This window comes from Pseudorasbora parva, chromosome 7, assembly GCF_024679245.1.
Source record: "Pseudorasbora parva isolate DD20220531a chromosome 7, ASM2467924v1, whole genome shotgun sequence".
Lineage (NCBI taxonomy): Eukaryota > Metazoa > Chordata > Actinopteri > Cypriniformes > Gobionidae > Pseudorasbora > Pseudorasbora parva.
Genome location: NC_090178.1, coordinates 45,459,253 through 45,531,341, shown reverse-complemented (window position 1 = coordinate 45,531,341; position 72,089 = coordinate 45,459,253). Strand labels below are relative to the sequence as shown.

At 38.3% G+C, this 72,089-nt stretch overlaps 1 protein-coding gene and 1 pseudogene across 2 annotated transcripts; one reads left to right on the top strand and one right to left on the bottom strand.

The window, feature by feature from the left end:
• Window positions 1–30,479: 30,479 nt before the first annotated feature.
• Window positions 30,480–45,076, bottom strand: lyplal1 (lysophospholipase like 1). 2 transcript variants are annotated; one of them, XM_067449339.1, is made up of 5 exons: window positions 44,972–45,076; window positions 43,039–43,148; window positions 38,940–39,109; window positions 33,101–33,216; window positions 30,480–33,015 (listed from the first exon to the last, which is right to left on the bottom strand). In XM_067449339.1, the coding sequence occupies exons 1-5, from the start codon at window positions 44,978–44,980 to the stop codon at window positions 32,785–32,787; spliced, it is 636 nt and encodes a 211-aa protein (XP_067305440.1). In that variant the 5' UTR covers window positions 44,981–45,076; the 3' UTR covers window positions 30,480–32,784. The 2 variants fall into 2 exon arrangements, with proteins under 2 accessions (XP_067305440.1, XP_067305439.1); XM_067449338.1 differs by having other exon boundaries at window positions 30,481–33,015; window positions 43,039–43,138.
• LOC137083410 (general transcription factor II-I repeat domain-containing protein 2-like) lies at window positions 40,011–42,960 on the top strand (annotated as a pseudogene).
• Window positions 45,077–72,089: the final 27,013 nt, after the last annotated feature.

Below are 72,089 nucleotides of genomic sequence, written 5' to 3'. Positions count from 1 at the left end.
GAAGCATTAAGAGTTCCTTTCACTGGAACTAAGGGGCAAAGCACAGCCCATGAAAAACAACCCCACACCATAATCCCCCCTCTACCAAACTTCACACTTGGCACAATGCAGTCAGTAAAGTACCGCCAAAGCTAGAATCGTCCATCAGATTGCCAGACAGAGAAGCATGATTGGTCACTCCAGAGAACATGTCTCCACTGCTCTAGAGTCCAGTGGCGGTGTGCTTTACACCACTGCATCTGACGTTTTGCATTGCACTTGTTGATGTGAGGCTTGGATGCAGCTTCCAAACATGGAAATCGAATTCATGATGCTCTCTACAAACTGTTCTTGAGCTAATCTGAAGGCCGCACAAAATTTGGAGGTCTCTAGCTATTGTCTCTGCAGAAAGTTGGAAATGGGAATGAGTTGCTGTTGTTCCGAAAACTGCTTTTGTTATAATACCACTAACAGTTGACCGTGGAATATTTAGTAGTGAGGACATTTTTCACAAATTGACTTATTACACAGCTGGTAACCTATCACGGTATCATGCTTGAATTCACTGAGCTCCTGAGAGCAACTCATTCTTTCACAAATGTTTGTAGAAGCGTCTACTTGATTTTATACACCTGTGGCAATGTAAGTGATTGAACACCTGAATTAATTTATTTTGGAGGGGTGTCACAATACTTTTGGCAATATATCTGAATCTCTTCCAATACAATTCTTTCCATAGAACAGATACACAACACCAGGTGTGCTTTCTCGCTCTCTCATCTCTCCTACAATGAGTGACACACACATTCTCCTCCCCTTCTTCACTCACTTGTTTAATTGTTTCGGATGAGTGTTGTTGCTGTAACAGAGCTTGAATTTCGAAGTGTGATTATACTCATTCATGCAGATGTTGTGCTCACACTCAAAGTGCATGCACATAAAGCTGCTTCTCAGCACTAAATTGAGTTCACGACGTATTGTGCTTAAACAGTCAAATACACTCAACATAGTCAAAATGCCTGTCTTGGTGAGAATTCACATGAACACAGTCAGATATGTTTTAAGTGAATGTAAACAGTTGAGAAAGAAAACACGTGTAAAGCATAATGGATACGACGCCAGGGGCCTATTGCACAAAACTAGGATAAGGGATTAAGCCGGATATCTTGGTGATCTTGTCATCTGGAAGCAAAATTTAGTACACCGCTGTCATGTAAACGTACACTGAAGGCACACTCACACCAAGAACGATAACGATAATGAAAAATAACTATATTAGTGGATATATTCAGCCAGGATCACCAAGATATCCCGGCTTAATCCCTTATCCTAGTTTTCTGCAATAGGCCCCAGGTGTTAAAATAACAGCAGTCTAATTCAGTAAGATTAAACTATGCCAGTTTTGGCAGTAAAAATGTGGCTAGTAATTTTTGAAAACCACTAGCCACAGGGCTTTATATAAGTGGTGGCTTCAAATATTGTACGTCCGATAATGTCAGTTAAATCAATAATATTACTGAATATTAATGGTCTTTTAAACCCCCACTGAGAAAGCCAATGGTGAGAGTGATAAGGAACCCAAACTCCATCAGGTGACAGTAATCAATGGAAATAGACATTGTGGGGAAAGTCAAGGTGGAATTACAGAGTGCACCGTTCCCATTGTGTAAATTCAAGGCTATAAAAATCCTCGCCACATGACTTCACCTTACATTGGCAGCGAGATCAAAAGAATGTTTGTGTCGAGGTGCGAGGGGTGTGATCCTAGTCAGCCATATGTTTAGGTTAGAAATGCATTTTGGAAAGGGAAAATAGTGCATGTGAACTACAGATAAACAAAACGGAGTGTTAAAAGAAAAAAACAAGGGGAGTTAAATGAATGGCTGTTTAGTTGAATGTGTCCACCACATCAAAGCTGGGCTGAATTTAGTTGTGCGGCATATGATCACGCTGGCTTTGTATTATACCACAGACCTTAAATGGAGAAGGCCATCTATAGCATCTCTGAACACAGTGCAGGCTCTGTCTTATGATAGCACAGACTGTAGCAAAATATGTGTTTTGGAGAAGTGCCCACCATTAAAGAACCTCCTTCAGACACTAATGGAAACGTTTGGGGACTTCTACCATCTCATTGTGTCTGAAGTAGACACGCAGAGGGATTGTCGTCCATGAATTTCATGATAACAGGTTGAGAAATAAAGGGGGCCATCCTGAGGCCAGTGGTGTAGGTTTCAGATTGGTCCAGCCAAGAGCAAAGCAAGTTTTACATTAAGGCAAGGCAATGACCAATTGGCTGTTGTATATGGAAGGCGGGGCTTACTTTACTAGAGCTGTCATATTAGGCATTCGAATTTCTGCCATTCATTGTAATACCATGGTCCGTTTGAGCAATAGGCCTATACAGTCTCTAGTTTCCCATTAAATTATGATGTATTCGTCCCAAAATTTGTGCTGATTGCAAAAAAACTCCATATGAAACTTTTCTCTTCACACTGTTTTACACTACCACCTAATGGGGGTAATTGACTTCATCTTTCATTATTGTACTTCAGTGTTATTGGAAAACTCATCAATGAATTAGGGGAACACAAATTATAAGTCACCAGCCATTGTTGTAGTCAAGACCAGCTCATTTGAGACCTGAACAGGCTGAGTTTAAGTCAAGACTGAGATCAGCCGAGGTTTCAGTCCGAGTCCAACTTTTGAGTGATTCAGACTGTGTATGCTTTCGGGGTGAATGAAGCTTGGTTTTGTGCAAATATCATGCAACCATCTGCAGAGTTGGAGTCCTGTCTTGAAAATCAAACCCTGTACATGACATGCAGGGGAAAAAAACAAAATACTGTGTCCACAATTTTAGGTTCAAGTTCTGTTCTCATCTGATTGTGTCAGTTCAGACAAATCAATAATATTATTGAATACTAATTGTCTTTTAAAGTGCACCATTATGGTTTTTCAAATATTCCCTTTCATATAGTATAATATAGCTGTCTGGGAATGTAAATGTTCTGTAAAGTTGTAAAGTCGAAAGTGCAAGATAATTAATGTTATTGTCTCACTAAAGAAAGAATCAACTCTGAACTGCCTTAACGAGTCATTTTGAATCCCATTGTTACTGTTCTACGCCACTAGAAAAGACATTTGCGTAATGCCCATCTACACTCACCTAAAGGATTATTAGGAACACCATACTAATACTGTGTTTGACCCACTTTCGCCTTCAGAACTGCCTTAATTCTACGTGGCATTGATTCAACAAGGTGCTGAAAGCATTCTTTAGATATGTTGGCCCAAATTGATAGGATAGCATCTTGCAGTTGATGGAGATTTGTGGGATGCACATCCAGGGCACGAAGCTCCCGCTCCACCACATCCCAAAGATGCTCTATTGGGTTGAGATCAGGTGACTGTGGGGACCATTTTAGCACAGTGAACTCATTGTCATGTTTAAGAAACCAATTTTAAATGATTCAAGCTTTGTGACATGGTGCATTATCCTGCTGGAAGTAGCCATCAGAGGATGGGTACATGGTGGTCATAAAGAGATGGACATGGTCAGAAACAATGCTCAGGTAGGCCGTGGCATTAAAACGATGCCCAATTGGCACTAAGGGGCCTAAAGTGTGCTAAGAAAACATCCCCCACACCATTACACCACCACCACCAGCCTGCACAGTGGTAACAAGGCATGATGGATCCATGTTCTCATTCGGTTTACGCCAAATTCTGACTCTACCATCTGAATATCTCAACAGAAATCGAGACTCATCAGACCAGGATATATTTCTTCAACTGTCCAATTTTGGTGAGCCTGTGAAAATTGTAGCCTCTTTTTCCTATTTGTAGTGGAGATGAGTGGGACCCGGTGGGGTCTTCTGCTGTTGTAGCCCATCCACCTCAATGTTGTGTGTGTAATGGCTTCACAAATGCTTTTCTACAACCGAGGTATGCAATGAGCTCTTCTATCAGCTTTAATCAGTCGCCCCATTCTCCTCTGACCTCTAGCATCAACAAGGCATTTTCGCCCACAGGACTGCTGCATACTTTGTAAACCCTAGAAATGGTTGTGCGTGAAAATCCCAGTAACTGAGCAGATTGTGAAATACTCAGACCGGCCCGTCTGGCACCAACAACCATGCCACGCTCAAAATTGCTTTAAATCACCTTTCTTTCCCATTCTGACATTCAGTTTGGAGTTCAGGAGATTGTCTTGACCAGCACCACACCCCTAAATACATTGAAGCAATGTGTTTGGTTGATTAGATAATTGCATTAATGAGAAATTGAACAGGTGTTCCTAATAATCTTTTAGGCGAGTGTATGTTGTATGTTGTCTACCTGCAAACAACTTGTCCTGCCTTCGAACACATAATTTTACTGATGACTGCTTCTCAAAAAGCTTGCTCTTGAAAGATGGGTCAGTACTTAGTTTATTTGGACCAGCTTGCACCTCTGAATTACAACCTGTAAGTATGAATAATTTTTGATATATATATTTTCTACCGAGCGATCAAAATACATAGTTTTGTGTTTTATATTGTGTAAGGTAATGGCCATTTAGCTCCTGAAGCAGTCGACCAATCACTACAGACTTGGCTATCTGGCCAATCAGAGCTGAGCAGACTTGCGGATTTAGAGAGACTGAATGAGTCATTTGAGAATCACTGAAAAATGTGGTGATGTTCATGTAGATTATGAGAAAATCAAAGTGTTTTTTGACCTTTGATGCATGTAAACCTTTCGATAGAGACCTTCAAAACAAAATTAGGAGCCTTTGAAATAATAAAATAGGGGCACTTTAAGCTCATGGACATGTATTATTTCATTTCCTCAGTTTAGTCAAATCAAAGCCACAAATTCAACTAAATTAAAAGGACAACAAATGAGTACAATATGGCCATAAATTAATAGGTTTTGGGAACAAATTCTTAATTTGTAATCCCAGTATCTTCAAATACTTCCAAATCCTCTTTAAACAGTGCAGACAGTGATATGTTTTATGAATGTCTAATTCAACATGTCTTATTATCTCTGTATAATGTTTTATTTAATTTAACTGAGCTGAAACCATAATTTCAAGAAATTTGAGGTTCATTTAGATTCAGAAATGACAGAAAGAGGTGATGCCCGACAGTCACTGGACCGTGTTACTTTAGAAAAGAGTAGTGTTTGACACACAATATAATCATTTTTTTGTCTTGTTATATTTTTGTAATGTTGATTATTACATCCAAATCTTAGTCAATGCCTGCCTCCCGCCTGAGGCCCGCCGTAGGGCACAACATTAAAACTAATGTGTTCAGCCATTTGATCATGCTTTGAAATGCTAATAGAGTGACATTTGAATGTGCTCCATCTTCAACATAAGCATAAGCGTCAGGCAGCATGTATTGTGATTGGAGAGAGGAGTGTTTACCCTTGTGCTATTCCACAGTCTCTGCAAGCAAGAGGTTTTCTCTGGCAGCGATGGCCCCACGCAGCCCAAATAAAGCGGTGGATGAATTAAAAAAAAAGTTGAGTAAGTTTCTGTCACCCTGAGTGCTCCAGCTGCCTGGCCCCCAAACACCGAATGAAAACATGAGCGCCCTCGCGGGGCTCTGAGTCAATATTGCCTCCTTCCGTTGGCGGACGCTTGCAGCTGCTTTTGTAATCACAGGAAAAACTATCAGTAGAGCTCTGGGTGAACCAACAGTCGCAATCACACACATAATCTTATGGCACTCCGAAATAAACCCAAAGTCATCGGTGTTGGAGAGTAACTAACTAAAGGTGGAGACACTATTAACTGAACCACATTATTCCGTGGTTTAACAGTTCACCACCATTAAGCTTTTCCAACAGTTAACTGTCTTTTCCAAGTTAGCGATTTGAGGCATAATCAAACATTGAGGCAATAATCAAACACACTTTCAGTCAATGTCTAGACCGTGTCTCTCTGTTTGGGAAGTCTGATTCATTTTTAGTGAGTTGATCTGTTTAGATGGTTTCTTTTAATGAACTGGTTAAAAAAACGATTAATTTGAATCATCACTCCAGTCATGTTTCTTGTGGTCAGTTAATGAATATATAAAGATGTAATGTAGGGGTGGTGAGCAGGGCACAAACTAACGTGGGGTTAGTTGTAAAGCCTTCCACACAAGCCAGCATGACAAAACTGTGTATTTACAAATTGTCATATTAACACAATATATATATATATATATATAGAAAAAAAATATCGAAGATATCAATGAACATTTATTTAACCATAGCAAAAGTACATTTCTAACTGAAGTAAATTTTTAATCCCATTTTTTTGTTTCTTTAAAACTAGACAAATGTGATATTATTTTTAATATGATATATCTTATTTAATAGCTGGGATAGTCCTTTAATGCTGATCTAACCTGCAGAACACATGAGCCACTGTTAAATCACAGTTGCGCAGGTGGGGTATGTTGTCACACTGCGTTACAATAAGCGCCTTTTAGAAATATGCTTCTAAACTATTCATATTTCTTAGAAGTTTAGAAATATGCTTCATTCATAGAAGTTTAGAAATATGCTTCATTCATAGAAGTTTAGAAATATGCTTCTAAACTTCTATACTATTATGAATCTTATTGAGAAACCATGACAAAAAGGAGATATTATATTATTTATAACAATAATTTACCCTTGAGGTCATGAATGCGCATGAACTAACTGTTGTTCAGCATTTTGCATTGAGAGCTTATGTCATAGTTTAGATATATATTTAAAATGCTTGAATGCAGTTTTACAGATGCTAGAAACGTAGCTTTCAAATGTAAGATTGGTGTCAAAGAGCACATCCAGGTTCCTCACTGACGACGAGGGCTTGACAGAGCAGTCATCAGGTGTTAGACAGTATTCTAGGCTGCTGTTTGTGGATGTTTTTGGTCCAGTAATTAAAGTTTTTTTAGTTTTGTTTCTGAAGTAGGAAATTACAAGTCATCCTTTTTAATATTAGCTATGCATTCCATTAATTTTGTGACTTGGTAAGTTTTGTCAGGGGGGATAGAATTATAGAGTTGAGTATCATCAGCAAAACAGTGAAAACGAACGCCATGCTTCCTAAAGATATCTCCCAGTGAAGAGCAGCAGTCCTAGCACTGAGCCTTGCAGTACTCCATACTGAACTTGAGATCGGTGTGACACAGAGGTAAGTAAATTTACTTGAGTACTGTTCTTTTTGAGTATCTGTACATTACTTGAGCATACTTTTTTTCTGGAGACATTACTTTAACTTCACTACATTTGAAAGACAAATATCATATTTTTTACTCCACTAAATTTCTATCAAGGTCCTTCAAATTGAGAGTCATTTATGTAGCAGCTTTTAAAGTCAGTGGATTATATTTTTCTTCTTTAAAAGGTGTTTAAAAAAAAAAAAAGGGTCATGTGAAGTTTTCCAACATATTTTGAACACTGATCAGTTTATAGAAAAATGGAAGAAGAAGGTTCCTCGGCGCAGTGTGTGCAGCCGCTTAGAAAGTATGTTTCAGTTTTCTGAAAAGATTAAAGATTAGATTAGTTGGCATACATTTGATGCACGTCTAATAAAATGTTGAAGAATAAAATGTTGTCTGGGAGAAAGAGAAGAGTAAATAGTTGGGAGAATATCGGATGTGTATCAGAGTATCGGGTCTGTGCATCCGGCCAGATAGAGCATCACTGACTGGCTTAAACCATCATGATGGCATAATGTGCATTTATACAGTGCAACACTAATAAAATAATGCATTGACATCAAAAAGGAAATTGACTTTTGGTACTTAAGTACTTTTAAAAACAAATACTTCTCTACTTTAGTAAAAATCTGCTTTTAGAACTTTGATTTGTAAAGGGGTAATATTTGACCAGTAGTACTTTTGATTTGACTCAAGTAATAGAGTTGTGTACTTTGTCCACCTCTGGTGTGACATCTCTTTATTTACTGCTATAGTCAGATAAGTATGATGTAAACCATGCCAATGCAATTCCACGAATGCCAACATAATTATTAAGTCTATCGTTGTGGTCGATAGTATCGAATGCAGCGCTAAGATCGAGTAACACTAATAGAGAGATACAACCACGATCGGATGATAAGAGTAAATCATTTGTAACTCTGATGAGAGCAGGCTCAGTACTATGATACGGTCTAAATCCTGACTGGAAAATAAATTCTCACAGATGCCATTTCTTTCTAAAAAGAAGCATAGTTGTGAGAACACTGCCTTTTCTAGTATTTTTGACAGAAAGGGTAGATTTAAGATCGGCCTGTTATTGACTAATTCTCTAGGATCAAGTTGTGTTTTTTTAATAAGTGGTTTAACAATAGTCAGCTTAAATGTTTTCGGTACATATCCTAATTAGAGTGCGGATCAGGCTGCATTTTTCTGTCCGAGCCCGGCCCGCGATCGACAGAGCAGTAACTAAACCCGACCCGAGCCCGACAAGCATTAAGATATTATATAAGATATTAAGATATTTATATCCGAGCCCGACAGTTAAAATCTATTTTTCCCCTCATATACTAATGACACATGTACGTTTGTTTGTGTGGAAAGCCCGCTTTTATTAATCAACTCTAGGAAGGCATTCTGAAACGTTTACAGACGAGCGCATCAGCACGCGCATGGGGCATCAAACGTTACACAGAGCCCAATCAAATAGCCAACTGAAATTAAATGAACAAAAGTCTACTAAAAATGGCCCAAGCTAACAGAACAAAACATTATAACATAACACAATTGAAATGCTTATTGAAATGAGAGTCACACTTACCATTTTTCTCAAACTGTATGGTTACTAAATTGCAACATGGGATCTATTTACACAATCTATCCATCAAAGTTTAGGCTAATTGAGGTTTTATGCAGAAAAAGGATCGCATCCTCCTCTGCTCGATGGTCCTGCCAGCAGCGCTGAAGTTGCGGCAAAAATTACTTTTTAAATTTACAATAAATGTACCTGAATTAAAGGGTTAGTTCACCCAAAAAGAAAAATTATGCCATTAATTCCTTACCCTAATATCGTTGGACACCCGTAATCCGTTCATCTTCAGACACAGATGAAGATATTAGTGTTGAAATCCGATGGCTCAGAAAGGCCTTCACTGACACCAATGTCATTTCCTCTCTCAAGACCCATAAAGGCACTAAAGACATCGTTACAAAGCCCATCTCACTACAGTGGCTCTACAATCATTTAATGAAGCGATGAGAATAGTTTTTGTGTTAAAAAAACTAAATAACGACTTATGGTGATGGACCAATTTCAATACTAAGTTTTGAACGGTTATGAATCAGTATATCGATTCATGATTCGGATCACCAATGTCACGTGATTTCAGCAGTTTGGCGGTTTGACACACGATCCGAATCATGAATCGATACGCTGATTCATAACCATTCGAAACTTAGTTTTGGAATCGGCCCATCACTATATAAGTTGTTGTTTTGTTATTATTATTTCATAGTTTTTTTTCATTGTTGTCACAGACACTGGTTATGCATTCTTCAATCACCATCATTATCAACTGTATATGTGTTCAGTTCTGCTTTCAGTTCGTTGTCCGGTGTTGTCTTGTAATGTGGCTGTGTTGTGTGTTGCTCTGTTCCTGTTTTTGTGAATCATAGGGTGGATTTATTAAATATTACAGTTATCTTCATCTTCAAGCACGCATGCACAAATAACAATTGTCACACATGAATTGGCTTTAAATTGCTGGAAATAAATGTTGTAAAGTTATTCACATCAAGAGGTTCAACAGTTTTTGGTCAAGATCTTGTATTGCCAATGCAAGAGTCTAGTACTCTGTAAAGTCTCCTCCAGCAAATCCTGGGACTTTCAATGAATTAAGGACTAGACTCAGAGGAGCCGATTCATGTGTGTAAATGATTCTTCATGCTCCCTCCCATCCATTCTTTCACAGTTTGAGCTGATGAATCTTGACATTGTCATCCGGGAATATGGCCATGATGTGTCTTCCTATATACGGTCATTTAAGAAATAAAAAGCAACACACTCAATCAACAGGGTTAGAAGAACTGTTGTCAAACACAAAACATGCTAGAAACATAATTATTTTTCAATTTAAATCCAAACAGCAATTATTTATTTATTTATTTTGGCCGGCAGGGCATTTAATCTGCTTTTTAAAAAGTATGTCTTAAAATGAAAACTAGTCTGTATTTTTGACAAGCAACCATTTCCCCGACACTAATGATTCTCCAGATGGGATCTTACCGGCGACATAGACAAATAATCAGATTGTTGGACGACTACGTCCACGTAGACTACCGTGAGTCATCTGGTTACGTGTGCTCACAAATTCCCCAAACTCTCACGATGACACGTGCATTTGTGTTTATACTTTCATTATTTAAAGCAGCATATTCCCCGTCTCCCAGTAAAATCCAGCAGCACTGACACAGTGAGTGATTCACAAAACTGTAATGATATCATTGAGTCTGAAAAAGGCAGCATGACTAATCCTCACAGACACCGGTGCCATAGTGTGTGACATCATGATCACTGTAAGAGCAGTCTGATCTGTTCAAGGTATTCACGTCTTAATTCCAAAATTTTATACCATGTGTTGGCCGTCTCAAAGAAGGATGAGTGTTCTCCTGGCAAGTGCGAATGTTTTCCAGATAAAAACTCGCATAAACACACACAAAAAGGAGTAAGGGAAGAAAAACAGACAGACAGACAGAACATGAGTCATTTAGTCGTGACATTACCACATATGAGATATATGTGCTATGACTAGTGAAATAGAACGGTCTCAAGGTAGATGCAAGTAAATTTGAGTGTGAAATCATCATGTAAAGAACGTCTGCTGCATGCTTTATCTCTCAAAGAGTTCCTGAGCTGTGCGCTCACACAGGATCTTCGGTCATAGCAGGAAATATGTTGCTAACACTAAACTGTCACAACTAACTGTTGGATTTAATCAGAACTCTTAAGTCTGATCTTCCTTTAGGCTCTGTAAAGGAATATTACAAGTTAAGCTCAATCAACAGGATTTGAAAAATAATAATAATAATTTAAAAAAAACTTAGTGAGGCATTTGCAATGGAAATGAGCTTACTAAACATTAAAATACTCACAGTTTCAATAGTATTTCAAAGAGACAAACAATATTTATACAATAAATGCTATAAAATTATACGCAATGTTATTTTACCATTATTTAGCATTAAGTATAATTAATTTTTTATAACTACCCCCTCCCCCCATATTTTTTATAAAGTGTTTTGTTTTTTTGTTTTATTAATTGTATTACTTCAGCTTAAACTTATTTCAGATAGTTGACAAGTAATTTCAAATTTAAGCAAACAAATTGTTTTAATAATGTGTTATTTATGTATTTATGTATTTTTTTATTATTTTTCAGGTTTATTTCAATTACAATTTTTAAAAAAATAATATAATAGTTATAAATAATAGTTTTAAATAAATTTAAAAACAAGAACAATTTTCCCCCCGAATAAAGACAAGTAAACACTCAGTAATGAAAAATAAACAAATAAACAAACTATAGCAATTGCACAAGTACAGTGCTGAAATAAAGACTGAAATAAACATTTTCAAGTATCCAGGTACAAAAACTGTAATCAAATGTAAAATAACACTAACTCTATTAAGAACATAGGTTGTACATTACTATAGCCTAGTATTAATTCATTGTATTATTATAGTATTAATATAGTAATATAGTTACAAAAGTTATTTGCGTCACCGGTTCTGGGAAATTTGGGACCGGTTCTAAAATGGAAGCAGTTCTTGATACCCATCCCTACTGATTATAAATTTAAAATGTATGATTGGAAATCCTTCAAAAATTGTCCCCTATTACTTCTATTGTAGTTGTATCCTCTTAGTTTACCTCAAAAAAGCTGAACACAAAATCTCCAGTTGACCAACAAAAATTCAGTCCTCATTTACACACAGCTATCATAAGATATCATTGTTGGGGAGTGAATCCACACAGAAATAATAAACAAATTACAAGCATAGATAATACAATAGAAGAAAGATAACATTGAAATAAACAGTGCTTTATGTTCGTATGTATAATACACCATAAACTGCGTATCATATGCACGCGAAAAACAGCGTGGCATAGACACGCCAAAATGAGTTTTGGCGTATATATTCCACGACATTGTCAATATGCTTGCATGGAGCCTATATGTGGCTTCTGCTTCCTTTCCGTGTGAAAATATCAAGTGCTTCCATTTCAGAGTCCCTGTTATCAGATCTGTTGAAGATGCTGTTCATGTTTTTTTTAGCCCAGGACATTTTACCACACAGTAGGCTACAGTTAGGGTGATATGACTTAACCCGTGATATAAGATGTTGGCCATATACCTATCCAAGTCCTCACTGTAAAAAATTATTTAGAAAAAAAGTTACCTGGTTGCCTTAAAATTTTGAGTTCATTGAAATTAAAATTTTGAGTTAATACAATGAATATTTTCTGAGATCCGACAACCTTCATTAAAATATTATTAAAAGATTTTGTAAGCATATTGGGGAATTGTGTGTGTTTTATTTCTGATGACGCAGTGAAACATGGCAAATAGTGCTGTTTTCATGATTTATCAAAAATTTTATGTGGTTCAGATACAAAAATATTTTGAGTTTCTATTTATTAAACAAATCTCCTTCATTGTATCAACTCAAATTTTTTATTTCAATAAACTCAAAATTTTAAGGCAACCAGGTTACTTACTTTTTTAAGTTAAACCAACAAAAAACAACAATAATTTTTTACAGTGCTTCATCACAGACAGAATCAACATCAGTAGGCTATACTTATTGTATTTCGGCCACACCACAAGGTGTCACTGTGGCCTCAACGCTTCGCTCTCACCTACTCTGGCCTCGATTGCTATGTCTGAGGTAAACCCCGCCCTCCTCATTACCCGACGCATGAATAAATAAATGCAGAAATAAATAAATATATAAATAAATAAATGTAGAAAGGAATAAACGTGGGAATAAATAAAAATAGAAGTGAATAAATATATATATATATATATATATATATATATATATATATATATATATATATATATATATACACAGAAATAAATACATAAAAATGGAAATAAATGTATAAATAATTATTCTTGCTTTTCTATGTATATATATATTTTTGTTGCTTTTTTTGTGCATTTCTTTGTATATTTATTTATTTATTTATTTTTAATATTGGCAGCTTGAGGGTAAACCAAATGAGGGTAAATAATGACAGAACATTTTGAGTGACCTGTTCCTTTAAGATCAGAATTTGGGTTTGTTTTCATTGTTTCTCTCCACAGTAAAACTGCAATATTAGCTTCTTCATGTGGTTACCACTAAATACATAATGGATCCAGCTAGTTTTTTAGAGCTTGTTAATGTTGTACTCACAGTTATTAAGCCTGTTCGTAAGAAGCAGGAAAAGGCCAATTGAATTAGGACTATTATATTATGATGAGCTAAGCTAAAGCTGGGATGTAGTAGAGCTGCTCCTGAGGGAGAGGTGGTGGGCGCTCATATAGGGATGGAAGTCAGCGTGGAGGTCCACTTATGGTAGTTTTCAAATGCCCATGAGAAAGCAGGAGGTAATATGTTTTCATCATGTGCATACACTGTACTCTATAACATACCCTACGGGAACACCCACTGCATCATTTTGAGAGGCCCTGCGAGCCCACTGATAAAACAGAGGCTGACAATTAAAAGCGTAGATGTCTTTGAGCTCAGGGGTGGCCTTCTTGTGCCAGCTATGCCTTGAATATGGGAAGTCCCAGGAACATCGTACAGCTCTGCTGCGTCGGCACTGTAAGACTGTAATAGCGTGAAAATAGAGCCATAATAGAAGGGCAAAGTCAGCACTAGGGGTTTGGAGTGCATGGGATCATGGGAAGAATAATTTGGGGTATGGGAGCAGAATGTCAGGTATAATAATAATCAGGAGTGTGGAAGGACTACTGGGGGGTGTTCAAGAAAGCAAGGTTAACCTACCGCCATATTTACCTTGAACTCTTGGTTGATGAACCTAAACCTTGCTTACTCGAGGTTCCAAAAATGTGTCCGGGAGTGAATTCAGAAAACTCAGAGTATGTTCCCGGATAACACACAAGACATTGTCAACAGAGCGACGAATCGCTGATTCACCATGAAAACAGACCTTTCTACTTCCTCTTCTTTTATTTAATGGTGATTTACATAAACTACTTAAACCCCTTTTCCACCAGAATGAACCGAGTGCTGGTTCAGAGCCAGTGCTAGTGTCAGTTCTAAGTTGGGTCGACTTGACAGCCTTTAAGAACTGCTTTGGCTTTCCACAGGCTAGGTCTTACGTCTGCATACGTCTCATATTTCTCGCTAGCTTTGCAGCGGGAAATACAAACACACCAGGCTTGTTCGAGATGCATCGGTGCTGCGCGGACCGATCCGCATATGATATCAAAATACCGCTTGAGCGATTCAAAAGCATAAGGAGTCGTTTGCGGTCGCTGTACTTTGATGTCATACGTGATCAGTCTGCACAGCGCGTGCCGATGCATAGTTTTTTATGATCCTACATCAGCATTAAAACGCCGCAAATCCAACACATTCGTGCAGCTCTCCATTGTTTTGTATAGACGGAGATTACAATCGAGCAGCTGTTAGCTTGATTAGCTGCTATTTAAAAAATGGCGGTGAGGAGGTCACAAGTGTTCGTCTTGTTGGTCACGGTAACCCCGCCCCCAGCCGCTTGAGAACCACTTTTTCTGGCTCGGAGCTGGTTCTTTGGCTGTGGAAAGACAAAGAACCGATTTGAAACTAGGCTCTGGCCCCGAACTAGCACCAGCACTGCTTTGGTGGTAAAGGGGTATTAGTGCACATCGCTACCTATTTGGTGGTTATGCAATCATTTTTTAATCTCTTCATTTAATAAGTAATCTTTATTCACTCAGGATATTGTTTTTTTGATAAGATAAGATAAGAATCACTTTATTCACCAAATGCATCAGCAGATACACAGGAATTTGATATGGCCATCAGTAACACACAAACTCAACACACAAACGTATATGCGTATAGCTGCAAAAGCGTGCCAAAAACAATCAATCAAATAATAAAATAGTCCAAAAATAGTGCAAGATCAGCTATTCATAAGGGAAATGGCTCTTGGAAAAAAAACTATGGTGGTTTGATGGTGTGAGGTCCTTGTCCTCACTGCTCTGTACCTTCTACCAGAAGGAAGCAGCCTAAAAATGTCACTTGCTGGATGGGACTGATCAGCAGCAATTTTCCGAAACATCTTTCCTCACACCTCCCCCTCACTCTCTCATTTCTGTCAACAGGGGGAGGGGGAGATGTGAGGGAAGATGTTTCGGCCGGGACTTTTTACTGCGCCGAGCCGAAGTACTCTCAGAAGTGCTATTCCGCCATACATTATAGTTCTCCTTTTTAATCCGATTAGAAACGCGCCACGTTTTATTTTGTCACCATACTTGGTCGTTCAACTACTCGTGTAACTGTATTTAAATAGGGGAAACGTGGAGGTGTTTGGTCGCTTCTAACTTGATCTCTGTTTGGTCCTATAGTGAATGAACTGGGCTTAGGGAGCTAAGCTAAATGCTATCAGATCTTCAGCGTGTCAGAGAGATTAAGTGCACGCACTGAGACGAGAGAGGTATGTATCAACTCGTTTAAGTTAAGGGAATAACATTGTTTAATATGAAAAGGCAGTGAAGTATCCCTTTAAGAAATAGTAAGTCGTTCACGACCAAAACAAGTCTTAAAACATTTATTTCCTTTATTAAAATTCAGAAAATGCATGAAATCCTGAAAACGACAACAAAGCAGATCTTTTGTTTTGTTTCGTTCAAATAAAAAATGTGTTCAAAACATGTGAACGCAACACTACTACTGTGTTCAGCCTCTTTGAGATCAATAAACATGTTGCTGCAGGGTTTGAAAAATGTAAGTGTTTCAACATAACTAGTTTTCAAGGTGGCAATAGCTTTGAAAGCATGAGATCCCACCCTCCCTTCAGTGCGTCTCCAAAGACACGCTTCCTTCAAAATACATGAATGCGCACAGCCAGAGCACATTTAGCAAAACATCATGAAAGGGCATCGTATCGGACCGGACTGGATGCAATGATTGGATGAACACTTTTTGGTTCTGAGACTTTATAAATTGTGCCGATCAAATTTAACAGCATTTTATGACAGCAATTACAAAATAACACTTTAAAACCTACACAAAAATAAAACAATTATTAGAAAATGGAAGGCATACAAGACTACAAATAAAATGATCAAAATTATCACAAGAATGGTGAGCAAAAATCATAGAACCACACGGGGGGACCTAGTGAATGACCTGCAGAGAGCTGGGACCAAAGTAAAGAAGGCTACCATCCGTAACACACTACGCCGCCAGGGACTCAAATCCTGCAGTGCCAGACATGTCCCCCTGCTTAAGCCAGTGCATGTCCAGGCTCGTCTGAAGTTTCCTAGAGAGCATTTGGATGATCAAACATCATGCTTTGGGGCTGTTTTTCTCCAAAGGGACCAGGACAACTGATCCGTGTAAAGGAAAGAATGAATGGGGCCATGTATCGTGAGATTTTGAATAAAAACCTCCTTACATCAGTAAGAGCATTGAAGATAAAACGTGGCTGGGTCTTTCAGCATGACAATGATCCCACACTCACTGCCGGGGCAACGGAGGAGTGGCTTCGTAAGAGTGGTCTAGCACAGTGGTTCTCAAACCTGTCCTGGGTACCCCCAACCAGTGCATATTTTCCAGGTCTCCCTCATCTAACAAGCTAATTTGTATAAATGTTTAATTTGTTCTAGAACATGTTGTTATCTGTATCCAATAACAACATGATCAGAGCTGTTTTCTCTGTTGCATATATATAACAACTCTGCTATATATATAACAACAAACACAACAGAGAAAACAGCTCATCTGATCATGTTGTTATTGGATACAGATAACAACATGTTCTAGAACAAATTAAAAATGTATACAAATTAGCTACCAATTCGCCACAAAGTAAAATTTTTGATAATTGCTATGAGCTTGTGTTAGGTAAAAAGCTTGTTACTGGAATAGGGCCTAGCTCTGTTCTGGAACTATAGTCTCAGGGTGCTTTCACACTTGGTTCGATTGCCTGGACAGAACTCGAGTTCGATTGCGCCCCCCTCCCCCTGCCCTCGCTGGTCTGTGTTCATTTTACGTTATTTGCAGAATACAACGCAGAAAGATAAATGTTTGAGATAATAAACAGTACAGAAAAACAAGACAGTACAAGATTAAACACACACACACACACACACAATACACACACGCACACACACACAATACACAATACACAAAATACAAGACAAAGCCTCTAAGTGATTAAAATCCCAGATGAAATAATGTGTTTTATGCTTAGATTTAAAATCATGTATTGTTGATGCTGATCTAATATAAATTGTTGTTCTACAATATATAAATAAGTGGCTGATAAATGTACCATTCAGGACTTAAAAATAAAATTCAAGAAAATAACTCTCCGGGGTAAATTCGGTTGATGGGTGAAGATCAGGAAACCTGGATCTAACACATTAAACATCTTCATTCAGAAACTGTGATCCTCCCCTCAAGACTAAAGGCTTGATTATTCACTGTCTGACAGATGATTTGAATAAAATATGGTTTAGTTTTCAAAGCCCTGGGTTTGGGAAAACACACAGTGTGATTGTATTACCGTTCATTTGAACCACAGATCTGGATCCTGTATTGGTACAGTTAAGGTCAGTTGTCCAGCAGAGCCGTGACCCTCAGATTGGGGGCGTGACCCAAGGGGCGATCTGGGATCCGTCAACACCTCTGTTCCCCAAACAGGCTTCTCCTGCCCGGAGCCTCTGGAGCAGCACCACATGGAAAGTAAGTGCAGAGTGGAAACTGGCTGCCAAAAAGTCCAAGCTCTGCACCTCTTCCAGATTAGCATTCCTTCCATCTGACACATGTGCTGTGAAGCAGATTATCATCTAAGTGGACAAAGCACAATTTAGAGAAAGGTGGAAACCTCAAAGGCAGGGAGAGGAGGTACCTTATAACAACACCATTCACTGAGGGTAATTGCACCATGGGAAAATAAGGCAGTTATGTGATTTGGGAAATGGTCACTGGGAGTTTCTGGAATGTAAATATTACACGTCATCCAAGTTGAGACTCGGGTTTGGGAACCCATTTTTTTTCAGAAATACTGGAACCAAATTATTTTAATTTCCGTGAACAGTTCTGGAACGTCTGCATTCTTCCACCGATGCGGACATAACTCAGTTCTAAAATATGATCCTTGTACCAGAGGAGGCAGATGCCACTTTGATTCTGGTTATTAATAATGATCAGTGTGCATGTTGTTTTGTGATTTTTGTTTTTGTTTTTTTTGTGGAGTGTCTATTTGCACAAAGTGCAAATAGCCCACCTTATTGGCAGAGGCTATTTACACTAACTCCACACACCATTGTATGATTGAGCCAGACATTACAAAAAAATAAAAATCCCACAGACTGAAATCAGGATCAGTGGATTGGAGAGTAAGGGAGGTGGCCATAGCATCATCCATTTCACATTGTATATCAACTTTAAGAGGCATTAATTTTTTATATAAAAAAAAATAAATAATTATAAAAGTGGAAATTAATTCCCTAATGATTGTAAATGCGGGAATAAAGTTGGGTAGGGTTAGGGTAGGGCTTTATGGAGAGGAACAAGTAATGTCCCAAAAAGCAAGCATCTAATGTTATTACTGCATACTGTTTTATAAAATAATACAATATACTGAGGTGCTAATAGTGTCTGACACTACTACTTTACTCAAATATGTATGATTTTTTGAAAAATTAAGAAAATACCACTATTTTCATTTACTGCCTTTTTCTTATCCGTGCACAAGAATATTTTTAGTAAATAAGATGGTATTGATATTATATGCTGTCTCTGTACATTGCATAGCTCACAGAAAAACTAAAAGCAATTACAGGTTAATGTAGTGTTGAGATATGCAATCAACAGCTCAAAGATTAGCTGAATAGCATGGGGTATTCATGGGTTATTTCACACTAGTAGGTGATGTAACTACTTCATTCTGTTGGCAAAAGCATCTTTCTTTATTCTAAAGGAGATCTGTATTCTGATGGGTTTTTTTTGCAAGCAACATAATAATTTAATCCATTATGTTTGAGTAGATGTTTTAACAGGGTTGATATATTAAAATTACTATATATAGAACATGATATATATGTACTTTATATGATATTTAGTTCTTTAGGTATGAGAAAATCACAATATAAATAAAATGTATTATAATTATTATGTGTGCTTAGTCTTTCATGTCACAGACCAGGACAGTCTATAGTGAACCTTGATCTTCTGTAACTGGATTATTTATTCAGTCTTTTAAACCAATTCTGTTCAATGATATGTTTACAAATGTAACTTTGGCGTCAGAGGATTTGGAAAAGTGCACAGGTTTTATGTATCTCTTTTATTATGCCTTAAAGAGGACCTCATTATTGGGCTCTACTAGAACTGATTTTCATGCTGATTTTCATGCTCTCCCATGTTCTCCATTGTTGCAGCTCCTCTCTTCCCAGTCTGTCAGTAACGCTCTATTTAGTTTCTGTCTCTATGAAGCCCCTCCTTCTAAAAAGCACAATGTGCTCTGATTGGTCGGTTGGATTAGTGTGTTGTGATTGGTCAAGCGCTTTGAGCGTGTTTGGGGAATGTCCTGCCCCTTACCATAACCACCAGTTTCAACCATAGACTGTGAAAAAATATGGACGAAGCGTCCGTGACGTCACCCATAGGATTCTGATAAGCCGTTCTGAAGCTTAAAGTATGGTCGAGCTGGGCGTTGCCATCTTGTGAGCGAGTCAACGCGTGTCACTCCCGGATAACAGAAAATGGGCAAAAAGGCGGGATGTGCGCGGAGCTGAGGTGACGCAATGACTATAGACGGCGGATAAATGGCTATCCACTTGTAACCACGCCCTTAATTATGCGGAACCTTAAGGCTTTATATAACGTAAACGAATGAGTTATAAAAAAATTCACCCTCCTCAGAGTTGTCATGAAGATCAAAATTAGCCTTATAAGCCAAAACCACAATTTGTACCAGGATGTAAACATGTTTTTTTCTGCTTTAAAGTTGAGAATTTTAACATGGGGCTCAATGAGATTCTGCTCCCTTCTGGAGCCTGCCCCTAGTGGCCAGTTGAGGAATTGCAGTTTACATTACTTCCGTATTGGCTTCAAGAGAGATCGCGGGAGGTTGCCGCTTGGTTTCAACACACTACTAACTAACTCAACCAGGCCCCGCCCCTTTATTCTGGGTATGAATTATTTAAATGAGGAATATTGTGACGTGTTTGTTCCCTGAAGAAAACTCAAGGCTACAATGGAGTCATTTCAGGAGTTCACTAGGGTGACAAAATGCCTGTTTTCAAGTCCTGTCCTTATAACAATTTTCTATCCATACAGAGGGAGCATACTTTAAATGTATTGAAATTAACAAGGAATCTTTGAGTACATTTCGAGTATCATTTGAGTGTCTCAATGCCGGGCCGAGAGTTCTGGTTTTCGGTAATGAAAATATGGTCACCCTAATTTGTCCTGTACACTGTGCGATTTTTCTAAATCCTTTGCGAATGTCCCTTGTCAGATTGTACGAACATGATCCCCGATGTAAGCCATGTCACACTGAAAGATCTCAGTTGGCATTAATGTCAGACTGCACGATAGTGAAGGCGCGCTAAAAACGGACACGCGCTAGAAAACTCACCCGGAGCTTTATATCATCAATGAATGCCGCGCTCAGTGACAGTGAGCTGCATTACACGCGGGACTGAAATGCTGGCTACAAAGAAATCTCTAGCTCTCGTTTTGGTCATAGTTTGTCTTGAAAAATCGAGATATTTGACTGTTGTCGTAGGAGAAGTCACACTGCAGGATTCTGTGCCAAATCTTCTGACACTGCCAGAATTTCGTCTGAGGTCAAATTTGATCGCAGCGCTCATTAATCGGCTGCTGGTGAACATGTCAAACTAACGACCAAAGACGTCAGATTTTAGCCTAGGATCTTAGGAATCTTTTAGGATTTGCTAAATTTGTCTCAGACGGCCAAATCTTGGGCAAAATCGCACAGTGTGCACCCGGCTTAAGAAACAGTGACACTGATATAGAGAAGAACTCCTGCTGGAGGGACTTTGTGCTTTGTAACTTTGCAGAGCTTTTTCAATCTCAAACTGCAAAATTACACACTAAAGAAAGATGAACATGGAAGAAATGCATTATAGGTCCTTTTTAATGGTGTTTTTAAAGCTTGTCAATCATGATTGATCCGTTCTTGTATTGACAAAAACTGTGAAGATTCTCCACAGCAAAAAGAAATACTGGTATTAACATAAGGGTGAGTAAGTGATGACAGAATTTCCATTTTGTGAGAACCGCTTCTTGAAAGTCATCAACTTTAATAGACATTGATGTGTGTTCATTTCCTCACCTGATGTTACCCCATGAGGGGCAGACGGTGAGGAGCCGTCTTCATTACCGTCATCTATCCCTGCAGTTAAATCATAAAATGCCTGAAGTGCAGTCTGGCTCCAGCGCTGGATGAGGAGGAGCACAGGGAGTGTTGGAGAGGGATGAGGGAGTGAGGCATGAGGAGGGGCGGGGAAGAGCTGCTGCTGGACACCCTACTGTACCATTCAGCTTAGTGTGTGTGTGTGTGTGTGTGTGTGAGAGAGAGAGAGAGAGAGAGAGAGAGAGAGAGAGAGAGAGAGAGAGAGAGAGAGAGAGAGAGAGAGAGAGAGAGAGAGAGTGTGTATTGAGAAGAGAACAAATGTGTGGATATTATGTGTCATAACAGGATTACCCCATCATGATTGCCTTCACTCCAGTGTAATTTCTTGGAATTGATATACTATTATACAATGAAAAAACAACTCACGTTGTTATACTTGTTAATACTATTGCATGCATTCTGACCTATTTACACTGTTAAAGAGTTGAATTCTTGGAAAATTGTTGACGTATGACGTAAAGCGTATGACGGAGTATTTCTGTGCCAAATACTCTCCTTCAGGATTTGAGCAAGTTTCCTAAAGTCGTTTTTTTTCCGAGTATGGCCCTGTATGAAGTCATAAAGGGCGGATTTCCTTGTATGGGCACTTCTCCCAGATGAGCGCGTGTGCACATCAACCAGAGCGAGAGCGAGAGTGAGCCCATCAACAAGCTTCATTCGGTTATGGGAGCTGCCCGCAGGTCTGGCATTTGTTTTTAGACCACAAAATTAATGTCACTAAAGAAGTGTTTCTGGTTGTGAGGGGAATATCCCAGCGTTAAGGGATCAGGGGATGCAGTTTTTTTTTCTGGAGCAGCAACAAGTTCTGCAAGTGTGTGTGTGTTTGTTTCCTGTCATGAGTAGAAACCACAGGCAATCCATGTGTTGGCAATCCACACGTAATTGCATATAATGTCAACAGCACGAACATACAGTGCACCGAAAGTTATCCAATAGTCTAGTAGCCAACTAGGAGAACCTGTAAATGTGTAGTACACCAAAGTTTTATTGCAGAAATGTGAAGTATGGGTCCCGAGATTACAAAAACTGCTGGATGCTAATTTGCATATGTTGAGCAATTTGCATACTTAGCATAATTATCATTATTAGCTTAATCGTCCATTTTGACCACATATTTTGAACTGTATGGCCAATTTCTTCAATATGTGAGGGGTTTTAGAGGATGCTGATTTCATTTCTGGCATTTTCCTGTTTTAAAGAGCTAATTTTATTACTTATTATGCAAATTTGGATTACTTTGGATTGTTATTTTTATGGTAAACAAAATAATCTTTCATTTCAGAATCATGAGTGCAAAAGAAACAAGCTAAACAATCTAAACAAATAATAAAAATAAAAGAACATGCAGTTTGTAAATGGACTGCATTTATATAGCACTTTTAACAGACCCTATGGCCATCCAAAGCGCTTTACATTTTTGCCTCACATTCACCCATTCATACACTGACGGCGATGTCAGCCATGTAAGGCGCCATCCAGCTCGTCGGGAGCAGCTGGGGTTGGGTGTCTTGCTCATGGTCAGGTCAGGTGGAACCAGGGATTGAACCACCAACCTTTTGGTTTGTAGACAACCTACATGAACCACTGAGCCACTGCCACAGTATATGCTCATTTAACGGAGTTCACATCAACGGAATTCACACTGCAATATGAGAAAGAGCAACCTAAGCACTGTCTAAATTTATCCAAATATATTATAGAATTATCATTTTGAAGTCTGAAAGAGCCAGAAATGAAATCAGCATCCTCTAAAACCGCTAAAACCACTCACATATTGTAGAAACTGGCCATACAGTGCAAAATATGTTGTCAAAATGGACGATTAAGCTAATAATGCTAATTATGCAAATTGATCAACATATGCAAATTAGCATCCGGCAGTTTCTTTATTCTGGGGACCCATACTTCACATTTCTGCAATAAAACTTTGGTGTACTACACATTTCTGGGTTCACAATGGGGCTCTATGGGCTGGCTACTAGACTACAAGGTGTGTGTGTGCTCGTGATTCTTTTGCTCCGCCCACTGCACGCCTGCACAAGCTTGGCTGTTTTCGGAAAAAATCAGTACAGCGTATCTGTCTTTTATAAATATGATAAAACGAAGGCTCTTCAGAGATATGAATGATGCAAGACTACACTACAGGTACTCAAGATAAGATTGGCAGAAACTGTTATCCCCCCTTTAATGTTTATCTTAAGTAATTACATTTAAAATTTTTGTTCACAATAACTGCTTCACACAGCAGCAGAATATGGTTGTCTAGAATATTGGGTAACACTTTAGAATACTGTTTCTTACTTAATGCATAACTAATAAAGAGTTACTGCAGTACTAATGAATAATTCTTCATTAACACTCAAGTCACTAATATTAACTACTAAGGAATGAGTGTTAACTAATCAATATGTAATAGCATTTTTTAATTGTGTTAAGTATCAATTAGTTAATCAGTAACTATTCAATTCAGTTATGCCTCCTTAAGAACTACTATTAAGTAACTACTAATTCAGCTTCACAAGGAATAACTATTAAGTAACTACTAATTAACAGTGATGCACAGTATCAGATTGAGGCCCTTTCTTCTTCTTTAGTACTAATGTTGTTAGATAAATGTACTACTGTTATGTGTACTATATGTAAATATTCATTTACATTCACTCGCAAATGTGCCGATTAATGTTTCTGTCTGTGTGTGTCCCCACGCTATAATGTTGCAGTTCTTGCAGCATTAAATCAGAGAAAACAATTCTAGTGAAAGAGTACACAGATTCATGAGTGCACATGCAGAGTGCACAAAATGTGAGCGCACACGCAATTTCTGAGTCCAGTTTTGTGCAAGAGAATGGATTGAGATTCCGCTTGTAAGCACAGATTTATTGCTTGTAAACTTGATGTGCTCTCGCGGTACAATATTAATACTACATTAATGAGGATGTTGATGATTTCTTTTTTTTTTAAAATGTAAGTATTGTCTGCAACCAGAAGTTCAGGACGGAACCCCATCCCCAATCTAAGTGCCTTGCCAACATGGCTCAGGCATTTTATGTTTATGTGAAACCAAATGATTTCTGTATTTAAGGCAATGACTGAGGGGAAAATGAGAATACAGGGAACCTATGAGTCATTAAAAAAGAATTACCAAATAGTTCTCAAGGAGTTACTTAGAACCTGGAACAGTATTCTAAAGTGAAAACAAACCCATTCATAATTATTGAAGAATTACCAAATAGTTCTTAAGGAGTTACTTAGAACCTGGAACAGTATTCTAAAGTGAAAACAAACCCATTCATAATTAATGAAGAATTACCAAATAGTTAATAGTTAAATAATTAAGCCCAACTACCAATATTACAGAACTAATAAAGGAAATTTGACCCTCTATTCTAAAGTGAAAGTTTTATATCCAATTATGGTAGTAATTTATATAAGTTAATAAGCAGCTTCTACAGACACAAAACATATTTTTTGTCTATTTGGATAAATAGTGAAAGGTACAACATGAACGTATTGGCAACATTTCAACAAAGGTGTTTTTACCTCAAAATACATAAAATATATTTTATATCATATACACATTTACAATTTTTCTTTTACCATTTTATAGATACATGTTACTTCCCTAAACACAAACATAGCAATTTAACAGAGACTAAAAATGACAATACAACTTAATGGGCAAATGGGCAATCTAGCATTACAATTATATTTTGAGCCCCTAATCTCACTCAAACCTCTAAACATACACATAATGATTTTTTTTAAAGAGAAAATATATAAAGAAAAACATAACTAACAAAAGTGTAATCACAATCATTTCTTTATTGTGAAAATGTCAAAAGCGGTACCAATAGTAGTCCGAGTGACGATGTGTTGCAGTCGAAGTCATCTCTGGTGATATAGTTTTGTATGAGGTAACGTTACAGAGAATTTAAGTTATTTAATTTAAACTTAATCCCACTATTTGAAGGCGCGCGCGTTTCTCATTCACCACAGACTAAAAACTAAAACACGGCTTGTCGCAATCTGTGACGAAGCAGGCGAGAGCCAATGAGTGTTTGATATCACTGGCGTAAAACGCAATGTTTGAATTCCCAAACAGCGCGGGTTTTGTTTACGGTCGCTGTTGAAGAGAAAGATGGAGAACGCTGGATAAAGAAGTTCCTCGTATGGATTCTAAAGATGTGGATTACACCGAACGAATTAAATTAGTGTCTTTTGTGAATTTATGTTGTGTTTTGGTGTACTTTCGAGTCATTGTGGCCCATGGCAAGCAACATAAGTATTACTTGATAAATAATGGTTAAATGATTACAGAAATCTTATTCATTTTAGGGTTTTAAGGTGTAGTTTGTTTAATGTAAATCCTTTGAACTGAGTGTGCAGCAGAATGTTTATTGCTTTTAATGTTTTACGTATTAGATTCACGTAGAACCACACATAAAAATACACATAACTGCTAAACAATAAGAACTTATCTTTAGAATAGAGGGTCAAATTTCCTTTATTAGTACTGTATTAATGGTAGTTAGGCTTAATTAGTGGCTTATTCTGGTTAGTAAACTTAAATATCATTCAATAAGTGTCATAATTAATGAGGATAAAACTTTCACTTTAGAATAGAGGGTCAAATTTCCTTTATTAGTTCTGTAATATTGGTAGTTAGGCTTAATTATTTAACTATTAACTATTTGGTAATTCTTCATTAATTATGAATGGGTTTGTTTTCACTTTAGAATACTGTTCCAGGTTCTAAGTAACTCCTTGAGAACTATTTGGTAATTCTTTTTTAATGACTCATAGGTTCCCTGTATTCTCATTTTCCCCTCAGTCATTGCCTTAAATACAGAAATCATTTGGTTTCACATAAACATAAAATGCCTGAGCCATGTTGGCAAGGCACTTAGATTGGGGATGGGGTTCAGTCCTGAACTTCTGGTTGCAGACAATACTTACATAAAAAAAAGAAAAGAAATCATCAACATCCTCATTAATGTAGTATTAATATTGTACCGCGAGAGCACATCAAGTTTACAAGTAATGAATCTCTGCTTACAAGCGGAATCTCAATCCATTCTCTTGCACAAAACTGGACTCAGAAATTGCGTGTGCGCTCACATTTTGTGCACTCTGCATGTGCACTCATGAATCTGTGTACTCTTGCACTAGAATTGTTTTCTCTGATTTAATGCTGCAAGAACTGCAACATTATAGCGTGGGGACACACACAGACAGAAACATTAATCGGCACATTTGCGAGTGAATGTAAATGAATATTTACATATAGTACACATAACAGTAGTACATTTATCTAACAACATTAGTACTAAAGAAGAAGAAAGGGCCTCGATCTGATACTGTGCATCACTGTTAATTAGTAGTTACTTAATAGTTATTCCTTGTGAAGCTGAATTAGTAGTTACTTAATAGTAGTTCTTAAGGAGGCATAACTGAATTGAATAGTTACTGATTAACTAATTGATACTTAACACAATTAAAAAATGCTATTACATATTGATTAGTTAACACTCATTCCTTAGTAGTTAATATTAGTGACTTGAGTGTTAATGAAGAATTATTCATTAGTTATGCATTAAGTAAGAAACAGTATTCTAAAGTGTTACCGAATATTGTACAGAATATATGTATATTTGGGGCTAGAACTTGTGTCGTCCGAAGCACAACTGGACCCCATTTTCAAGCACTGCCCACACAGCAGCTAAAAAAACAAAAACAAATGTCTTCTTGTCTTGTCTCAAGTAATTAGCATCATCGGTAAAGGAGCTTCAGCTTTGAGAACAGGCCTTGGCACCAGTTGTGATCTGGCACATCCATGCCGAGCAGAGACTTGGTCAAGGAGTGCAATAGTGGGCAGTGGGAGGGGTCTTGGGATGTGAACAGATCAACCTGTGCTTCACCGAATCAACTTCAAATTAGCTGGATCACCTAGGGATAGAGTCTCCACTCTCCCAATCTCATCAAAGCATCACTCGTTGTGAGAGTGCATCTGTTACAAGATTACCTGGGACATGAGTGGCTTCACTGCTGACTCCAAAGGAGAAGATTGTGGGGGAGTTATGCATGCAATATATCCCACCATGGTGATTTATATCGGAGCCATATTGCCAGTTCTGACTAACACATGCTTGCCCTGGACCAGCGGTTGATAGTGATACTTCAAAAGGGCCAGCAGTACCACCAACAACTCCAGGCAGTTTATGTGCCAACACAGTCTGAGTCCTTAGGAGCCATTGCATACAGCGCCTCAGCCTGTAACAACAACATAATAATAATTCATTACATTTATATAGCGCTTTTCTAGGCACTCAAAAAGCGGGGGGAATCTCCTCAACCACCAGCAATGTGCAGGACACACCTGGATGATGCAACAGCAGCCATATTGCGCCAGAACGCTCACCACACACCAGCTGATTGGTGGAGAGGAGACAGAGTGATGAAGCCAATCAGGATATGGGGATTATTAGGAGGCCATGATGGACAGGGGCCAATGGGCAAATTTGGCCAGGATGCCGGGGTTACACCCCTACTGGGATTTTTAACATGCAACGACACTTGTTCTAAGGGAACTCCTGCCCATAGAAATGCAAGGTCTGTCCAAGGGCTGAAAGTGCTGCGACAGTGTGATAGCCATGCGATGTGTGCCACGCCAACATGCCCATTTAATTTAATTTCAACACTTTGCAACGCTGCAAATGTCCAATGTAAGGCCGTTGTGATAACAAGGTGTGTAACCCAGAGAAGGAGGGAACTGCTTTCTGGACCCAGAATTCTACTCCTGGCCCTCCACCGGGGGATGGAGGTATACCTCTACCATCTCCCTGGAAATAGCAGCTCTCCTCTTTCTGGGTTGCCCGTCTGTAAGCCCTCCTGGGTTCTTAGCACTGGTCTGATGGGTGATTTCCATCTCCTACATTGGAGCCGAGCCGCTAGCTCTGGCTGTGAATGGCCTCAGCAACGAGCAGATGGACCACGGGGCCTCGGCAGTCTGTAGCTGTCAGTAGAAGGCAAGTTGTGTTTGATTGCCTCCGTCTGCATCTTGACTGGCGATAACTGCTGAGAAAAGTATTAAAGGGGTGGTTGCATGCGATTTACTTTTTTAACTTTAGTTAGTGTGTAATGTTGCTGCTTGAGCATAAACAGTATCTGCAAAGTTACAGCGCTGAAAGGTCAATGCAAATGGAGATATTGACTTTCAAAGTTGTTAGTTTGTTGCCTACAAAAATGGCCGGTTTGGACTACAACAAGCTTCTTCCCAGGTTGGTGACATCATAAACCCTTGCTATTAACATAAACATTGTAAGGGCCGTGGTGTTTCCAGACATCCTGTGCTTGGCACTTCAGCCAATAAAAATAAAGGAAACTACATTTGGCCATCAAACCAATCTAAGACCATTGCATTTTTCTGAGGAATGGGCTTTATAGAAGCAGGAAGCAAACAGTGGACAGTGGATCAAAGGACAGTGGAGACAGCGGTGTGGAATAAAGGTAAAATATGAGAAAAATACTGTGTTTAAAAAAAGGACGTTATACTGCACCTCACAAACACAACCAAACTTGGAAAAAAAACCACGAAACCACCCCTTTAAACCACAGGTGCTGTTCCTGGATCACAACGGTAGACATTGCCTGCTCTTTTAGTGCTTTGGCCTAGTGGACCTTCAGGAAGGCCAGAAACCAATCATCCAGCCACGAACACTCTGGGCAGGGCGAAGGGTTCCCCTCAAGCCCAATGTTCTCGGCTGCCCAGGCAAGCATGGCCACAAACTCTGCATCGGCCTCAGACTGGGCAGCCACATCAGATGGCGGGGCTCCAGCTAGGTCCTCAATGATAATACATTTCAGGTCATTCTGGACAGAGAGACTGATAGTTCCACCCAAAACGTATGCAATTGGAGTAAATGTTGCAATGTCGAGCTGGTTGAAATGTTTAGAGCAATCTTAATTTAGACTGTGCTCTATGGTGTTACACTTTTTGGAATAATCAACTTACAAAAAGTGTAACAATGGGAACAGAACATAACTTGTTCTTGCATAACAGCAGTCTTGATATGCTGATATGGTCTCGTCAGCAGAATCCCCAAACAACCACCATACAAACAGTGAATGGGCTCTGTATGTGAACAGTAAAAAACTCTTCACCACCAAGACCCACTGATGCATTTCTGCAATATTCAGAAAAAGCAGGACTCTTTTAGCGTAACTGACTCAGCTCTTAAAATGCTACTGAATAGAACAGGATGTTACATAAGTTTCGGAACTCAGTTGAATTAAACAAGCCTCGCTGGCAGAGTAAGAAATGTCTTCCCATTGCCAGAGCATTTTGGATATCCAATTTATATATTGGAATTATATATAATATATAATTCCAATATATTATATATGGACAATATACGTGAATAATATGAGTGAACATATATAAGTAATGCAAATATTTACAAACATGTGTGCTTCAGTCCAACTCTTTCTCCTGTGTTTCTGTACTGAAGCAAAATATGGAAATCAAACACACTGAGTTGTTTTAAAAGTGGACCGACTGCATATAATCCAGCTGACAGTGCAAACTGAGAACTGCAAGCTCTAATACTGTCATGTGTGGAGGAAATGATGTATAAAAAAGTACACAAAAGTACCATTACGGCAGTAACAACCTTTACACAAGTACTCAAATTCAGATGTGAACGCTGCCAGTCTGGTTGATCATACGTGCATCTTGCCAACTGAATTTGAGCCGAGCGTAGCCTTACCTCGAACTCCCTAATTCCAGCCATGCCAAGACATCTATATTTCAATCCCTCTCCTCCAACCACCCGTGTATAAAATAAAAACTTTACAGAATCCCAATTATTTGGGATAATGTTTGTATTTATTTAGTTTTAATATTAAATGCGTTTGCCTGTATGAAGTAGATATAAATTCAGTCAAGTGTGTCATATTTCTCATGATCCTAAATTATTTTTGCAGTTTAAGCTTTTTTAAAAAAATGTAAAACTTAAGGCAAACAACGAAGGAAAGTCGATAAGTGTGCAGTATACATAAGTTTGGTAACGCTTTTTTTATGTTTTTGAAAGAAGTCTCTTATACTCCCCAAAGGCTGTATTTATTTGATCAAAAATGTAAAATTTGGAAATATTATTAACATTTATAATAACTGTTTTAAAATGTTATTTTTTTCCTGTGATCAAAGCTGAATTTTCAGCATCATTTCTCCAGTCTTCAGTGTCACATTATCCTTGTGTGATGATCTGATGCTCAAGAAACATTTATTATTATCATCATTAATACAAAACATTTGTTCTGCTTTTGTATTTTTGTGGAAATTTTATTTTTCAGTATTCTTTGACGAATGGAGTTCAAAAGAACAGCCTTTATTTTAAATAGAAATCCTTTGTAACATGTTTTCAGTCACTTTTGATAAATGTAATGCTAAATAAAAGTATAAATTACTTTCAAAAGCAATAGCAAACCATTGAACGGTTGTGTTCATTCACTTCTTCCATAATATTTTAAAGCATCCCATGCACCTCATGAAGTTGTTTGTGCTAGTTCTCATTTCTGAGAAATTAGAAACTTGGTCACTCCATAATTCCCAAGGTTTCATTTTGTAATTTAATACTTTTGATGACTACTATTATTCTAGCATTTGGAAAATAGTCATAATAAAGAACAAGTCTGTGCGTTTGCACTCTTGACTGGAAGAACAACACTTGACTCAATGTGCCCATTTCAAATGATATTTGCAGCATCACTGATGAATTAAGTCCTTTTAGCATTGTCGGTAAGTCAAGGTCCAGATGGTGCATGTTGGTACTGGCCTGTAGCCCCACTTCACAACCCAAGTAGAACATCTACAGAACTTTAAACCTGCTAACCACTTCCTCCCAATAACTATTAATGAAGCTACTGTTAGGGACTACCAAGTAAACCTCCAAACACATGTACAGCAGATTTCATGGCGAGCAATAATGGTGTGGAGGAAAAAAAAGGGGGTAGAACAGGAGTGAGATACCTCGCTCTACAGGAAACGGGAGGGTGCCAAACAGACCGGATTCCGGCTCCAAACCACAGAGCCGAGTGGCATTCCTCCCCTCCGGTGTGATAGTTCTACCTGCCGCTTCAGCCTGACCACAGGCATCACGGGCCAAACCAGACTCCATGGAACAGTCATCACAGCCTGCAGAATGTGCTTCACTGAACACTTTAAAGTGGTTAGCGCTACATGCTATGAAATGTGCACAAAGAGTCGAGTCTTTGTGAGGTGGAACACATGCGGGTGAATCAAGGTTTATACAGCTATATTAACTCTGATTATGCATGTGGATTGCTGCAAAAACTGCAGATTTTTCATAGTAAACACAGTAGTACAGGTGCAATGGCCAAAGTTGGAAAACAATGTAATTATATATTAATAGATGACTTATTTTAGGCCAAAATTTAAAATCTGTCATTTACTCGCCGTCAAATTTTTTACACTCCTTTTCCCATTCTGTGGCCAGGATATTCTTCAAAACTCACATTCTGAGCACATTTTTTATTCTTTGATAAAAAAATAATATTTTTATTCAGCAACGATGCATTGAATTGATCAAAAGTGATGGTTGACATTTATAAAGTTACAAAAGTAAAATAAAATATTTTTTTTTAGAACTTTCTATTCATCAAAGAATCCTGAAAAATAAAGCACAACTTGTTTTCCACAGAAATATGAAGCAGCACAACTGATTTCAACATTGATAATAATCAGAAGCATTATCATATCTGAATGATTTGTGAAGGATCATGTGACAATGAAGACTGGAGTAATGATGCTGAAAACTCAGCTTTGATCACATGTTGTAAATGTTGTAATATATTCAAATAGAAACCAGTTTAATGATAATATTACACATCATTACTTTTTTACATACTTTGTTATTGTACTTTTTTAATTAAATAAATGCAGCCTTGTTGAGCAGAAGAGACTTCTTTCTAAAAAACAACCCCACACTTTTGAACAGTAGTGTGTGTACTGCACATTTGCTTGGTTTTCCTTCAGTGTTTGCCCCAAGTTTTGCATTTAAATATGAAAAAAATAAAAATACTTTTTTTGACGACATAAGGGAGAGTAAATGATGATTATTTTAGGTTGTATATGGGCAAGCAGTGGTCATTGTCCTGTATTAAGGATGCTCTAAAGGGAGTTTCTTCAGGATCCAGGACCGTAGTAACTCTAGTTCAGGTCGACACAACTGATGGTTGAGGTCTGGGAAGGAATGGAAAGACGTGTTGAGGCCAGCTTTCTTCAGCAGTGAATTTGTCTCCTTGCCCCAGCCATGGAAAACCAGCTCATCTGCTGTGCCGTGACACTGAAGGAGCTCAGGTAGAGGTCGCTGTGTTGCATTTTCTACCGCCTGCACATATGATCATATAAATTATTTTACTTCTGGTGTCTGATCGTGATATAAAAAGATATGCATTCTGAAGAGTATAACCTACCTGATATACAACTGAGTCTTTGTTAAGAAAGCTGGACAGAGCGAAGATGCCAGCAACATCCTGGTGGTACCTGGAGACCAGGTGTAGTGCCATGGCACCACCCATAGAGAAGCCACCTTGTGACAAACAGAGGCATTTGGTCTCAATCACACTGATTCTGAGACATAATCCTTTATAGAAAGAGTCTCCTTGTGAAATAGAAGTGCTTTAAGGGATAGTTCACCAAAAAAAAAAAAAATGACCCCATGATTTACTCACCCTCAAGCCATCCTAGGTGTATATAATATTCTTCTTTCAGACAAATACAATCAAAGTTATATTTTAAAAAATGTCCTGGCTAATCCAAGCTTTATAATGGCCGTGAATGGCAGATGTGATTTCTTGTGTAAGAAAAATATCTATTTTTAATATCTCTATTTAAAATATCTAGATTCTGCCAGACCACCTTCCATATTCATCTTACAAAGAAAGTGTAATGCCTCTTGCAGTTAAAAATGCTTACTCTACGTCCACCGTCAGTGCTAGTTATGCTTTTATCGTGAGTTGAATAATCTTGAGGTTGAGTAAATCATGGGGTAATTTTCATTTTTGGGTGAACTATCCCTTTAATTGTGCAGTGGTTTTCAAACCTGTCCTGGAGACACCCCAGCCCTGCACGTGTCTCCCTCATTTATCACACCTGATTCAACTCATCAGCTCGTGAGTAGAGACTGGAAGAACTAAATTGGGTGTGTCTAATAAGGGAGAGATACAAAATGTGCAGGGATGGGGTGCTTTCAGGACAGGTTTGAAAACCATTGATGTAGTGTACACTTGTAGTTCTTCTTAAGGGTTACTTCAGTGATTAGCATATGGCTTTGTATCAATAGAAATCCAGGAGTATATTCGAATGATCGAATTTGATTGAAATAGGCCATCACTATATAAGATATTTAGTTTTTTTGCGCACAAATCTATTCTTGTTGCTTGATAAAATGATTGTAGAGCCGCTGTAGTGAGATGGGCTTTGTAACAACGTCTTTAGTGCCTTTATGGGTCTTGAGAGAGGAAATGACATTGGTGTCACTGAAGGCCTTTCTGAGCCATCAGCTTTCAACAAAAATATCTTAATTTGTGTTCCGAAGATGAACGGAGGTCCTACGGTGTCGAATGACATGAGGATGAGGAATTAATGACAGAATTAACATTTTTGGGTGAACTAACCCTTTAATATGATTTCTAATGAATGACTTGAAGATAGTTAACTCCACTTCAGTTACATAAATTCACTATAATAACTAACACTAACTTACATTTTCAGTGTGTGTCTGCGTGAGGTAATCGGAGCTGCTAACATGAGCTCTTGAAGCTCTGCCCTCTTCTTGTAAAAAGTGGCACTACAGGAACTAGGGCTGTGTTTCCTTAAGGCGGGCGTACACGGTGCGATTTTTGCTGTCGTATGAACTCGCAGACGATTTTTTTTTCTCGGGAGAAATCGCGTGGACATCGTGGATGCTCGTATGGTCGCGGCTCGCACCGTGTGAGAGGAAATACGAGACTAGCCGAGCACGTTAAGAGCACCTCCCGACCTTACGATCATTTTTAAACATGTTTAAAAAGTTCGGGGAGTCGGCCCGATTTTTACCAGCATATGGCTGTCCCCTATTGCCAAATCATGCACAAGCACGTCACATAGGCTCAATCTATATGACTATTATTATCTCAGTGGCTGCCACATACTGCGTTCACACACACACACACACACACACACACACACACACACACACACACACACACACACACACACACACACACACACACACACACACACACACACACACACACACACACACACACACACACACACACACACACACACACACACACACACACTTTCTCTCTCTCACGTGCACTCTTCTCTCTCCCTCTGGTTGTTTCGGTTAAAAGGAATGGCTTTTCTCTGCTTTTCAACAAATCATTTTCACACCTTTTTTCTTTATTTTTTGTATCTAAAGCTATAGCAGCAACATTGAAAGCTCCGGTGTCTGTGTTACATGAAAACTCGTGTGATCGCGGCCGGCTCGCGGTGCAAACAGTCGTGCCGTGTACCAGCTGATTTGATGCGATGATCAAATTAAATGACTCGTAGCGTCTGCAATATCTCACGACCTTCCGAGTGTCCGAATTCGCACAGTGTACGCCCGCCTTTAGTTTGAGCGCAGCCAAATCCATTTTTTTTTTGCATTCCGCAAATTAATTTTGTGTTGAGCAATGGACCTGGTTGGGAAACCAAATACTACATCACCGATCTGGGATCATTTTGGATTTGTGCCTAACGAAAAAGGTGAACTTTTAAATAAGGATGAAGCCATTTGCCGGATTTGTAAAAAATATGTGTTAAATGGGCGAACACATCAAATCTCAAGAGCCATCTCCAATCATGTCATCTATCGGCGTTTGTACAAGTTATGTCCCGTGAAAGCAAACGCCCAGCTTGTGGTCAGGTTGGTATTGGAGAGGGTTTTGCCAAACAGAACAAATACAAATGTGACCAAATGTGATGCACAATAGGCTTGCTTTTAAGAAGTACACTTATGTTGATGTGTTGACTAATGTACTTTAACACATGTACTTGATTATAATTTTATGTGATATTACATTCGAAGTTAAAGGGGGGGTGAAACACCCAGTTTCAGTCAATCTCATGTCAATCTTGAGTACCTATAGAGTAGTATTGCATCCTTCATATCTCCGGAAACTACGGAAAAAACCGAGCGGCTGGAGGCGTATCGTGTGGGCGGAGCTAAAGAATGACAAGCGCGCAAAGCGGTGACGTCCTCAAGCGTGGAGAAACCGGAGAAACCCATCTATCTCAGCTAATACAGATAATGATCCACAATCAAATCTGAGGGAGAAATAAATTGAACAGGAGAAACGGCAACATCAGGACGTCCGTCTCTGTGGTATGTAAGTTACTGTATTTAATGGCCTCTCCACATTTGTGTGTGTTTACTCGCAGTGTAAGTTATGAGGACATGATTCGGTTTATGGACTATTGTATGCGACTAGACCTTAGAAGTAGCAAGCAAAACGGTTTTGCACGTCAGAATACTGTAACGTTATACAGAGAACAACAATGGAGTAACCGTTAACAGTTAGCGCATTTGAATGACGAAGCACGCGATCGTGTCGTTTACTGATGTTTACTCATGCGTAGCCAAAAGCAGAGACATTTGAAGCAGTTTAAGTTAACTCACCGGCTGCTTCCAAAGCAGGACCGAAGCTTTAGCGCTGGGACTGCTCCGTCAAAAACACACTTCTTTGGTATGATTTGGTAAAGTCCTGACAGCAGTGGTGTGTAAATCCATTTTGAGACGCAACTGAAACGATGTTTTGAAGCTTCCCGTCATTTCTGAGTTCAAATCGGTTCAAATGCAGCGCTGCCTTCCCGGAATGCTGTGCTGAAGCGTTGAAGTCGCTCGACGTCACCCATAGGAATAAAGAGAAGCGCGGCGCCACATAAGTGTTCACGGACGACTGGATCTGCACCTGAGAGACTGTTTACAGCGTGCTCTAGTCACGCGCGTGCGCACCCTACCGGGAGAAGAGCCCGTACGGCCCATACAAGGACCTTCCGCTCTTATTAACGTCAAGTCGACCCATACTCGAAAAAAACTCTCCGAAACTTGTGAGAAACCGGAAGGAGTATTTTTGACACAGAAATACTCCATCAAACGCCCAACATTAGTTTTTGAAACTTTGTCTATGTTTAGGATGGGAATCCAAGTCTTTAACAGTGTAAAAAGCTCAGTATGCATGAAACAGCATTTCACTCCCCCTTTAATATATTTTAAATGTACTAAATTGCAATCATTGCAAATGTGTAATTGCAAATATATTTAAATACATGACTAAGTTTCAATAGACAAAAAATACATTAAAAGTATAATTTAGTTTACCATAAATGCTCGTCAGTAAATTCAAAGACATTAAAATGAACTATGAAATTACATTTAAAGTTAAGTCCTACTTGAGTGGATGATCAAAGTGATCAAAAAGCACTATAAATTTAAACTAAAATAAATTTTCATTGTCCAAAAACATTACATCAGTTTGCACTCAAGTATATTTTTTCCCTAAGCACTCATAGTAAATATACTAAAGTGTACAACTTTTTTCACAAGAAACTATTTACCTTGCATCATATAATATTGCCACGGGTTCAAAATGAAAGACTACGGACATATGAAACCCTAACATTTCATGATTAAGGAACTAAACTTCTTAGATGGAAGATGAATCACTGTAATTGTAAATGTATAATTTTTTGTGGGAGTTCACATTTAGTTCGTTTTCAATGAAAGGCATGTAACAAGTGGCATATTGCAGGTGGTTGCTAGCAGTGTGCAGGCATTGTTTATTAACCGTTTCCATCATGAGCCATCTTTTCTCATATGGCTGTCTGGCAAAACCTTCTTACTCTGGAGCGATTAAGCCACAAGGCAAAGAGTAAAGTGGTTTACAGTAGCCTAAAGATCCGAACCAAGCTATATAGGATTATATATAGTAGCCTAAAGATCCGAACCAATCTATAAAGGATTATGTCTCAACCAAGCTAAAAAACAATCAGTCGTGAATTACGTTTTAAGAAAACAAAGAAAGAGAAAAGAAAGCTAGCCTTGAGTTCCACATCATCAAACCTCCATTTTTTCCTCTTTCATGCCTGTGCTTAATCTTACACATCTGGGCAAATCTGGGCACTACATCTGGGAAAGTGAACAAGTACCCATCAGTCTGTCTGTCAGAGCAGATGGGAGGAGTCATGTTGAGACAGAGGATAGATGGAGTTCACATGTTCTTTGAACCTCTCGTAGAGATGATGTGACCAGGACTAATCAACAGGTCTACTACTTTTCCCTTTACACACTCCTCATCCAATCAAAGTGACAAAAACTCAAGCAATCCACATACTGTAGGATCTCTAAGTTGTTTGGCTAAAAATTATCTGTGCATGCATGTTTGACTTGGGCTTTTCCATTAACTACGACACCTAAAAGATTGAAAAACACAATCCATATATGAAACCGTTTTCCATGGAAAGTTCTGGCGCTTGTCAGTCCATCAGCCTGGGAAGTGGACTGAGCGTACAGACCACTTCGTTTCTCCAGCGTGCAGAGTGACTCCAATGAGTATTTATAGTTAATGACAAAATGTTATGATTTAGGAAGATAATATTTCAGCAGTCTCACAGGAACATGTGTTTTTTGAATCAGTTTCTTTGGAAGCGAGTTCAGGGGCTTTTCTGTCCTTCCACACAGAGCCTTTTCACACAAAGACTTTTTTTTGTTGCACTTTTCACGTTTTACTCGCAACTATTTTAGGCTATTTATGTGTTATTGGCCTGTGGGTTAACCCTTCCTCAACTGTTGCCATTGAGTTTAACTCTCTGAGCAAAACGTAACCTCGTTGTCTATCCAGCCTACTTCACACGCCCTGAGGGAATTTGCCTGGGTTCTGCTAAGATCCCTTTTTACTGAATGGTTTTCTGCCACTTTTATCTCATTGTGATATATATATATGTGAACCCCATAACCCAAATATTTTGAGATAAAGCTTAGCAGAAACCCGAGAATAATCCAGAAATTCTTTTTGGCCCATTCTGGCAACAAATGAAAGGAATAAGAAACTTGATAAGTTTCATTCTTCATTTTACACAACGAGGGAGAGACTTATGAGCAGTGGTCTGAGACTGCTTAATTTGGAACAAGTGGAGTGTGAGAGTGCGTAAGACAGAGAAAGCAATAAGGTAAGGAGAGATAGATGAATGGGGAGAAGAGAATAGGAGAGAGATAAGCCATACCAATAACCATCCTGTGTTTAGGTATCCCTGCTTGGATCTCATCTTGGACAATGGTGCTTAGATTATCACACATGGAGTCTATAGACTCTAAGTGTTCGGGGCAATCCTGGGAAATCTTGTGACGATCAAACCACACATGAGACAGAGCCCCTCGCATGGGTGTGTACGGCCTAAAAACAACCAAGAGACAAAGTAATAATTCTATTAAAACAAAGCTTGAGGAGTTACTAGGTCTTGAGATCTTTAAGTCTAATAGATTAAATAAGCTTGCGCAATTTACATATGAATGACGGAAAACATACGAGAGCAGCGAAAATCGTTTCTGCTCTGACAGCCGCAAGACAAGCTGAATGTTGTGAATGTGTGTTAGAAATCAGGAATTATGAGAAAACATTGTGGTTAGTGAATTTTTTGTCTTAAATCAAAGTTTAAATCCCGTCTGGCTAGAGCGCTTCCCATAATGCTTATGTGTTAGGTCAGTAGGTGGAGAGTAGGCGTCTTTTGTGGCTGTTCGAACACATTCGATCACATGAATGTCTAACCCAGAGGGGGGCAAACTACGGCCCGCTGAACATTTTCATCCGGCCCGCGAAGGGAGTTTAAAAAAAATATTACACACGAGTAACGTTTTGGTTCAGAATAACAACTGATGCAATACAGGCTCCACTAGATGACAGTATAGCAAACAGCATACAGTTAGGCACTAACTATGTAACTGTACACTGCAGAATCACGGCTGTTTCACACCGCAAGCGTGAGCAGCGCTTCAGCATAACTACACCGTCACTGCAGCTGCAGACGCGCGAGAGTATTCACACTGGAAGCGTTTGTACAGCATCAGAGCAGCAGCTCCCACAATGCTAGAGCCTATACCTATCCGAGTATTACATACTAAACTAAAAGAAAGTTTATCATATTTTCTGGCTAGTTTACTTTAGTTTTTATAATCATAACCATCCTTTCACCCAAACTGAATAATTAGTTTAAAGGTAAATCTTCTACAGATATTTTTTATTCTGTTTTCTTTAATGACATACTCCAGTTATTATTGTTAAAACACACTACACGTGCTTCTAGTGTGCATTTTGAGCGCTTTTTGTGTGATATATTTTGTCCATCAAAAGTGTGCTTTCACTTTACACCGTGACTGCAGCTGCTATAGAGCCTATAGCCTATATACCTGTCTATCTTAGTGCATACTAAACTAAAAAAAAGTTTATCATATTTTCTGGCTTGTTTACTTTATTTTTTATAATCATAACCATACTATCACCCAAACTGAATAATTAAAACAAGTTTAAATGGGTAAATCTTCTACAGATCTTTTTTATTCTTCGCTTTCCTTTCTGGCATAGCCTAGGCTACTCCAGTTATTGTTAAAACACACTACATGTGCTTATTGTGTGCATTTTAAGCACTTTTTGTGTGTAATCATATTTATTTTGTCCATTAAAAGTGTGCTTTCACTTTAATTAAGCGTCAGGAGCGTCAGCATCGCAGCAAAAATAGGCTCGCCGCCGAAACCCCCGCTTCACTGCTGCTCGCCTGACGCTCACGCGCTGCTCCTCTCCCGGTGTGAAAGCACTCATTGATTAACATGGGTGCCGAAAAAAATATGCGCTGCTCATGCTTGCAGTTTGAAACAGAATGTTGTCTTTAATAACTGAGTGTGGCGAAAAAATGAAAAGTGGACTCCGAATGACACGTGTTCAATGAAGAATGGAAAGCAAAATACTTCTTCACCAGTGTCGGACAGAAGGCGGTATGTCTAATATGCCAAGAAAGGATTGCCGTTTTTAAACAGTACAACCTCAATCGTTATTTTTTAAGCAAGCATTCAAATTATGCTGCAAACCTGTCATCTGCAGAAAAGGCAAACAAGGCTTCACAACTTTCCAGACACTTAAAAGACCAGCAAAATACATGTTTTTGTGCTCTATTCAAGAATCTGTAAGGAAAGCTAGTTATGTACTGGCACATAAAATTGCAAAGCACAGCAAGCCTTTGCGGATGGGGAGTTTGTGAAAGACTGTATGGTGGAGACTGCTGACATACTTTGTCCTGCTCCTAAAAGTCAGTTTGAGAAAATTAGCTTATCGCGGAGAACAATTACTAGGCGTGTGGAAGTGATTGCTGAGGAGCTGCTCTCTGAACTAAAAAAAAAAAAGCTGACGGCTTCAGTCTTTTTTTTCTATCCAACTTGATGAAAGTACCGACATCACTGCGCAACTTTAGATTTTTGTCAGAGGAATAAATGAAAGTTTCGAAATAACAGAATCAAAGATGGTAACGACCAGGGGTGTGGATTCGTATGAAAATGTCTGCCTGTTTGAAAAAAAAAATCACCTGTCGTGGAGAAAGCTGACAAGCGTCACAACAGATGGATCGCCAAATCTAACTAGTAAAAACATTGGACTTCTAAAAAGGATTAAAGACAAAAGCCAGACCTCAGAAGAACTGATTTTTCTTCATTGCATAATACACCAGGAAGCCTTGTGTAAAAGTGTGTTGAAGCTAGAAAATGTTGTCAAAGTGGTTGTGAGGCTTGTCTACTTATTCGGGCAAGAGCGCTAAACCATCTGCAGTTCATTCAGTTGCTTAACGAAACGGAGGCTGACCACCATGACCTCTTGTACCATTCAAATGTGCGCTGGCTAAGTCTTGGCAAAGCGTTCCACCGTGTCTGGGAACTAAAAGGTGAGACTGCACACGAAAAAAAAAGTAAAACTGACGACTTCCCCAAACTATAAGACAAAGACTGGCCGACCTCGCATTCGGTGTGGAAACACGATCTCAATTTGAGACTTCAGGGAAATGATATTTTTGTCCACGAACTGTACAGCAACGTGAAAGCGTTCAAGGCCAAGCTTGTATTGTTCTCCAGTCAGACATCCAGCCGAGATTTTGCTCATTTTCCTACACTGGCCGGACTAAGCACATCAATAACAGTCTCACATTGGTTGTACAGCAGCACTTTGATAACCCTGCATGCAGAATTTTCCCGTCGCTTTAAAGACTTCGCAAAAATTGAGACTGAGCTTGAACTCGTCTCATGCCCTCTATCTTTCCACAGTGAGAAAGCACAACTGGAAGTTAAAATGCATGGCTTTGACCCATTGTGGTAATCAACGCATTCATTTACAGTACACTATTAGCTATAATATGTTATTAGGGAATTAATACATTATGACACATTTAACTAATAACTATATTATTTAATCTATCAATATTATTTAATGTTCATTACTTGATGATACAGTAATCATGAAGTCATACATTAACTCATGATTATCTGTGCATTAATTAAGCATGAATTAATGCATATTAGTGCACCTGTATTGTAAAAAAGTGTTACCGTTGTTATAACAATTTAGCATGGGGAACATATTCACTATTAACTTTGACTTTTGCCTCAATAAACTCCTCTAATCACTGCTCATTATTAGTTAGTAGTTAAGTTTAGATATTGGGTAGGACTAATGGATATAGAATAAAGTCATGCAGAATAAGGCATTAATATGCGCTTTATAAGTACTAATAAACAGATAATATCCTAGTAGTATGCATGCTAATAAGCAACTGGTTAATGGTGAGAATTGAAGTGAAGTGTTACCAAAATGTTTTGTTAGTTTGTGAACAATTGATTTAGTAAATGCTGTTTACAAAATGGTTCAATTAGTTCTTAACTTAGTGGACTTATTTGTCTATGTGACATAAAAAGGGTTTATGAATTATAATCACAGACAGTGCATTATGTCTTTTTGTTTCTATTTGATATTCCAGTTTGATTAAATATAGAGCCCTGTATCCACTATAGGCAGGCCATTTTCTTTTTCAAATATTGCTTCTATGAAGCAACGAGAATAAATTGTATAAGGTTGCTTTTTGGTTTATTATTTTCAATTTTTTTCCTTTCAATAATAAGTCTAGTAAAAAATGTCTTTGGAGGGCTTCTCAAACAGCAGTTTTGACACTATACTGCTGAGACTGTCGGACTACAGCAGACACATAAAGAGAAAAAGTTCATTAGCATTTAATATGAAACAAATAAAAATAGCATTGTAAAGGTCCTCTGAAGGGAATGTACAGGGATGTTTACCTGGATGGCGCTGTGGGATAAATCACCCGGATGTTTTCAAATGCCAGGTTTTGTCCCAAAACATCACAAACCCAGCTGAGCAAACCTGGCCCTGTGTCTCCTAAATGAAACTAATGAAAGTTATTCTACACCACAATACACTGGATTAAAGCCACAATATATAATTTTTCGCTGATAGAGGTCACTTATTTAAAACAAAGGCGTAGGTTGATGATGCCTTGATTTTGCGGCGCGTTTATTCTGCCAGAGACGAGCACTTCCGCTTCTTCCGCTCATGTGTATGTGGGGTAGCGCAACGCAGTTTTATCATTTTAGATGCATTGAGTGTGTTGAAAGATATGTTATATTGCTACTCCGTGCATTCGCTCAGCAGCTAATATGAGCCACTTGTTCACACAGCAGTGAGCTAGATCATATTAGGCATGGTAAAACATGGTACTCCCTGTAAATTAAGAAAACAAGATTTAAACAATTAAACCTAAACATGTTGAGCTATATAACAATGATTAGTTTTCTGTCGATGAATGATCCAGCAGTTGCTCACCTGTCTAATATATCACATCATAGGCGTCGGAACCATTGTGTGTGGGTGGGACAAGAACAACCCACTTTTTACGACCCATGATATTGGACCCACTCACTTTTATCGTCTCTAATTCAGCACGTCTCTTTACCTACCCCCAACCGAGAAATTATTATTAATCACGTTAGACGCTTTATTTCCACTTTTCTAATATTTACTTCATTTTTATTAAAAATAAATACCTTTCCGATCTGATAGGCTGTAAAGGAAGTTCGGCAAAAGGCGGATTTGAACCAGATTCGAACCTCAGATATAATGCTATGCGTCTTACCCCTACACCAAAGCCATGGTTAATAAATCAGTGATTTATTTAATTAAATTTTGTCTTTCCCAATCAATCCTTTAGTAAACGGCGGTATATTTGAGTTATTTAATGTAAATAGCATCTAACGTTACTTCAGTAAAAACAATTCTTAGAAAGAGGATCCCCCCCCCCCCCCCACACACACATTTTATTTGCTTCTGATGCCAATGCATCACCTAATATATTAAAGCATCTTTAGTGTTTCCATGGTTTCTACAAAATAAAACCAGAAAGCGAGGGTAGCACAGGTATGATGTCATTGATAGGTGACGCACAGACCGTGTCCTTAAAAAAATTGAAGGGTTATTTCTCTGGATTTAAACATTCCTGGAAACATTTGATAAAAAATTTACAAGTCAACAAAAATATAACTCTGTTCTAATGGTTTTTGAATCTTTTAATCTACAAATCTTACATATTGCGCCTTTAAGGAGTCACAATGTTGTTTTTAGTGTTATGGGTGATGATATGGCCCAACTCTAAAGAACCCACAGAATCTCTCAATATAAAGTTTTCTGCTTCAATGTAAATCTTTGGGATTCTTTAACTAATTTTATTAATTAATCTGAGGTATCATCATGTCCACAGCGGGACAATTACAAACCAAATAATACTGTGGGTTTGTTCAAATCCCCAACTATGTTCCTAGAAATTAATCAATACCTAACGTTACTAGATATACACTTTAACATGCTCTGAAGGTGAACAGACACCAGAGCGATTTAAAATGCTTTCAGTGTGTGGTGTGGTCACACTGTGCAACAGAAAGGGATAGCTGCAGTTCATTCAGTTAGCCGTAGTTCATTCCTATCTTCACCATTTCTTTTAATTGATTGAACATGTCAGACTAAGTTTCACGCGCGGTGTTTTTATACCCAGTCCATTTCACTCAGTTCAACTTTTAAAACGCGTCTCTTGCATTTCATTCAGATGTCCTGCGTGAACTACGCTTACGCTGCTTCCTTTGTATAATTTCTCTTATCAAAGGTGTGGGCTGGGCACAATGCCTCTACATAAAAAAAGATTTTAATAACTCTTCAAATCACCTGAGCCATGAAGAAAGATGACAGAAGCAGTGTGTTTTCCAGTCTGACTCACGACACTCTTCTGTAGTTTAACAGCAGCCATATTTATCCCGTGTTATCTCGCGATATTCGCAGCGTCATTGTATCACGTCACAGGTCGCGTTCACCTTTTAGTAGCCTACTCTGTGAAACTATTTACTAATGAAAAATGTCTTGTTTTATGTTAGTTTAACGTCCGCATACGAGGGCAAACTTCTCATGTTGGCAAGCATTTGGGTGTGAGTTCTGCAGTAAACTCTGTTATGCCCTGATGGAGTTTTGGTTCCTTGCCACTGTCGCCTTTGGCTTGCTCAGTTGGGGACATTAAAATTATGATCCAAGTTATTCAACTAAATATACAAATAAAATTAATTAATTATAGGTCTTATTTAATTCTATAAACTATAATACTGATCTGCCAACATTGTCGCTATGATCAATTAAAATAAGCTGATAACATCACTGTTTTCTCCAGAACGACTGTAGGCCTACAGCCAAATCAAATTTTGTTGCAATGTTTAACACTGTGAAGCTGATTTGAAACAATCGTCATTGTAAAAGCCCTATAGCCTACAGGAAGTTGATTGATTAATGAACTGAGCGTTGCTTCACGGTCTAATTAATTGTGGCTGTATTGTAATGAATATGTCCTAAATATTGTATAGAGATTAGTGTTTACAATACATAACACAGGTTACAAGCAACAGAGCACATAATATTATATATATATATATATATATATATATATATATATATATAACTTATATATATATATATATATATATATATATATATATATATATATATATATATATATATATATATATATATATATATATATATATATAAAGAAAACAATAGGTATAATTGTAACCAAGGGTGTCAATTGGCTGCAGAAAATTGAAAAGAAAAAAGAAATCCTAAACTAATCAAAATGTGAGCTAAAATTACTGTCATAGATTTATTGCATGGTTATTAAATTACTGTATAAAACTGTATGTAATTTAAATTAGCTTTTTTTCTCCAACAGATGAATAATTATGTTATAACACAATGTAGCATATATTGAAATAATGCAGTAATGTAGTTTAATGGCTGTTAAGAAATATTTACAAAAAGTAACTTTTCTCCATTCTCAGCTATTAAAAAAGTGAATTCTGGACCTGACCCTTTAACTGAAGAAGCACTACACGCTTTCATAAAAATCCCTGTCTAATAAAATGTCTTCAGCTCTGTTACATTGAACATCATTGTTTGTGCAAAGAGATTTAGGAGATGTCTACAAGTTACTTAAACACATACAGAACTGGGGTCGTATCTTTCATAAATTAAGTGATTGATTTTGTTACATTTCATTTGCTTAGAATGCTAAGACCACACATTCTGTGTCCTAAATCTCACCTTCTTCCACCTTTTCTCTCACTGCGTGGGACGGATGGGCTACATTTGTCTATAAAATAGAGTCTCTCTTCCCAATACTGGCAAATGACTGGAGGAGATCCCCCACAAATCAATCCTGTATCCCACTGTCTGTTTATGCCTGCCCTCTATAGGCAGTCTGATCGTGGATGCTACATTTTTGAAAGGGATGGAACCCATTTGTTTCTTTTTGTCATAATGTCTGAATGTTTTTACAAGTACGTCAAATACCGTAAGAAAAAAAGCTTATACGGTATTCACTGTGATAATATAATCAATTGCAACTGAAGAAATGGTCATGTCTATAATAGATTATGGATTTATTATTGTCTTGGCATCACAGCATAGGATAATAACAATTTATTATAAAACATAAAAGGTAGCCGATGTGAGAATAACAAAGATATGTTAATAAAACCTGAAAAATTACACAATTGCATGTACAATATGCATATATATATATTTTTTTTTTTTTTTTTTAATATAATTTCTCTCTTAAAATGGACTAGAATTATGTTTTGCTGTTGTTGGTGTTTCTTCCTGGCTGTGTTTTAGGGAGTGGCTGTGGCTATTGTGTGTTTGAGCTTGACACTTGAGGTTATGTCTTTTTTTCCTTTCTGTGTGGGCTGTCATGGTTTGTTTCATTGCTCCAGCAGGGACAGTTTGTTTGGAATGTTTAATTGCAATGGTTGAACTGTGTTGAACTGCACATGACATGACTGGTCCTGTGATCTCAATATAGTGGCCCTCTTTAGTGTTTCAACTTTTATTTTAGCTGGTAATAAATCCTGCATCTTGGATTGGTGTTGTGGGGAACGTCATCAGCATGCACAGTGTCTGAAGCACGTGTGTAAACTAGAGCCCTACTGATAAATCGGCCGGCCGATATTATCAGCCGATATTAGGTTTCCGATTTTCCAAACTATCGGTATTATCGGTATCGGCATTTATGATGGCCGATAAATTAATATTTAAAAAAAAATTATTTTGTAATAAAATAAAAATATTTTATTACAAAACACCGCTCAATCACATTATTAGTGTTGGTGATTCACCGTTTCTCCACCAGAGGGCACTCTACAACGTGCCGGTTGGCAACAGTGAGTCATGCTGTACCGCAAACATTCACAACTGAGATCATCCGTGAAGTGCATGGGAACTGTCACAAGACATACATTGCTTGAATAACAATTAAAAGAACATTCCCATCAGTTCTCTTAACACAAAGAAGATGGATGAGATTTATATAGGAGTCATAAGCAAAATAAAGAAACTGGAAACAGCATTTCTTTTACCACTGACTGTTGGTCAGGTTCAAATTAAGTGGAACTCTACATTACACATGTTGGTGAGGATGATCGAACAAAAAAAGAGCCATTTCTGCATATGCTAGCGACCATGGACATTTCTGTCCGCAGAGGAATGGTCCATTGTGTTGAGACCCTTGGGCCACTGGAGGAGGTTACCCTGGAATTTAGTCGAGCAGACTAATCCAAATCCTGCAGTGATACGCTGTTTACTTGAGTCAGATTGACCAACCACCAGGGGTATTCAAACCATGAGAAAAGCCATGCTGGATCTCATGTCAATCTTGAGTACCTATAGAGTAGTATTGCATCCTTCATATCTCCGAAAAGTCTTTAGTTTTATTATTTATAAAAGAAATATGGGCTGTACCGAGTCTTTCCGGAAAAAACCGAGCGCCTGGAGGCGTATCGTGTGGGCGGAGCTAAAGAATGACAAGCGCGCAAAGCGGTGACGTCCTCAAGCGTGGAGAAACCCATCGCTATCACAGATAATGATCCAGAATCATTCGTAGGCTGAAATAAATTGAACAGGAGAAACGTCAACAGCAGGATATCCGTCTCTGTGGTATGGACTGTATTTAGTGGTCGTCAACATTTGTGTGTTTTTACTCGCAGTTTATGAGGACATGATTCGGTTTATGGACTATTGTATGTGATTAAACCTTAGCAGTAGCAAGCAAAACGGTTTTGCACGTCAGACTAGTGTACATAGAACAACAATAGAGTCCGTTAGCGCATTTGAATGACGAAGCACGCGATCGTGTCGTTTACTGATGTTTACATACGCGACGATAGCCGACAGCACAGACATTTGAAGCAGTTTAACCCACCGGCTGCTTCCAAAGCAGGACCGAACCTTTATCGCTGGGACCGCTCCGTCAAAAACACACTTCTTTGGTATGATTTGGTGAAGTCCTGACAGCAGTGAACGGTGGAGATCCACTTTTACGACGCGACTGAAGCGATGCTGTGAAGCTTCCCGTCATTTCTGCGTTCAAATCGGGTCAAATGCAGCGCTGCCTTCCTGGAATGCTGTGCTGAAGCGTTGAAGTCGCTCGACGTCACCCATAGGAATAAAGTGGAGCGCGGCACCTGGATCGACTGAATCTGCACCTGAGTGTTTATGGCCGTGCATTTCCTCTCTCGCTCTAGTCACGCGCACACGCACCCTACCGGGAGAAGAGCCCGTACGGCCCATACAAGGACCTTCCGCTCTATTAACGTCAAGTCGACCCATACTCGAAAAAAACTCTCCGAAACTTGTGAGAAACCGGAAGGAGTATTTTTGACACAGAAATACTCCATCAAACGTCCAACATTAGTTTTTGAAACTTTGTCTATGTTTAGGATGGGAATCCAAGTCTTTAACAGTGTAAAAAGCTCAGTATGCATGAAACAGCATTTCACCCCCCCTTTAAGGACTCTAAAGAGGTGGTGCTTGCATGTGTCCTTGACCTGTCATGGGTGTCCTTTGGTACCAGAAATTCGGGCAAAAGTGAAAACCTGGCTGAAAGAGCACTCAAAAAAATAGCACATTGGTTGAACATGATTTAATCGTGGACAGTGGTTCCACGTGATTACACATCATTATCTTAACAACAATGGATGATGTTCAACCAGCTTGAAATATTTGTGTTCATTTAACATGAACAGATAAGTTAAGTTAAATCAGGTTAACATTCTTAATTTTGTTCAAAGCTATTACATTTGATTACTCTGAAATGAATATAAAAAAACAAAACAAGTAATCCAGTTTAATTGATTATTTTTATTTGGTGAAATGCTATTTTTTTTTACAACATTTAGAAAACCTTTTACATTACAAGATTGTATTGGCTGGATGGTTTTGTTACATCCATGGCATGCTCAAAGTAGTTGTTTTTTATTATTAAAATAACTTTAATTGTTATTAGCAGATCCTCAGCCCAAGCACATGCTCTACAATTCACCACAATGGTAACGTCCAAAAACACTAACATAACACACACTTTTAAATAACAACAAAACAAAACATTAAACATTAAAAAGTCTCTCCATTTTCTCATCTCGTTAGAAATGCATAAAATAGCACTTTATTTAAAAATGTACTCTCCAAATTCAGCCCATTTGCAAAGCATGATGGGAAGTAAAAGTCCTGTTTGTTCGGCTTACTTGATTGAATCATGTTATTTCAAAATAAACACATCAAGTTATGTCAAAGAGTAATGGTTTTAATTCAGTTTAACATGAATCAGTTACATTTGAACCAGAAAACCTTATATAATGGTGTTAAATATATATGAATTGCTTAAATAAAGTGAACAGCATCATAAGTTCATTTTTTTGAGTGAGGCTATGGAGACCAGTTCTCCAGATTCTGCAACTGAAACTCAGAGAGCGACCCCAAAAGGCAGATGACCAAGGACCCAGTTTCTTAGGCTCACTTTACAACACTGTGCTCCTTCCATCCACCAGTGAAGCAGTGGGATCATCGAAGAGCTAGAACGGTACTTCAGAGAGCCTGTCATTGACAGAAAGAGTGGAAATCCATATAATTGGTGGAAACACAACACCAACCGTTTCACCAGACTGTCGGCTTTGGCAAGGCAGGTACTCTCCTCTGTAGTGAGCGAAAGAGTGTTCAGCACTATAGGAAATATTTATGAGGATAGGTGAAGCTCTTTGAAAGAATACAAAAAAAGTTGCTTCTTGTACTACAACCTGCCTCTGCTGGACTGGAGCTATTAAGGACTGACCGATTCAGTACACTACCTCATATACTGTATATAGTTCATATTTTGCTGTTGTTATTCATCAGAACCTATGAGTTTACTCAGAGTTATATTTATGAAGCTTACCACGTCTGTTAAAACTGGTAACTTTGATTTTTTTGCTTTGCTTTTTTATATTGTGTTTTTATCCAAAGGACTTTGTTTCATATATTAAAGGGGTCATATAATGCCATTTTTGTACAAGTTAATGTTGATTCTTTAATGTCTAAATGAAAACTTTGTAATATACTTTAATTAAAAATTCTCATTAGTATTGAAAGAAAACACTTTTTTTAACTGCTCAAAAACAGCCAAACCATTTCAGTGACCTTTACAACAGTAGAAGCAAAGGAATGGCGATGTGAGTCTCTAAGGACACATCTCTGCAACTTTATCAATTTTTGCCAGAGTCGGACCCGAGATGACAGCTCCAACGAAATTCGACATTTAGGGCTAAACAGGACGTTTCTGAATGGTTGGTTAACGTAAAGTCACTTTGATCTATCTTTTTGTACTGGCAGGGTAATGTTAGCGCAAATGCTACTTGTTTACTGATGTATACATTAGTTCATTGACAGATTGTTACAGCTAATGCCAATAAAAACTTTTTTTCTGTTAATGTCGGTTTGTCAGTGATGCGTAACATTATCTATGCATTGTAATAACTGTTACAACACGATTTTTTGGAAAGTAGCAGACACCGTTATAAACCATCTACATAATTAAGCTTATAGTTTTACCACGTCCACGTTAATTTTAAAACCAGCGTACACAGTTTGTAATAACACAATAACCATCACGCGCTGTTCATTATCAAAGTGGGATTATGATATATTGAGAATGTCATACATAAAAAGCATGCGTGCACGCGTTTCAAACTACACTCACTTCTTCTGGAGGGGCAGCAGGAACACGAACAGCTTAACAGATCTGAATCCTTTATTCAGGTGCAACTTCTTAGCAAAACCTGCTTTAAAGTGACCCTCGGTTATAAAGCAGTCTGGTCAGAAATGCTTCGCGGTTCGGGCAAACATAAAAGCATTGACGTTAATCAGGAGGAATATTCTTCCCTTCGAAAAGAAAACTCAGCCACTGCGTCTTCAGTGGTTCGGATTTAGGAACATCAGAATGACTGCTGTGCTCGTTATTACACCCAATAACAGAACACCACAATCGCTTAGACACCATTCTGCTTCAGCGTAATGGCGGACTGTGCTGATAACAGAGCTTACTCAGAGTGGGTCTGTATATATATATATATATATATATATATATATATATATATATATATATATATATACGCACCTAAAGGATTATTAGGATGGAGATTTGTGGAATACATATCCAAGGCATGAATCTCCCGTTCCACCACATGGACTGAATTTATATAGCAATTTATTTTAACAGAGCCTATGGCCATCCAAAGCGCTTTACATTTTTGCCTAACATTCAACCAATCACATATCCCAAAGATGCTATTTGGTTACGATCTGGTGACTGTGGGGGCCATTTTAGTACAGTCAACTCATTGTCATGTTCAAGAAACCAATATGAAATGATTCGAGCTTTGTGACATAATGCATTATCCTGCTGGAAGTAGCCATCAGAGGATGGGTACATGGTGGTCATAAAGGGAAGGACATGGTCAGAAACAATGCTCAAGTAGGCCGTGACATTTAAACAATGCCCATTTCGCACCAAGGGGCCTAAAGTGTGCCAAGAAAACATCCCCCACACCATTACACCACCACCACCACCAGCCTGCACAGTGGTAACAAGGCAAGATGGATCCATGTTCTCATTCTGTTTATGCCAAATTGTGACTCTACCATCTGAATATCTCAACAGAATTCGAGACTCATCAGACCAGGCAACATTTTTCCAGTCTTCAACTGTCCAATTTTGGTGAGCCTGTGCAAATTGTAGCCTCTTTTTCCTATTTGTAGTGGAGATGAGTGGTACCCGGTGGGGTCTTCTGCTGTTGTAGCCCATCCGCCTCAAGGTTGTGCGTGTTGTGGCTTCACAAATGCTTTGCTTGCTGCATACCTCGGTTGTAACGAGTGGTTATTTCAGTCAAAGTTGCTCTTCTATCAGCTTGAATCAGTCGGCCCATTCTCCTCTGACCTCTAGCATCAACAAGGCATTTTCACCCACAGGACTGCCACATACTGGATGTTTTTCCTTTTTCACACCATTCTTTGTAAACCCTAGAAATGGTTGTGCGTGAAAATCCCAGTAACTGAGCAGATTGTGAAATACGGCCCGTCTGACACCAACAATCATGCCACGCTCAAAATTGCTTAAATCACCTTTCGTTCCCATTCTGACATTCAGTTTGGAGTTCAGTAGATAGTCTTGACCAGGACCACCCCCCTAAATGCATTTAAGCAACTGCCATGGGATTGGTTGATTAGATAATTGCATTAATGAGAAATTTAACATGTGTTCCTAATAATCCTTTAGGTGAGTGTACAGTACCTACTTAGAAGAGGAGGAGGAGAAGTGATCCTCAGCGATTCCGTCCGGTTTTACCAAATTACTTCCTATCCATTACTTCCCTAAAATCTTGTCTTTTTCATCATAGCATCCTGCTTCCTCTGTGGCTATTCTTCTGTCTGGCCCTGCTTCCAGTCCTCAAACTGGGATAGACCACGTCCCCCAGAAGTTTTAGGCAAAGATTTAGAGCGGCTCTCTATGCACTCTACAGACATGCCAAAAAGTTCAGAGGACGCATCAAGAATGACGTTTTTCTCTTTCTCTTTTATGTCCACCAAGTTCAACCACAGATGCTTCTCCGTTGCCACCATTGGTGCCATTGAACAACCATTGACAGCAACTGTTTGTTTGGTGGCCCAGAGGGGCCCCTCTGCACACCCCTGAGCTAGATCCAACAACTCCTCGTGTGCCAGGCTGGCAGGTTGAGAGGGCCTCCTTAACCACATCTGCTTCATCCTATCTGGATGGTGCCAGCAACATGCTATCTGCTTGGTCAGAAGACTCAAGAGACAGTACATCCTGATCCAGCAGATCACTTGAGCCAATGACTGAGGAACATGAGAGAGCCATACCTTTCTCGAACTCCTCAGCCAGCTCGATCTGTGAACCACATGACTTCAGTCTCTGCTATGCCTCGGCTACCGTGGGGCACAGACGCCTGTCCCACATCCCTTGAGAATAAGGCCAAGAGCAAACAGAACTTACTCATTGTTAATTTTTTGTCACAACAGGCACATTCAGATCCCTCGAGAACTAAATGCTGTTGGCCTGCCCCTTCACAGACCTAACACAGAAAAAACAGCTGGAAATTGTGATTATTGTTCAAGTATTCATTATGTTAAAGGGGAATTTACCTCAGAACAAGTTGTGCTGGGTGCACTAGGCATCTCTCTCCTTCATCATCCAAAAAAGCACGTCAAACCATTGAGGGTCAAAGCTGTAATTTCCCAGGAACATCCTGTGATCTTTATTGGCCAGAAACTCAAGTCCCCCCTAGAGTTCGAGTATTCAGCTATCGGGAAGGAAGGCCTGGCTATTAACTGGGTAATTCTGGGGCTGTACTGTACTCGGTCACAGTTTATACTTGACATGCACTTCTGCTTTCAATGGTACGGAAAATGACACAAACTCAAGAAACTTCCGCTTTGCCATTAGATATCGGATGGAGCAGATAACAACAATGCATATTCATGTCTTCCTGGTAACCTTAAGGCTCATATATCCATGTTAAATGTATCAAAATAAAAAATAAAAACTAAGTGGAAGAAATGTTCAATGCCATCATCTGTTGGATTTGACAGCTTTTCGCATTTCCAACACATGGCAATAAAATATGTTAACTTCAATGCACTTCTATTTTGTGAAGCAGTTTTCTGAAACATATTAATTGAATAATTGGGCTATTAGAATAATATAGAAGTACAGCATTTTAAATGGGTCCCATAATACGCATCTTAAATGGTTTTCTGAAAAAACAAAACAAACAAAAAACTGCATATTTTTGGATATTGCACTCCAAAATCAAACTCGTAAACTCACTGTGCTGACATTTAATATTAAAGTCATCGCTACAATTTCCTTGGAAGTGATGATTTTGTTCTTTTGAAAAGGAGGGATGAAAATGCAAGTTTAGTTGCATATTGTTTTTGTTAAAGCCTATTCTGACTTTCAGCATTAATTTACTGTTTAGATGGGAACCCGGCGATACTGCGTTTCCATCCATAATGGTTCAAATTTGTTTATGTTCTTTTCTGAATATTTGACTAATGAAAAGGTGAGAGTTAAAGAAAAGGCTGTTATTTGTGTTGTTGGACATTGTTTTAATTAATGCTGTGAGGAGATGCAGTAGAATTGATGAACTAGCTCTGCTAAACGCACACGCTGAAGCGGCAACCTCATTATATCCGATATCTTTATATCCTTTAAATAGTTAGTGTGTGTGTTGCTGTTTGAGAATAAACATCATCTGCAAAATGACGGTGCTCAAAGTTCAAAGCAAAGGGAGATATTTTCTTTAAAAAAACTTTTAAAAACTTTTTAAGGACTACAACAAACGGCTGGTAGGGACTACACAAGCTTCCCATCACTAACCATGACTTTAACATAAACTCCATTGACGTCATTCATCACCCCTGCTTTTTTAATGACATACTACTCGCCGAAATAGCAGACGCAAATGCACATATCCGATTCATATCAGATTTATTTCCACATATGAATGAGGCTTGAAACCGATCTATCTGAACCCATGTGCTTTTTTCCTGCTTACACGTTTATTGGTCATACATCATCTGTGTCACATGGGAGGAAAAAATAATAATGGGGTCACTTGTAATATAAATGCGGCCATAGTGTCCCACTATTTTACCCTTTTCCTGGATAATGGGTCAGTGGCTGCATTTACATTTGGCATTAATGTGATCACCATGATCCGACCAAGCAGATTGGATTATCAGCCAATCAGGACACACTGCATTGACACTTGTCAACATCATGCGGCTTCTTTATCTAGATAACTAAAATCCTTTTATGCACAATCTGTTTCATGGACAATAACTCTACAATGAAAAAACGGCCCCAGCATTTAAAATCTCATAAAATGAGGACATGGAGGTTACAAACAATAATACATTGCAGATGCCGCGATCGAAATGGTAAAAAGAGACATATGGGTCCAAAATCGTTGTCAGATTGGGTTGCACATCCTTAATAGACAGTGAATAGCTGTGCAATTCACTCTGCAAAGTGTTTAAATTTGGATACAAAATATGTTGGGAAAACTTATTTTAGAATAAGTTGAGAATTATTGCACTCTTATTCTAATCCTCTTAGTCTATTTGAAGCGTATATATACGTGCGGGCATTTTTGTCCAAAGTTTGTTAAAGCTAAGTGTAAAAAAGGCCAAAGACAAGTAAGAGTGTCCAAGAAAAATACAATTAAAATCTAGTTTAAAAAGTATGTTCCACTTATTTAGAAATGTAGTCTCTGGATTAATGTTAGTTACATAAATTTTTTTTTTAGTTTTCATATATATTTACAATAGGACATTTACAAAATGTCTTCATAGTACATGATCTTTACTTAACATCCTATGGATTTTTGGCATAAAAGAAACATAAATCGATAATTTTGACCCATATGATGTATTGTTTGACACAAATGCTGTATACCCGTGGGACTTATGACTGGCTCTAGGGTCACACACACACACACACACACACACACACACACACACACACACACACACACACACACACACACACACACACACACACACACACACACACACACACACACACACACACACACACACACACACACACACACACACACACACACACACACACAAAGTGGAATAATAGCACGCTTTTCTTAAAAAACAAAGGTTTGATGAATGCCATTGTGATCCTGTACAAGCATTTTGATGCACTGTTTTATTAATGTAATTTATGTATTTTACTATACATATTCTATATTCATATATCCAATACAAACACACATTTTTAACTATAAATGACACCATGGACATGTAATAAAGCATGTCACGTCAACTTGCTATTACCTTTTATGCTTTTATCATATTGAAAAGTTTAAGAGGGGAGGAACTGCACTCTGACGGCTGGGATTCTTCATCACATTGTTTTTCTTTGAGCTTTCTTTTCATGTTGTTCTTTTTTTAAACATGATCTCACTGGTTCATCCCCCGTGAGGCTCTCATGGTGGACCACTTAGTGCTCATCAGTCAGTGTTGATGAAAGACTTGCCACATTCATACTACGCATAGCAATGACTAAAACAACTGACCACTCTGAGTCAGCCCATTCTGAGGTGATTTAAATTTGTAGGGCGAATAGAGATGATGGCCTCCAGATGAGTTCTCAAAGTCCCTGTTCCAGAGAGACAAAGCTCACAGGTCATCCTTTGGTCATTCACACATTAGAAATCTCTCTTCAAACGAAGTGCACGTAATCGCAATGCATTATGACTTTCAAGGAGGAATTCGCTAGGTAGTTATGGATTGCGTCTTTTATTTGCACATGCTTTCTTCATTGATTTAGTATGTGATTCGCCGAAAGAATTATCGAAATCGGGTAATGGTGCAAACATGGCCAAAAATATTCTGCAAGCTCATTCTTCCCCTCCATTTGATGAATAACTGAGGTCATGATTGCTAGAAAAGGCCTATTTCAACACGACATCATGACTTTGCGTAAACATACATGCCACTTTCTAAAGCCAAGTGGCGTATTATCTATACGCATTTTGAGCTATCAGCATGTATGTCTACGCCGTGTGAATCCGCATGAATGTCTGTGCTGAAACGAACCAATATGTGTGTGTGTCCACAGTGTAAATGGATTTATAAACATACTAAATTATGTTTTTTTTTTGAAAATGTAAAAATGCAGAATGTTTCTTGTGATGGGTAGGTTTAGGGGCAGGGGCAGTGTGTGTGTATGTGTGTGTGTGATGGGTAGGTTTAGTGGTAGGGGCAGTGTAGGGGATAGAATGAAATGGCGTTGATAAACACACTAAAAAGCAATTATGCGTCTTGATAGCACGGCAAAATGTCATACGAATTGGCGTGTCATACATACGCCATTTCAGAAGATCAGTCTGCTTATTTGGTAACACTTATGTTAGTTACTTATTTACTTAGTTACTTATGTTATACTTTTTTTGTTATACTTATACTTATGCCACTTATAACTTAGTTACTTATGTTAATAAGCAACACATATTTTACAATATTTATCTGTGTTAACCGTAGTTAATAAAAACCATAGTTTATGGTTCATGAAATACATTTAACATTTTTATGTATAAGTAAATGTTTAAAACAATATTTATAAATGTCTTAGAAGTATATTCTATTCTACCCAAACATAAACCTAGGGGAGGTTCACACAAAGCGTGCTATATATATATATGGGCTGGGACTTTAACGCGTTAATTAAGATTAATTAACTACGGGACTTTAACGCGTTAATTAATTATGCAAAAAAATAAATAACATAATTTTAACCACACTTATTTTTGCACCGCGGAACGTTTTTCAATAAAGTTTTGACGGACCAATTATACTGGAACAACACCAACTAGCGCTCGCTCCGGAGTCACGACAACAACAAACCATAGTGAAAACATGAACGAAGAAGCTAATGAGACCGCTTTGCTTGGCCCCGTGGATGGGAAATTTTGTTTTAAAAAATGAAAGGATGGAAGCGTCGTCAAGAGCATGGTTGTGTGCAAGCTATACAACAAGGAATTAGCGTATCACCGCAGCACATCGAGCCTCAAATATCACAAATATGCTTTTGCTAAACTTAATAACAAACATTGCACTGGTCTGCTGGACTGAAATAAATAAACAATATTTTGTTGATTAAGCTTATGTATTTAGTCATTATTCTATGGTATACTAAAAATACATGTGAAAAATTACTTCTCATTGTTCTCAAGTCAAATATTTATATGCAATTAAAATGCGATTCATTTCGATTAATTAATTACAAAGCCTCTAATTAATTAGATTCATTTTTTTAATCGAGTCCCGGCCCTAATATATATATATATATATATATATATATATATATATATATATATATATATATATATATATATATATATATATATATATATATGTATAAAATCTACTGATTTGCTTCACAATTTTCAAATTCATCTTCACATTCCACAAACATGCAAATCTTACCATTACATCATGGGCGGGACTAACATAAACTGACAATTTAAAATGTTTAATGTGTGCACCTATAGGGAGAGGGAAAACTACGAATCCGCCTGCAAATGACCATGAAAACTGTATTTGATCGTGCTTTTAATGAAATAAATAAAGTATAGTGTGATACGTCGTAATTGCTTATTCAAATATTTCGTATCTTTTAGGAAAATTACCAACTATATTTTGGGTGGGCCGTAGCTTCGCCACTGGTTTAATGTACACTAGATGACACTAAAATCTGTGAACTTGAATTTTTTTCTCACACTATAATTTTTATTTTGAGTGAACAGTACACAATACAGATTGTCCTTATCCATGATACATATTGTTGCATTTTTTAATTTAGACATATTATGACAATCCTATAACAATAGAACCTCATTGTGAAATTAAAATGTAACTTTTAAATAATCTTCTGTTTACTGTGGTAAAAGGCCAGTGTTACATCATGTAAAACAAATTTTCAATCTGGCAGCTTTACTTAAAACTAATCATGCACTAACATGTAAATCCATACAAACACCTGCTAATATGTAAACAGAGTGCATTGCAGTCACATAAGCGCATGTTTCAAGGCAGTTACAGATCCCAGTGTGATTATTCCACCTGCCTTTCATTTTAATATTTGTGACCCAGATCAAACTTTTGCACGGAACAGTGTGCTACACTCCTTGAGCGGCGTTCTGGCGTGCCTAAAAAGTACTGCAGACTTTCATCTCTCATGTGGTCTTCAAAAGCTTGGAGTTCATCTGGTGATATCAGGATGGCTTTAACACTCCTCTCCCCCCCCACTGACTACTCAAACCGATGTCCTGCTTCCACCTCTACAGCAGCATGCAATGTTGGCCGCGTATTCGCAGCGTTTATGGCTCCACTTCAAAGCTCCTACTGTAACTCTGCCAGAGAGCACCACATAACTCAGCCAACATGAAAGTAAAGCCTGTCGTAAATTTAGCAAAAAAATTGAAACAAACATACCGAAGCCAAACACGTTTATTAAGTAGGAGAACAATGCCATTGCTTTGAGGGCTTGTATATTTGGTGCATGCCGTCAGCTGTTGCACGTTTCACTCACTGTGTTTAGCAGCATTTTCCGTATATGTCACGGTCATAATTCCATAAACTTCCAGCTATGACGAGATATTGGGTTTTTAGGAATGCGAATGGAGGAGCCAAGGAATTTTTTTGCCAGTGTGATTTTATTTTCTAGTTTGACTTTGATGTTGGTCAGCGTTTTCTCTGTGCATACCTTTATAGAGGAAAATTGGAAGAGTGCCTGTCAGCAAAAGGGTCAAAAAGAAAGTGAACTCAGTATTGTTTAATAAGAAGTTTTCACCTATAAAGCAATAACTATGAGCAAATATTGAGGTGACTTAAGATGTACCACTCTCTTTCTTAAAGGGTTAGTTCAACCAAAAATGAAAGTCCTGTCATCATTTACACATCCTCATGTTGTTCTAAACCCATAAGACTTCCGCTGATCTTCGAAACACAAATGAAGATATTTGTAATGAAAGGATTGCTTTATATGGTGAAGAGATGTAATATTGGCATTTATTCACATATAAACATTCTTCAGCGCACACATCAGATCTGGTAAACAGAAGCTAAAGCATGTTCACTTGATGTGCAAGAACCAATGAGGTTTGTTCTCGTGTTACTTAGCACGTTTGAGCTTCAGCAAGAACCAGTGAGGTTTTTTCTCGTGTTACGCAGCACGTTTGAGCTTCAGCAAGAACCAATGAGGTTCATTCTCGTGTTACGCAGCACGTTTGAGCTTCAGCAGGAACCAATGAGGTTCATTCTCGTGTTACGCAGTACGTTTGAGCTTCAGCAAGAACCAATGAGGTTCATTCTCGTGTTACGCAGCACGTTTGAGCTTCAGCAAGAACCAATGAGGTTCATTCTCGTGTTACGTAGCACGTTTGAGCTTCAGCAAGAACCAGTGAGGTTCATTCTCGTGTTACGCAGCACGTTTGAGCTTCAGCAAGAACCAGTGAGGTTTTTTCTCGTATTACGCAGCACGTTTGAGCTTCAGCAAGAACCAATGAGGTTCATTCTCCTGTTACGCATCACGTTTGAGCTTCAGCAAGAACCAATGAGGTTCATTCTCGTGTTACGCAGTACGTTTGAGCTTCAGCAAGGACCAATGAGGTTTGTTCTGGTGTTACGCAGCACGTTTGAGCTTCAGCAAGGACCAATGAGGTTCATTCTAGTGTTACGCAGCACGTTTGAGCTTCAGCAAGAACCAGTGAGGTTTTTTCTCGTATTACGCAGCACGTTTGAGCTTCAGCAAGAACCAATGAGGTTCATTCTCCTGTTACGCATCACGTTTGAGCTTCAGCAGGAACCAATGAGGTTCATTCTCCTGTTACGCATCACGTTTGAGCTTCAGCAAGAACCAATGAGGTTCATTCTCGTGTTACGCAGCACGTTTGAGCTTCAGCAAGGACCAATGAGGTTTGTTCTGGTGTTACGCAGCACGTTTGAGCTTCAGCAAGGACCAATGAGGTTCATTCTCGTGTTACGCAGCACGTTTGAGCTTCTGCAAGAACCAATGAGGTTTGTTCTCGCCAGGTTCGGTTAAACTTCTGTTTATGTTCAATTTTTATGTGTGAATAAAATCCTAGCTTAAATCTGTTAGTCATATAAAGCAACCGTGTCTCCTCAGACAATTTTGACTAACAGGCTCAATTCATATAGATTCGTTTTACGATCTCTTTATGAACTTTTTGAAACATCTAAGTTGTAGTTGCGTGGACTGTCAATGGAGGCACAAAATAAATAAAAAAACCCTCTTCATTTAATTTTCGAAGATGAATGAAAGTCTTGCGAGTTTGAAATAATGACCAAAATTTCATGTTTGGGTGAACTAACCCTTTAAATTTCATAATCTAGTAATATTTAAATTCATAAAGGTGATTAAACTGAATAATTGGCAAGACAACTATGCAGAGGCAACTACACGTAAGCTGTTTGTTGGTCGACATGGAAGGAGATATGCTTATTTGTACCTCCGTTAAAGGTGAACTATGTAGTATTTTTGCAGTAAAATATCCAAAAACCACTAGGCCAGTGTTATATATTTTGTTCAGTTGAGTACTTACAATATCCCAGATGTTTCCAACTATTTGTAAATTGTGAGAAAATTGCTATTTTAACTAAGGACAGGGACGTTGCAGCATTGCATTTGAGGGAGTCGCCTGTCAATTGCGTCATATCTGCGTTACCCTCGATTTCGGCTTTCATTTGGCAGGAGCGCTTTACTCTTAGCAGTGTGAACAAGTGAACCCACGGAGTAACATCATAACATCGTTTTAAACACACTTAAATGTATCTAATATGATAAACAGAGCTCCATTACCTCAAAATCATAACCGGAAGAGCGGATCTGTGCAGGCGCCCGGCAAATGAGTCCCGTCCCGTCATAATAAAAGTCCCGGTATTCGCAAGGCGGGTATTTGTTTAACAATCACTCCAGCGGCCGTGCTCAGGTCCATAACACTCGGTCCTGCTCTGCTTTAGACTACAGTAACGTTAATAACCGCATGCATGAACATGTTTTCTGCCCGAGTCCTATTTTTCACCGGCTGTGATGAGAAGACCACATCTCCCAAGATGCTGCGCTCACACGTTGCGTCATCAAACTACGCATTTGTTTTGCATAGGCGCCCTCCAGTGGACAAAAGCTGCATAGTGCACCTTTAACTGGGCCTCGTATGACTTGATCATAATCCATGTGTTGTTTCACGAGTTTGTGTGCCCATATAATCTTAGTGAAAGTGGTAAACAGATTGGGTTTGCTGTCTGCTATAGAGGGGCTCGGAGAGGATATTCTACCCGAGCTCCGATTGCCCCTCTATAACAGGCAAAATTGAATGAATAAAATAATGAATGAATGAGTCATTTATATAGCGCTTTCATATGTATTACTGTACACCCAAAGCGCTTTACACTCGTGTCAGGAATCTCTCCTCAACCACCACCAATGTGGTGTACAAAAGGAGGAGCAGGGGAGGAGGAGGGATGCTTCAGGAACTAAAAAGGGGAAGAGGTAAGCTGCTGGTTTTATACCTTGGTATTAATTGAAAGATTAGATGGGTGTACTCTTCCCGAAATTACGTTTATTAACCCAATCTCAATAATTTCTCCTCTGCTCTTGTTTCCTAGTCTAGCTTTCTAATAAACTTGCCATTTTAGATTATGAATATTGCTTAAGCTCCTTTGTAAGTAGCCTAAAGGTGTCATGAACTGGCTTTTTAATTTTTTTTAAAAAACTGTTGTCTGAGGTCAAGTAAAAGACTATTTTCTACACTGGTTTTGAGGCTCTCTCCTGAACGCTGGGTTTGGTGGATGTGGAAGTAAACGCCCACGGCTAGGATTGCATAAAATTTGCATATTTAATGAGCTTCAGCTCCTGTCATATCTATTCCCCTGTCAGTTCAGTTCAGGGAGGTGTGGTTTTGAAAGTGGAAACCGGAATGATTCAAGTACGTCTTTATCAAGCAAACACAATGATTAATTTCTCATCCACCTGCGATTGATTGGAATATTATTTTTGTATTACATAGCCTGCACGATCGTTCGATATAAGCGCGAATCATGCTCACACACATACACGTGCGCGAGCGCACCCTTCAAATGTCAACTCAAGAGAGAGAGAACAGCTGAACAAGAAAGGAATATTACGAGATTAATCGGCCTGCCGATGGGTTTACGTTATGCTACCCGTCTGGAAAACACACAGCCCCGGACATTGGGCTTTGCGAGCCCAGCTTGCTGCTCTGTTAGACACGTACACATAAGCAAAATGATCTATAACAATGAAATACTACATATAAAAAACAAGTTTTACTCACATAAGTGTGTTGCACCATTCCTCCTGTTGGATCCAATATAGAAGAAACAACATTGTGTTTTAATCTCAATAATGCCTACAAATCCAGCGCCACCTGAGACTTGTGTACAAACGATCCCGCAGTGAAATTAAGTGAACACCACTGTCTTCCACACGTGATCTGGAACTACAACCAATAAAGTTCAACCACACATTCCTAATATTAGGATCCGAATGAAGCTTATGCAGCGACTGTGTTCTTCTCTAGACTTTTTAATCTGCAATAAACACTGCTCATTATTTTTGTTCGGGACGAAACAAGTGATTGGCTTGGGCGACGGTCACTCTCTCTCACTATCATGGCTACCACCGCTTTCGCTACAGGATCTGCCCACATGCGCGCGCTCGTTTGATTCAAGCAGTTCAAGAGGCGAAATAATGGCAGAGAAAGAGCATTCAAAATTCACATTGCAGGGTTCTGCAGTCAGCGAAGGCAAACAATGCAAAAAAGGAAAACAGTAGGAGAAAAGGCAATGCACAGAAAGTCTTTGGATAAACAAAGAAATCAAACGCGAGTAAATATCTGCGTGGCTTTTCAACGATGGTGAGAGCTGAGGGACCTGAAAAACGACTCATTGCTGGCTGTATTTCTGCTGGACAGGTCATCTTTCATTTTGATTATTCATTTTTTTGGTTTATGTTTTCATGAAGCATGTATCACTAGCACATGAAGCTGCCTAATATAGCTAACATAGCATTACTTAGCATAAAGTTACAATATTATACACTTAGCCATTAGTAGAGATGATAAATACTCAATATGCTTAGCTCAAGTTGATAGCTGTTGTGTTAAATTTCGCAAAAATTTAACTTTAGATAACAAAATGCATGTGTAAAAGCTAGTACACCGCATCCAGGAACTTTTTTTTAGAGCTAAGTAAGCTTTAGCTGCTACTAATCAACAATGCTTTCATCATGGAAACTCTTACATGCAAAACACAGTATATGTTATGAATCTTACACGAAATTCATCTTCATTACAGTATAACTGATGTTATTGGAAAAAAATGTATCAATGCTACCCGTTTTTAGCTTTGCCTTATAAATATAACTAGCTCGTTACCAAATCAAACAGAAATATATTTTAAACTTCACCAGTACCGGTATTCTAGCTTGATAGTGAGTACTAAAAGACATCTTATTTGTTTATTTTTATACTGATAAAGTTAGATTTTTTATTACATGTGATTCTGACATGATGTCACTACATGCACACGGCTCCTCTCAGGTAAATAATGCATCTTCCAGCTGATTGGTCGGTGAGGCGCGTTCATGTGTTTTGGGGGCGTGGCTTTGGAAAGAGCCCAGAAGGGAGAAGGTGGAGTGAATGGAAATAATGAGCTGTCTTTAAAACAGTCCTGAGAGGTCTAGAGACACTCAAATTTTATACTTTCTTTTTCAGAGTACTTACATTTTAATTATGTATTGATATATAAAGAAAGTTTGAACAAATTTGGAAAAAAAGTTTTTTAACCAATTCTTACCTTTAACAGGTTAAAAGTATAGTTCTTTCAAAAATGATAAGTATGTCATTATGTGCTAGCCTTCATGTTGTTCCACACCCATGTGTTGTTATTTTTTCAGTGGAACGCAACAGGACAAATCAGTTACAATGGGAGGTGGGAACCCATGTTTCCTCCACACTTCATCTCTCTCACATTTGCTAATGTAACTCTATTTTTGGAAAATGAGGGTAAAAAAAAAGCATTACAGAAATATTTGCATGAGAGAGTCATGGACTTTAGAGTTGACTTTGGAGTGCCATGGCACTCTGGATTCGATCTTCACACTTTGTTTTCATAGACCTGCAATTAGGAATGAACAAAGTAAGAAAAACAGCAGCAATTTGATGGCTAGGTCAAGGAGAAGGGATATAAAAACATACAAAAGAAAAATGAAACATATGAAAGCTTGAGATTCGCATCGAGGGCCTGATCACTTTTTTAGGGGTTAATGCCGTGATGAGTGGCTGACTATGGCGGCCCAAACCTGCAGAAAAAAGTATTGTTTTCTGTATTTATTTCATTTTTTCTTTTATTTATTCTTTCATTTATTTTTTATGATTTTTTATTTATGCATTCATTTATTTTTATTTTTTCTCACATGTATTTGTTTCCAGATTTATTTATTTATTAGTATTATTTTTTCTGTGTGCAATATGGAAATGAGAGAGGTGGTTCTTGCGTAGCTCAAGCGGTTGTTTTAGTTTTAAGTAAGCTTTACGCTTTACTTTACTAAGAGGATTACATTTCTATTAAAATTAATTATATTTGTTTCATCAAGTCATTAATTCCTTGATTGATTTTCTTCTTCTTATATATTTGCATATATTGCAGTCACATAAGCGCATGTTTCAAGGCAGTTACAGATCCCAGTAGTACTATATACTATATTTTATAATTATTAATAAGTGGTATGCTGACAATTTACAAATATGCTGTAAGTTATCTTAAAAAATGGTAAATCATGAAATAAATGAAAACAGATCAATATTAGATGTTGGATGAGTTATTAGTTGATACATTATATATCATTTATAAATTATTGGAGTGTTTATGTCAAAATTGTTTAGTATCGTCTCAATAAACAATGGGTAATCTTGAACAAATGATGAACAAACAATTAGTAAATGATCAGTATATAATTTATTGATTTTTATTTAAGATGGTCTGGTCTGGTATTTTTAGGAAGAGTAATTTATTTGTTTTCAAGGGGATAAATCCTTTCACTCATCAGCACAGATACCCATGGGAACCCGTTTCACTTTAATTCTACTGAAGCTCACATCAGGTGCTCAGTGGGTAAAGAGTCCATGTGTGTTAGAGAAGACAGCTGTCTATACCCTCACCAGTCACCGCTTACACTACAGTGTTCAACATCTGTTACAGATGATGTGTAAATGCATAAACAAATCATTTGCAAAGCTTTCTGCATCCCCTAATCACTTGTAAATGTGTTATCAAGATCTTTCTTACATTGCATGTATGTGTAAGTCATGTACAGCACTCTCTGCATCCCCTAATCTAAAGTGTAAAATATAAATTACTTATATATATGGATTGTTCCGTCTCCCTATTAAAAATGTCTAGGAGTTATAGGGTTGGTAACATATCTGTTATAGTAAAATATATTTAAATGAACAGGTTTAACTACTGATATATTATGTGATGGGATGAATAAGGCAGAGACAGATTGGACATGATGCTGCAACGTGATCTCATGAAAATACGTGAGTATTTTAACGTAAAGTGTGATTCTACTACACGTACATTTACTAACGTTTTCACACACAATAAAACATACAATACTGACTTATTAACAGCACTAAAATGTACAATATTGACGTATTGACAGCACTAAAATGTAAATTATCTACGTAATGTTATCCAAGTGTGTAAGTTACCAGCCACTGGCTCCCATAAATCGTGGCATTAATATTGTTTATTTTATATCCAATAGTCACATCAATATATGGTGTATTTAACACTGTGTTAAAATGAGCCTCTATTAGAATTACGCTATTATATTCTATACGTTTATGAATTCTTTTGAGAAACCATGAGGAGGAAAGGGTAGATAAGGACTGAGAGTCAATGTTCAGAAATTATTCATTATTATTCTGTTTTGAACTATACTGTATGGCTGTATTAGCGATCTGTTTGTTGTCAAAATCAAAAATGTGTGTATAAAATGTGTGTAAAAATGCATTTTATTTCAAAAGTGAATAATTGTATTTTATTGACAAAATATTTTAGTTTGTTTTGGATATTTTTTGATTATATCAGGTAACATTTTAATCTGTAATTTGCTTGTTACAATGTGCACCTCAAATTTTCAATGTACCAGGTGAGCTATGGGGCATGTTGTCACATTTCACTTCCATTCTTTCTGGGTAAATCAATAAAAAAAGTATACACTGTATACACAAAACCACATAATTGTACTAGAAGTGTGCAATTAATGTGGGGAAAAATAAACACTCTAAACCCCAAGTGGATTTACACAAACTGAGACAGTCAAAAAGCATTAGGTTGTGCCCCGCTCTCCTATCTTAGAAATATCTCCTATCTCCCTACACCTTTCACAAGTAAGCTTCACTAACTAACAAACCCAAATACATGAGATAGCATCTGCTCCGGTGTGTATAAATCATTTCAGATCCTAATGAGTTGTATTATGTAGGTCATGTGACGTTACTATCCCATCGCTCTGAGTCCGAATTGAAGTTCGTTACTTTTTTGAGAAGTAACAAACAGGATGATTGAGTCCGTCCTTACCCTCTTGTAACAACACAGCACCTGCTCCCACCTCGCTGGCATCCACTTCACACTTAAACGGCATGGAAAAATCTGGGGCAGACAACACAGGTTCACTACATAGCATACATAGTTTTAATGTTGTCAAAAGCATTCTGACATGCTTCAGGTGACCATTAGGGGTGACCCCTAATAGTCGAAGATTCGATGCGTCGATATGCAGGACAGGATTCGACCACAGATCTCATGATCGAATCTTCGCGGGTGTTATGAAATGAGGAGCATACCATTTTGGAAATATGGGGGTGCTCAATATTAATGTAATAAAGACGTGTCGCGGCGCTGAGCGATCGCCCCTTTAAGGGCATTGAGCTTCGCACCGGATGCACCGCGCCTTTAAAATTCGAACACACACACCGACGGCGGCATTTGATGCCTATCCGCGGCGATTAAATGTATATTTCCCTCAAATCGTGAATGTACTGATTTCACCCTGTGCTACAAGATACACTCATCCTGCAGCTCTTCTGTCAGATGTCGATTAAAAATTGAGCTCGCGCGTATATAATGTTCACGTCTGCCTGGTGTGAGATCCCTGAGACACGGCACTGAGCTTCAGTCCGGTGTGCGACCCCCTTTAGGCACAATTGGCTTAAGAACGTGCTTATAAACGCACTCAAAGTGTTCTTTTCCTCTCTAGGCAGGTATTGTTTTTAGGTTTATTTATCAAAATGTTCTTTTATATATTTGTGTGATGTTCTGTGTTTCGATGGCGTCTTTTAAATGTTATGAGAGAACGGTTAATTTACGAATGTGTAGTGTATAGTTTTGATCACTTTATTAAAAGTGGTGGCTGTGTGCCGTGTGTAAAGTAAAATAAAAATAGTCTTAGCCTCCTGCTGACTAGTGTCCTGCCCTTCCCAACCCGTTTATACCATTTTTTTTTCTTCGGTCTATGGTTTACACACACACAGATGATTCGACTATCGGTTGACCATAGAGAGATTCGAAAATTCTGATTCGAATGTGTAAATCCTTAGTCGGGGACACCCCTATTCTATAATAAGAGGAAATGTGACAACTTAATTCAGTGTGAACCATACACACTGTGACCATACAAATGAAGTTGAAGGGCTAAGTAAAGCGGTTAAGGGAGTTGCAACAGAAGAAAAATTCTGGCAAGAACACAGATAATACCCAGCCATGCCTAAAAACCGATGCAGCCCACGTCTGGTAATTGGCACAGGAAAATCACTAATCACTAAAATTTTGGCTGACAAAGGGTGCACTTCACCCTCCTATCTGTTTACCTAAATAGGTCACCAACTATTATTTAAATAAAGCCCGTCTTTGTTGAAGTCCAGGATCTCCTCTTCTCTGCTGCACCACATACCCGTAAACAGGTATAGCATACCATTTATTAATAATTTATGAATGTATAGTCAAATTTTGTAAATGATTAGTTAATCATTAACTAATAACATAAGTGACATTAAACCGAACTTTATTCTAAAGTGTTACCAACATTTCTTTATAGGACATTTTAAATGATTATGTTTTAATAATAGTTTGTCATGCTTTCAATACTTCACCGCTTTTTCATATTAAACTATGTTATTCCCTTAACTAAAACGAGTTGATGCATATATCTCGTCTCAGTACGTGCACTTAATCTCTCTGACGCGCGGTGATGATCTGATAGCATTTAGCTTAGCCCACTAAGCCCAGTTCATTCACCTCCCTCTCTCATTTCTGTCAATAGGGTGAGGGGGAGATATGAGGGAGGATGTTTCAGCTGGGACTTTTTACTGCGCCGAGTCGAAGTACTCTCAGAAGTGCTATTCCGCCATACATTATAGTTCTCCTTTTTAATCCGCTTATCAAAGCGCCACGTTTTATTTTATGTCATCATACTTGATTGTTCAACTATTCGTGTAACTGTATTTAAATGGGGAAAACGTGGAGGTGTTTGGTCGCTTCTAACTTGATCTCTGTTTGGTACCATAGTGAATGAACTGGGCTTAGTGGGCTAAGCTAAATGCTATCAGATCGTCACTGCACGTCAGAGAGATTAAGTGCACGCACTGAGACGAGAGAGGTGTGTATCAACTCGTTTAAGTTAAGGGAATAACATTTTAAGCTAACACAGAGTAATTCTTTAAAGGGATACTTCACCGCTTTTTCATATTAAGTGCTTTACTTTACCTGTAGTTTTTCATTATTACATTTTTATATTTTATACCAAATCTCATCACATCCGCACCCAGTTTGTGCCTCTAAACGACTTACTTATGACAACATGATCGACAACAGCGATCGCGTCGAGTTTAAACACCTCCTCAAACAGATGAGGCACGTGCGCTGTCAGCGGAGCCAGACGGAAGTATAAACAAGACTTAAGTGTTATTGAAGTGAAGATTTAGAAAATAAATACATTTTGAGAAATCAGCTCTAATAAATGCAAATAGATAAAGTGCATTAAAAAACACTTGCCTGAAACAACACGAAAAGTTAAATAGCCCAAAATATCAAGTGTGAAAAACAATGTGACAGTGTCTTGCCTTTGACTAGATTTTCAACATGTAATTAAGTGTTTGAAAACAGTACATTTGGTTCCTCCATACTCTTTTAGTGTTATTTGTTTTTAATAATAAGCACTCTTTTTAAATGTATGCTAAAGTGCACTTCTTTCTTGACTTGACTGAATCAGAGCAATTTTCTCAAAGCACCACTGGGCCACAGTTTTCTTGATCTTCAGGAAGTTGACACACAAATGGCTTATTTTTGACTTCATATTGTACTGTGATAGTGTTGTAGCCTCACAAAAAAGGCATACTTTACCTTTAAACACCAGAAATGTTTATTTTTTAATTTTTTTACTGGAAAATATTTTATTTTCACATTCAAAAAATTTGATGATTCATCCTCCCCTCCCCTCTCTCTTTCAAGTTCACTGCCGGCAGAGCCGTGGATGCAAGAGGCTTTGTCCTGATCTGAAACGCTATAGTCTCCAGGAGAGGAAAGGCTGGGTGGCTCCAGATCTCATTTGCAAGGCCCATTCCACCCCATGCTCGCTTTTGGGTCCCAGATCATTAGATGGCTCTTCCCAGGGGTCCACCTCTACTTCCTTCGTCAAATCCCGACCCTGCATTTCACCTCGCTTTGAAATCAGACACTGGAATGATGAAGTTATTTATTATTCTCCGTCCTCCCCACTCATTCTCCTCTGGAGGAAAAGGAAAGGGGGAGCGAAGAGTGAGAAGAAAAGAGGCTTTTGGTGGAAAAGGGAGTTATTGAAATCTCCTCCCCTCTCTCTCTGTCAACATGATATTCGTTCTTCCCCTCGATAAGTATCCAAGCCCAGCTACCGAACACACAGTGGCCAAATCTCGACTTGGCGGCTATGCAAAGTAAAGGCATGAAGAAAGCATAGAGACCTACTTGTTCCCACAGAAGCAGACCTTAAAGTCAGGCCTGTGTTATTTTATACTGCCATACTTTCAACAACGATGTCACATATCCAGACCTCTTTGAGATCATCCAATTTCTGCTACCACATGACCCTTTGAAACTTTGAGAGTTTCAAGTATACATCGAGCCAGCTTTGTTTAATTAAATCTCAAGTTTCAGGGATTTCTGTGACTGGCCTCCTTATAGCAATGCAGAATCGCAAACGGGATCTCTTTAATATCTCTGTTGTTTCCCCTTGCTTCTTCAATGTTTCTCCTGAGAAAAATACTCTTCGATCTCACGTGTCTCCTCCAGAGTTTCCAAAGAGATTTCCAAGACAACAAAGTCTGCAATCAAAAGTCAGTTAGTCAGGGTGATGCAAAACCCATTCATTTTATACCTCCATACACTTAGTGTATGCCAAGAATTTTCTCTAATGTATCTATTTTTATTTCTTCGCAGGATGTTTAGGAGAATTGAATGAATTACAACTGAGCAAACTCTGAAGAGTACAGTTTTCTTCTAAGTCAATATGATTGCGTGGTCTGTATTTTGTAATTGCATATGAGTTGTATGTTTTTTCAGTTGTTGATCCATCTTCTATGGTGGTAAAGCAATTATTGTGGTTTGGCACAAACTAACTTGATGATTTTGGCCATGGTTTTCAGAAGTTTCAGAGCAGCAGCTGTTGGCAACGAATGACACAGCAGAGCGCATGGATCTGAAGGCCATTTGAAAGACATTTCAAGGGCATTTCAAGGATTTGCAACCAACCAAA

Excerpts from the sequence above, each read along its gene's own strand:
- lyplal1 (XM_067449338.1), bottom strand. The coding sequence starts at position 45,053 with ATGGCTGCTGTTAAACTACAGAAGAGTGTCGTGAGTCAGACTGGAAAA. Across the intron at positions 43,139-44,971 it reads CATCTTTCTTCATGGCTCAG|GAGACACAGGGCCAGGTTTG; the intron begins GTGATTTGAAGA and ends AGTTTCATTTAG. Across the intron at positions 33,217-38,939 it reads TAAACACAGGATGGTTATTG|GTGGCTTCTCTATGGGTGGT; the intron begins GTATGGCTTATC and ends GTTTGTCACAAG.